This window comes from Taurulus bubalis (genome assembly GCF_910589615.1).
Source record: "Taurulus bubalis genome assembly, chromosome: 1".
NCBI classification, from domain to species: domain Eukaryota; kingdom Metazoa; phylum Chordata; class Actinopteri; order Perciformes; family Cottidae; genus Taurulus; species Taurulus bubalis.
Window position 1 is genome coordinate 38,033,551 of NC_136589.1, and position 71,444 is coordinate 38,104,994.

Consider the following 71,444-nt stretch of genomic DNA (forward strand, 5'->3'; position numbering starts at 1 on the left):
AAAATGCATCTCCCAGAAAATAAACCAAAAACGCACAGGGCCAGCTGAGCAAGCTCAAGGCCCAAACGGCAAAAGAGGAGGCCTGGTGAGCTCGAAATGATGGCCGGGGAGAAAATAAATCAATCTGTTACCCTGGTGACAACTGCCTTATGTACCAAAAAGGGATGTGAAATAATCATCTCTCCACAGCTTGATCGAGCTTGAGAAATGACATGTTGCATTTTTTGCAAAAACCTCCGCGCCTCACAGCAGGTCTTCCGCACAACGCAACAGCTGTTAATGATACTTTGGCAAAAAAATAAATAGAGAAGGGGTGCATTGACGATAACAAGATGAAAGATTGACTAAACAGCATGTTCTCAAAAGATGAATTTCTATTTTAAAGAGGGCATCTTTTGAGGGACGAGCAATAACCATCATGACCTAGTTTTCAGTTTCAGTTACATCTCATTTTGGTTGATTCAAATATGCTAGAACCTGCATGTGTTTATTTCTCATCAGTGGCATGATGGTGGAAGTTTGCTACATGTAATATTCCCAGTTTACAACAAACCTCCAGCGAGAGGGAAACTAATGAGGGTCACACCAATTTCAGCAACAAATATAGCTTTTAAAAACTATATCCAACTCTCCGAGCCGACATGTCACTCACGTTTGAGAAATAAAAAAGGTTAAAATGCCCTGACCACACAGAACAAACGCCCAGCAGCCAAACCTCCACAACTGAAGGCCTTAACAAAAGCCTCAGGGGAAGGAGATGTCTCCTTCAAGGCTAAAGAGAGAAACCTGTCCGAGCGCAGGAGTGGTGTCACGGGGGCCTTACTTATCTCCTCCCAGATTAACTCCCAATTGTTCCCCTGGAACAAAGGTAGCCAGGGAGGAAACCAGCTCCCCAAGGGCCAGATGGTCAGCGTGCAGGGGCCCCCGCTGTTCCCTGCGGCCCTTCCCCTCTCTGACAGTGCTCTCGGTGACACAGGCCACCCAGCCGAACCTCAATCTCAATCCACACTCCTCGTATAGAGCGTCCCTTCACGTCAGCGTCACGTGAGGGATGCTTAAATTGAGTTTAAGAGGTAGTTGCAGAGGACAACCAGGAGTGTCGGCTATCACAAAATCCACAGTTTAACGGTGACAATCAGGCATTTAGATATTTTAAATAATTTATTTTCCACCCGGAAAACGTTTTGTTCAATTATAAGTGCTGCTTTGACATGAAAAGCGCCCTTGCAAGTTGCTTTATGGCCGGCTGCCACATCTGGTAGAATTAACTACTCTGCTGTAATCCGCAGCATCGTGTAACGCGCATGTTATTGTCATTAGCTCGAATGACAATTTGAAAGTGAAGAAGGGGGAGAGGAGACCTTTGAGACATGAAACATGGAATGTCAGATTAGATGTAGTCAAGACAGACTGGTTTGCCTGTAATTACAATGACATACCACCAAAACCATCTCCCCAGCCCTGGTTATATGACCCTGTCCAAAACTGCTGAAGCCGGTTTCAACATCTTGCCTGAGGCAACTGTGACAGTCTTCAAGAGACAAACGTGTAAATTAGTGGGACTGGTTCCAGGCATACTTGACATGACTTTGTTAACAACGATCACTCACATAGGGACATGAGTGACATTTTCAAAGATGAAATGAGATAATATAATCTACATTCCTTTTAATACGCACAAGATCAATGATATGACTGCTGGTCTGCAATGAAGTTCCCTGGACTTCTTCTCTGCTGCGGGTTTTGTCAACAACAATAAAACACTCATATTACACTGCAAGTCACGTTAATTACCTACAGCCTAAAACCTAAACAGACTTTGCTTATGATGTAATTAATTGCCTCTTCTTACATGCTACTTTAATTACCCCATAGCAGTTGTTTTCATCCCCACAGCTTCAACACTGTTATACAAATTCCCTGAGGTATTTAAAACAAACTTTAAAGCAGCGGTTTGAGCCCCCGGGTGACGGACCCGACATCCCGCAGGCTTCAGCCCGATCCCCGTTTCTTATTACAAACGTGTTTTCTCTCTCTCTCTAAATATTTTTCTGGTTCACAACTTTACTATTTTGTTTTTTACCCTACTTTCCTCTCTCTCTCTCTCTCTCTCTCTCTCTCTCTCTCTCTCTCTCTCTCTCTCTCTCTCTCTCTCTCTCTCTCTCTCTCTCTCTCTCTCTCTCTCTCTCTCTCTCTCTCTGTTTTGGCGCAAGTGCGCGGATTCAGAAAAGCCGTGCACCGCACACGCCTACCTTGATCCACTCAGAGACGCGTTTACACGGCCATGTCCACGTAGAATCTGCGGGTTGAATGTTCGCGTCCCTTGACTCGAGCGCCACCACCCAACACACACACTGTTGCTTCTGCGCTCCCCCTGGTCGCGCTGCTCACAGCTGATCTGCGCACCGACGAGTGACGTCACGATGTTACTGTATACGTATGCCGTTCGGTCCTCCCCGGTTCAGCCGAGGATACGGTCCCGGTTCAGCTTGTTGTTAAAGCGAGAGGATGAAAAACACAAGAGTCAGACGCAAAACGAACACGTCACAGATGTTACCGGAAGTAGTCGGTCAACCGGTTCTAATTAACCAAAGGTAGTTTAAAAAAAAGAAGTCAGGCGTGACACCTCACAATGTCATATACAGACAGCATAAACAGACTAATACAATAACAAACTAATGAACAGAATAAATAAATCAAACATGCAAAAGGAGAGTATACGGCGTGGAACATGATATACAATACAATGCTTGTAAGAGCCTTGATCCGTAGAGGGCAAACGTCTAAAATTCCCCGACTTCAAATTGTCTGATAATTTGGTGTCTGTGATAAGGTAACATATCTTGGACATTTTATTACAGGACAGATGAGCGATGATGAAGACATCTGTAAACAATGTCGTAGGATGTTTGCACAAGCAAACATTCTCTCAAGCAAGTTTGGTATGTGTACAGATGGAGTGAAGATGTCCCTGTTTAGAGCATATTGTACACCACTCTACACTGCACACTTGTGGTCTAATTACACAAAAGTAAGCCTACAGAGACTTCAAGTAGACGCCATGAGAATACTACTGAAGAGACCGAGATGGTGTGGTGCCAGTGAAATGTGTGTGGCTGCAGGAGTTAATACTTTCCAAGCCGTTTTAAGAAATCTTAGGTATTTATCTGTCCAGTTAATGACTGGATTGAATTAGCCCTCCCATTAACCTATAAGACATTTTATTTTTAAACAGCAACAATAGCAGTTCTCATAAAGTTAACTCATAAAGTAACTTTTTTCAGTATTTTTCCCACTTCTGGTCTCTCAGGTTAAAATACCATCCTCTGCTGGCAGAAACACAGAACTGATACACTGAGTTCAACCTGCATAAAAAGAAAGAAACAAAAACAAAGATACATTTGATTGAGATTAAGTGATATACATAACATGTGTGATTTTTAAAACGAGCACGCGACACAGCATGTTTAGTAAACACTTACATTTTTTAACACAGAGTTTTCAACCATGAACGTTGTACAACACTGCCCTCTGTTGGTGGATATGCAGAACACAGACACACACACGCGCGCGACAAATCAATATGACACATACATGCCAAATTGAGAGAAGACAACGGCAATATACATCTCTATGAGCTGAATATTTACTTTTAGATCACTGCAGTATAATCTAGAAAAGGCTATTAGACTATGTTGAGTGATCCTGATAAAACATAGACCTTGATGGATATCTGGGGCTAAAGAAGTGAGCTTATTGGAGCTGGTATCCCCAAACCTTGTCACTAACTCACAACCACACCAAGAGTACAGGTGCTCCACATTAGAATTGAACAGAATGGGCAATTTAAATATGACTATGGGTATCTGTAACCCATATAAATGCTTTACATCACTGAATATACAATATAATGTGATACATATGTGATTATGGTCCATAACCAAGAGCATCTATTACCCATTTGGATAATTTTAGTCACTGAATATAATAATAATAATAATAATGCAACTTTATTTATTCAGACACATAAGTCCATACAACAACACAAACAAATACAACAAACAAATACATACAATACTAGGACACTATGACGCAGGCAACATCATTGCAGTCACTCCCACACAAAAAACATCAAGGCATTTGGTTCAATGTTTCCAAAAAAAAGAAGAATACCTTGTATCACCTTTTGAAGGCCTGTATGATTAAATTGTCAATCGACATATAAATATAATGTAATCGAATATCATAGAAAAGTATAATACACAATTGATCATTTGCACTTAATACACATGACCTGCATTGTGTTTTCTCTCCTCCCTCTGACAGTAGCTGTGGTAGTAGAAATGGTAGCTGGCCACATTTTTACAACGCAACATCAGTGAACAGCAACATGTTGCCATTATCCGTCTGTGAACTCTTTTGAATGCGCCTCGGCACGGCGCATGCGCAGTGCTTGACATTTTGAAGTTGCTCCTCCGGGGTGTTTGAACAGGAAGGCGGACATGTTGGTCAGGCTGTGGGAGAAAATCGGGCATCGTCTTCTGTTTTTGTCTTCTTCCGAAAACTAAACACACACTTACAACTTGGTGGATTAATAAGCATTTTTCGACCCGGGAGATAGAACATCGCGGACACGGGAAACGGCCGACAGGCAGCGACAACGCACGGGGATGCAGCGGAAGAACAGCCGCTAGACGTCGGATCTACAGCCGTGTTTCAACTGATCAAATCTTTTGGAAGAAGCAGAAGTTTTTTTTTCTTCTTTCCCACCACTTCTACTTTTGAGCTGTCAGAATATATTGTCGTTTTCTGCAAAGGGGGGCCCTGGGCACAAATATGGGAACGGGCCCGGACTAACCTCCCCCTCCTCTCTCACACAAACTTTGCTTTTCAAACAGACAAAAACAGTTCACTTTTATATTGCCCTTTTTGTTTGGATGCACCGACGTTTTTAAGCCCTTATCCTCAGCGGCAACCTGCGGAGGCTGACTACTAATCTGTCACCGCATTTATCTTTTTGCCACTGAAGTTTGTCTGCCACTCGTACTGGGGGGGGAGAAGAAGAAGAAAAGAAAAAAAGAAAAACCTCCTTTCGACTCTGAAAGAATGTGGCTTTTGTACATTCAACGCAACCTTGGACGTTTCGTCGTGTGTGAGAGCTCGAGGAGAACGATGCGTTGTCTCTGAAGTTGCGGCGCAAAAGTTCACGCGAAGAAAAAAGGGAACGTTTTGGCTAGCTAGCTGACTGCTAAGGCTAGCTAGCCAGCCTCCTGCCTCGTTTTTGTTCGTAGCTCAACGGGGTTTTAACAGCGAACATGTCGGCTGGGGAAAGTATGGCGGCTCGGTTTGAAAAGATCGATGCCATGTTGAAGAACCCGCAATCGGAAGTAAACACGGATTGTCTTCTGGTAAGTTTGTAACTCGCTTAGCTGGGCTAGGCTAAGGCCGTTCGGGGTCAGGCTACTCCTTGGAGCAGAGCGTCTTCTTCTTCTTCTTCTTGTTCTTCTTCCGAGACCAACAAGTCGTCTCAGTTGTCACTGACGGAATGTGTTGCTAGAAACTCCGACGGGCCGATTTGCCTCGCACACTTAATCATAATCAAACATTAGTGTATGTGTGTTACTTTTATAGAATATATATATATATATATATATATATATATATATATATATATATATATATATATATATATATATATTAGGTGTTTACAAAAAGAAAACAATCAACAAACTCTGGTGTCCTACAGTCATAACATTGCAGGCCAAAACAATGAGACAGCAGTAGCATTGATGTTTAACAGTAACCTTACTGAACAAACTAGCTTCAATGACTAATTTAGAAGCAATGGTAACTGAACTAGACTGACAGGTGGCAGCCGTGTTCCTATTATTTGTGGTTAGGCCAGTTAAAGCAAATTATGCTATTATATCTGATCAGTTGTATTGATTTCCTGGCCACCCACTACAATCTAATAATGCTTAGTGATGCCACTAGTGTGCTTTTTTTTTTTTTGTTGATCAGAAGGAAGTTGGTGGTTAGGTGTGCTGTTTTGTCTATATTTACTTTATCTCAGCGTCATTTGAAGTGATGTGCTGCCTGCAAGCCTGTTGTAACCTGCAGGCCCCCAGCTGCACCAGTACACCTGCCGGCTGCTCCCACTTCCATGGTCGACAACTCCTGAAGTGACTTTCCAGTCTGAGGAACGAAGGCAGCTGCTGCCACGTGCTAAACCCTAAAGCAACACCACCATAATTTAAAAGCATGCATTTTATTACATGCAGGAAATAGGAAGTGTTTGTTGATATCATGATCCTTTTTTTGTCTTGGGTGACAGTGGCACTAAGTGTTTTCACAAGGATTTGGCTCTTAGTGACTCATGAGAGTAGTCACACTCGGATGTGCGGTGTCATGAAACGTCCACGTTTTCTGTTGGCAGGTAAAGGCTGAGTTTTCGCCGAGGGTTCCCAGCTCAGATTAACAAGGAATGACTGGTAGTTGTAAGTCTGTGTACATGCAGTAGTTTCATTGTAACCCATTCGGGTGTTGTTCACCTCAGGTCAATGCATTTGATTAATGATCCCTGCATCATGATTGTGATTAGTGAATGCATTAGCAGCTTGCAGACTGACTTACCGAGCAAAGAAACATGGGGGAAGCGGTCTGTTTTGGGATGGGGGCTTGTCCTAACCCCCCCCCCCCCCCCCCCCCACACACACACACTCACACACACACAAGCAACTTGAAGTGTTTGTGTATAGGCTTCTGTAGATTGCCGTCTTTTGAAAAGAAAAGCTCGCTTACTCTCTGTGACCTCCCATCCTGTTGCAGGACGAGGCAATTAAACTCACCTAAAAGTGCACATGCTCTGCATTTTCAATAGCAAAAATCTATGGGGACTGTTCCTGCTAGCAGCCACACACACAAGGGTGTTGTTCCTCTTTTTACCCCCCTTTCTGCGATCTTGCCTGATCAATGAATGGAGGCCTTTTGCTGAGGCTCTCTCTGCCACCATGCAACTCCACCCACAGCTTAATAAAATTCCGTGCTAATCAAATAACCTCTTGTCTTTGACTGGCCTGGAGTTCCCTGTGTGTCCCAAAGCCATTCTGCACGTCTGGGGAGGGTTGTGAGACCAGGCAGCTCTGAGGTAGCTGGGTGTGGGCTCTTCTCTCTACCCATAAACCAAAATTATGTGGGCCGAAGACTCATGTTTCTGAAGGCCGTGAATCAGGACATTTAACTCATAAAGCAGCCAACATGCTTGGCTATGAGTAATAGGTTCCATCAGAATGCACAATGCAAGCCTTTTACCGGCTGTGTTTCTGTACCTGAGTCTGAGCTGGCGTTGCTCTCCCTCTAATGTATGGCACCGTTGGACTTAAACATTTTTTCCAATAGAGGCCTGGTCTGTGTTGTGTGATGGCAACACTTGGCCTGCACTGTACCACTCTGCTCAGGGGCTGGCCTATTGAGGAAAGTATTCAAACCGTGTCGCCCTTATCTTCACCCTTTTAAATAAATCCTGCTTGGAGAGAAGAGCGCCTTATCCGGTTGGGCTGCCCCCACCAATGACTGTGCTCTGGGCAGGCCAATCCGAACAGACAGAATTCTTGACATTGTGATGTGAGAGCTCACTGACATTAAGCGTTCTGAGCGTTGTCCACATGTGTTCTTCTTTCCAAAACATCTTGCATCGGATCATTTTTATCAAGTGATGTGTCTGGATTGAACATGCTCACCTCAGTTTGAGTCTCTGAAAGTTAGCATCGAGGAAACGTGTTTGCAGAGTTATTAAAATATGGAATATTAATTGCTTTTTTTTCACTTTGTCCCTCAGTGATAGACCAAATAATTACAGACTCTATTAGAATGGTTGAGTTGATCTGTCGGGACTTGTTTTGCGAGGGCTTTGCCTAATTTGAGATGGAAAGCATAAAGGCGTATGTCTTTGTTCCTACTTTTACACTTGGGGTGCATTGGCGTCTCTGTGTTTTGATCCCTCTTTCATCTGCTATTTGGACTCTAAATCTGTAATAAGAGTAATTACAGGAAACGGCAAGGCTAGTAAACCAGATTTGAAGCCAGTGATTGACTGCGTGAATGTAGCATGTACATGTTAGGCTGGATGCTCTTATTTTGAAGTGATTTAAAACATCAGTTGAATGAGATGAATCGCCTAACTCAATGAGTGAAGTGATGCAGTTCATGTGGTGGCTGGAGGTAGACCGCTACGATACAAATGAGCTTTGTGCTAATTCATTTACACTTTTAAATTTAGATCTATTTAAATGCTTTATTAAATGAATGATCTCATGAATGAGTTACAATCACATTTGTGGGTTAACGCCCACCAGCATTTGCCCCTCAGATTAGATTTCTTCCCACAACAACGTCTGCGTTGACTAATTGATGGAGACACTTATCACACTTATCACGACTGACCATCAATGCTGCTGTGTGGCAAAGAAGCTATGGCATACACATTGCTAGTGTGGAACTTATACTTGCTTTTGTTAAGTTTCTGTTGTTATTAATCATCAATTCTTGTTTTGTTGCTACAGTCGGCATGTGGTGTTTTCTTTTTTTTACATTTCAAGCTAAATGCAGCTCAATTCTCAGTACAGACACTTGAAGGAAACGTATGATACTGGAATACTATAGTCTACAGATGCTGACCATAAACCACTGTTTTACTGTTCTCAGTCACAACTGCCTAAATTTGAGTCACGGAAATGATTTGTAGAATGATTTTTACTGGCGTTCCTCCTGATTGCCGTACAGTCAATCTGCTGTGGCCCAGCTTGAGTAACAGCCAGCAAGAGTACAGTCAATCTCTGTCATGACTATGTAGAGTGCCGGGCCGTGTCCTATTGACCTTTGCCTCTTAATGGACAAATCTTACGGGCAAGGTGTTGTCAGCACTGATAGTGAAGCTACACTCTGTATTTGGTTCTTGACTTGGAGACAGATCTGCACAGCGTTGACAGAGGGAATACTTTGCCTTGACATATAAATCCAAGATTTAGTAAAATCTAATTATTATATTATTCATTTAGAGCGATGCACAAGCTCACTATCTATCATATTTTGAAGGACCATACTGGTAGTTCTTGTACTGAACAGTAAATGTGTCCCTTTGATAAAGCATGCTATTAGATTCCAGGTTGTTACATGCTCCAAGCAGCCATTGTTTTCAGGTTAGTCACCTGTTTCTGTTTTGTCATTCATACAAAACAAAGCGTGGGCAACATATGTTTTATATGTAATTTAAGCAGAAATGTAAACCTATTGTGATATTGATGTCCAGCTTTATTATTGTCAGATGGTAATGCGGCTCCATCACATTCACATTGAATTGAAAACTCACACTGGAGCCATGAATGTCACACTGATAAACAGTTAAGTGACAGACTTTTCATGGTGATGGTATGCCTACTTTGCTATTTTCAAAGCTAAATTACAGACAAATGTAATGATGAATAAATGAATCTCCTTGAGTTGACAAACATGTATTTGTGGTCACGGATATTGTCAGCGTTTGATCCGTTCCTATTGTCAGAAAGGTTCAGGGTAAACTGCTCTCCTCAGCTATTTAGCTATGGGAACAACAATTGGCGGAGCTATTTGTAGCTCTGCATTCCCTCAACTGACTGATTTTGTGCAGGAATGCATACTAAAACGATCCAGTTTTAATAATGGAACACACTTTTCTTTTGATTCACCCATTGAACTTTACAGCCTCCTGCCTTTTTTTCTTTCATCTTATTTCGCTCGGGGCTCCAGCCCCAGTTAGTTTGTCCCACTTACACCGGACTCTGCGACCCCTGTCCATTGAAGATGGTAGGAATAGACCGAGTCGACGTTTAATAAGATGGTTATTTGTTGGGGCGAGGTCAGAAAATCCTGGGCAGAGCAGGCGGGACAGCAGAGTTGTGCTTGAGAATCCGAAGCTCATTCAGTGGAACACGTGAGTGTGCTCCACTGTTGGAATAAGTCAATTATATTTTGACATGGAAGCATTTGTGACAGTGATTCTCGCTCACTGGGACCTCATAAGGAAATGGAATGCCCCTGTTTTGCCACCCCTGGGTTCCCTGTCACTGCCATTTATCCAGTAGAGATGTTAGATATGAACTCTTTCTAGGTAAATGGGATTTTCTGTCAAGAGATATTATTGTACAGCAGGAGTTTGGACCTAGAACTTAGTTAAAAAAAAGTTTATAAAAGCCAAATCAGAGGGATGTGTGTTCTGTTATATTTCCATCTCTATCTTATGGCCTGTACCTGAACGTTAGCAGCGCTGCGGCGTTTCTTGCCTTGAATGGTTTCATTGGTTTGTATGATCACAGTTGTGTTTACATGGGCACGGCCTGCGATGGAACTGCCTTTATTTGCATGGCTGTCTGAACAATAGCTCACATGTGGAACGCATATTGTCTTAAAAGAGGTGGCAGAAAAGGAAGTGAGGAGTAGGGCTCAACTTAGGCCAGTCCACATGCCTTGTGCTGGCATGCAGAAAGGGATGATGTGGCTGAGTCTCCCATGGAAATTTTAACTCAGACTTTAATGTCTGGAAAATAGCTTCTGGGTGTGTGGATTTCACTCCCCTAAAGCTTTAAGAAATAATTGCCATATGTAATGTCAACCACTGGCTTGTGCGTTTTTATATAATTACCACATTTCATTAATAGGGTGATGAGATGGTTTTAAAAAATATATTATTTAGCAATCCCAGGGATGTGTCGCCCTCTGGCTGAAGCAGCATCAGCAGAAATTGGATAACATGGAGTCCTGTAAGCTCTAGTTTCGATTCCCAGCTATATATATTTTTTTCCCCCAAGACTGCCACATAATAAAACATAGCCTGTGGACCGCTACCACCCAATGCTTTTTGCACTTGAGTGACTTTTATGCATGGGTTTTGCTCTGTTTATAATAGGGTAGATTCTAGGAGAATTTTGTACATGGAATTTTGTACATAAATAGACTTGTGATTTAATTATTGTTGTCATAAGATCTTTCCTGGTTGAATGAAGGCGGCCCCTTCAGTGGAAGAAGAGATCTCAGGCTAAAGTCTAGATCCACATTAATGTAATATTTGGAGCCCTGGTATGTATCTCTATTTATCTGCACTACTGCAACGTTTTCTTTTCCATTTTGTACAGCACATATTCATCATTGGTTCCACTTTTTTTTGTTCTGTTTGCCTGGAAATCAGACAGAAACGCCTCGGAAATTTCAGCTGCAATAAGTGCGGTAGATGTGCTTATCTAGGAACGGCTTAATCGCTGGAAATTACTCTGAATTACTAGCTAAGAAAGAGCTTTGTCTGTGGTCCTGGGCCGTCAGAATTATATTCGTTAGAGTAGCCTGGAGCAGATTTTGCCTGTGCCACTGGCTGCTCCGTCTGGCCCAGTGGAAGAGTGATCTGAAAGCTAAAGTCAGATAGTGGCAGACACTGTTTGGTGCCTGACCCTCGCACAAACCACTCAGCAGCAGCTACTTACAGTATGTTTCATATTTGTATCTTGAACCTAATGGCTCTGCTTCTGAGTGTGTGTGTATGACATTTTTTGTTTACAAAATGCAGTCACACAATGGCTGCTTGACATTGCAGATTATATATTGGTTGCACTGATGTGTGAGGCACTCAGTCACAACTCTTTGGGTTATAGCTATACCATGAAACAACATATGTTTTTATTTTACAACCTAGCTGACTTGACATGGGCTGGGTTGTAGCTAGGTTCACAAGCAGTGAACTGAAGAGCGTGGTGTTTGGCTGGTCGATTGCAGCTATCGCTTGAATGCAGAAGTTCTGATACTGCTCTGCACCGAGTTATTTCGAAGTACCAATACACCGGCTCGGTAGCTGATACGGAGACCCAAATGTTGAGGTGCGAACCTGGAACAGTTGCTGCTCACAACACCCAGTGTTGCACACTCTTCAGATTGCTTATTTGTAACTTGAATCTGCTTTGTTCTAATTGGCAATTTAAATCCTATTCATCTCTACGGCATAGTGGTTCTCTGTCTAAACTAAACCAAGCCAGGTTATTTTGTCCCGCTGGTGGTGCAGTAGCAGACTCTTAGCATGGCTGTCTTCCCATATTTCTTTGTTTTTTTCTTCATTTGTTCTACTATTGGACTATCCAGCCCCACATGCACCAGCCCTCCTCCTTTCCGTCATAGTGTTATGCACTAGTGCTGATTTTGAAAATAAGGCTCACTGTATGACTCTGTACTTGGGATGGATTTTTTTTTTTTTTTTTCCTCCCTTCACTTTTTGTTGAGAACTTGTTTGGCCACATACCTAAAATAGCTCTCTGACGTGTACAGTCCTGTTGAGGAATGCTACTGTGGCTGTCCAGAGTTCTCTGCGGCAGGAAGTTATGCAAACGTGCATTGCTGAGCACGGAGCCTTGTGATTAAGGTCCTGAAGGACTCCGTTCTTCAGCTTTTTTTTCCCAGTGCAGGCTGGTTGATACTGTATGGCGAACAAGGCCCCCTTTTCTCCCAGCCTATGGCCTGGTCTGTGTAAATGATCCTACCAGAAAGTTGACTTTTAAGTAGTTTCTTTCAGAGCAAAGGATGGCTCTCACCTCAGCCATGTGTGTTGATCACAACCCTCTTATTATTAATTTCCCACATTTTGTCTACGCTGCTTTTGTTCTTCCCACCAGCCATTCTTCGCCTCCCATTTCTCCCCTTTCCCCTCTCATCCTCCTCTTTTCCCCCCCTGCTTCCACCCATCCCGCAGGGCTCTTGCTTCTTTTATGTCTCGTTGATGGGTGGGGTGGGGGTTTGGGGGATGGGGTGGCCCTGACCTCCACCGCTGAGACAGGAGCAGCAGCGTTACTTAAGAGGATTCCTCGCCTCGTCTGAGCTGCTGATTCACCATGTGTCATCATTGTTTTGCTCAGAGAGGCAAAAAGAAATCCTCTGAATATTTAACAGAACACCATTAATACAATACAGGAATGACAAGATTCTTGATACGAGCGCGACTTCGGATAATGATGTAGCTTTATGTCAAAAAGTGAAATAAAGTGTTTACTGTTTATTTTATGGGCAGATCAGGTGATTTATGAATCTAACCTTTTTTAGAAGAAAGAAACTGGAGGCTAGGTGACCGATGGAAATGTGTTAGAAGATGCTTAATTTCAACATCTGGTTCACACCGGCGAGAGGGAACAGATACCCAGTATGTTGTGTTCAAGTGCCTGTCTCCTTCCAGCCATTCTGGATTATGGAAGATTAGATTAAATCCATCCATTCATTAGCATTTGTGCTCCTATCCAGCCAGAGACAATCCATCCGGTCCTTGGCTTGGAATTTTAATATCGTAGCTGTCACATCCTCATTTGAAAGGGGTATTTATGCATTATCTTATTTTTATCAACACCATCATTCTTCAGCTCGTTTTTACAACGAAGGGACAATGCCGCTCAAGTTGTCATGCAAGTGTTTGTGACGAGGGCCGGTGGGTGCAGCACAGCATTATGAAGTCACCCAGTTTACCTCACTGCTCAGGTATTGTTAGGCACCACCCTGTTGCCCGACTCATCAAAAGGTGCTTAGTTTCTTCTGTTGCTTTAAGTAGAAGCTTTGTTTACCTAGGTGTGAAGTTTGTCTTTTGGTCAAAAATATCGCACACTCACTTTTTTCTTTTCATTTGTATGCAATAGGTGTGTTTACGTGGAGTATCCTTTTTAATGAGGCTTCTGATCATCTTTGTTTAATCATATTAATACATGCCAACATATGGATTAAGAAAAACTATGACTATCATTTACTCCAATGATGCTTTTCCTCGCGGTATCCTCTACTGCTTCCGGCTGATTTCCTGATGCTGGTGCACGTTGAAATCATAACATGGGGAAAAAAGTAACATTTCTCAATGTGAAACATGTCCTTCAGGCTACCGTGTGTTTAGTCAAACAACGATAAAACGGTCACGGCTGCTGGTGATGGAGATCCAAAACAAATGGGCATGGGGAATGCGCACGGCACCAGTGTTTGAAGCTGCTCTTTAAACAGCTGGAGCTGTGTTTGAAACGGTCAATAAAATTAAATATATAGCATAAACATTGCTTTATAGTCATGTAAAAGATGTACAGATTACAATTGGATGGCAATCTGTATGTGAACTAAGGAAAAAGAAAAATTATGTGCTTATAATAATAATAATAATAATAATCATATGCTTATAATGATACATTTTCACTTTTTAGAGGTTTCCACTATACTAGTGTTCCTTTTACTGATTATTGCATGCTGTTTGTGCAGGCGCCAGCCAGAGACGATGGGAAATGAGAGCGACCGGAAATATTAATTAAACAAATGTCTTTTAATCGTTCCTACTTCACCTTGCTGACCGAGGTCACGATGGAGACTTGGCTTTTCCTCCAGGGCCGAAGTTAAATCGCAGCATCAAAACTCTGCTCTGCTCCATAAATGAGACTATTTTGCTGCAGCCATTGTTTGTAATTTACTTTGCTGAAGCTGCGCCTGCGCAGGAAGTGGGCGGGATAAGGTGTAGCCTACACATGCAACAGTTTCTGTCACAAGAACTCCAGCTCACATAGTCAGATTTATTTATTTAGGTTTTCCAAAATCAGGAAATGATGATTACGTACATACATACATCAGCCTCAAGCACAAAAATGTGACGCTTCAAAAACCTGCAGTGTCCATGTTTAGTTTATTGGCTTCAAGGCTTCCCATGAGTGTGTCTCATCAAAGCATATCTGGTCAGCAGCTGACTCAAGCCCCCAGACATAATAACCTTTAGCCGGATGCATATGCTCCCATGAGCAGATGTACACTTTCAAGGGCGTGACTATCATAACCTTGAAGACTTGAGAAACCGATTGGCTTCGTCATAGGAAGTGATGCTGCGGCCTCTAACTGGAACGCAAACGAGGGCTTGAGATATCAGCTCGGCCCATTCAAGCATTTGTTTGAAACGGCAGATTTTTATAGGAGCACGTCATGGTTTTCAACGATTTTCTGTCAGCGTTGCAACATTAATTTTGTGACCCTAAATCTGCCACTGTCCATGGCAGGCGACATGCTTGAAGGCGCCATTTAATAAACTGCCCCCTGAGATCCTTCAGTGGATCTGTTGTTAATCACTTTCAGAAACAATGGATGTTTACAGCAGCACAGAAATCTGGCTATTTGTACGAAGCTAAAAAAAACTGCGAGACATTATTAATATTAATGTAGCCCAGGCTTGATGCCCAGTTGCCCACTGATGGCTAAATGCTGAAGTCTGTTCAAAGCATTTCTTCAGAGACCAACAGCCTGGCGGGACACAGTTTTCTTTTTTCATGTTTCGTGTAATGTCGCTGGAGTGGTAGTAGACACTGTAGCTTTGTTTGCCTGCTTGTTAACCCTTCTCCTCTGCCTGCAGGACGGCTTGGACGCGCTGGTGTATGACCTTGACTTCCCTGCCCTGAGGAAAAACAAGAGCATTGACAACTTTTTGAGTAGATGTAAGTAGCTCTTAGTAGCCCCCCCCACCCCTATCATTGATCTCCGTGTCTTTCACTTGAACCATTTGTGTTTACAGACCCCGTTACATATGGGTACGGGCCTAGGCTCAGAAAAGAAGGCTGTTTTTTGGGTCACCATCTCTATGTAGGCTGGGACACAATAGGTGTCTGCTGCTTAGTGTCCCCCAACAAAGGGGCTTTCATAAATGGCTGGTGACCCACATGATGCCGATGGTGATGGCTTCTCTTTTTCCCAGTGCCCTCAGACTGGGGAACCTCATAACTAAAATACCGATCAAATGCCGATAGAGAGGCTGAATCTATCTTTCCGTGTCAGATCTAGAACAGCGGCCCAATTCTTTGCATTCAGAGTTCAAGTAAATGGCAACTATCACAATATAGTGTTTATCCAAGAACTTGTTCTTGTAGAGCCAGCAACGTCTGATGTGGTGGGCAGAGCATCAGTGTTATATCTCGGGGATATACGTCTTTAATTTCCTGAATTACATATAGGCAAACGTATAATTTAGCCAAAACACCTTCAACTAAACTAAACAACCAATGTCGACTCCCACTCGCATGTTATAATCCAGCCTTTTCTCCCTCCCTTTTATGGCATGTTTTGAAGCCTTCGCTTTTACATTTTCCTTGTTTACTCAAGAATTAATCCCCAGTAAGCAAAGTTTTCCATGAAATCTATTGAGATACACATTCATGTGTAGTATTGATCGGGAAGTGATTGCCGCTTTTCCAGAAGACATTTATTTTATTTATTTAGTTTATTCATGTCCATGTAGCAGCTTCTCTTTCAGTCTTCACATGGCTTCTTTTATTATTATTAAGTAAATAAGTAAGTAAAAATAAACGTCAGTGTTTATATTTGATGATCAACTCTTACCTACTGTAAACCCCTGGGCTAAAACTGCCATTAGGCCTCGATTACTCATGGTACAGTACTTTTGCAGATAGTGGCCAAGTGTTGGGAGTGCATTGACGGATGTGGACTAATGGACTAGCAGTCTTGTGAGACACTGTTCCTCATAGCATGCCTTGCCCGAAGGGTTCTTGACTCTGAATTCACTGCTTCATGCATTGTGCTTTGCATTTGATCAGCTGATTGCTCTATTGTATACATGCAGGGCCCTTCTGCAAATAATCCTCCTCCAGCCCCACACACACAATACAAATACACACAAGTGTATCTGTGTAACAGCAACAACTAATCCTATTTGTACCATTTCCAAGCATAGTTTATGTCTTCTTGGTCCTCCGGGGTCTTTCCTGATCCCAGGAACCTCTGCTCACAGTGGAAATGACTCGCGCTTCTTATTCTAATAACTTTGGCCTCGCTTTTTTATTTTTAGATCAATTGAACTTGTGTGCCCCTGCATCCCCGCCTGTTCCAGTGCCAGTTATGAACCATGTGAATTGAAAATGGCCCCCACCCCCAGTTCAACTATGACCAAATTTGGCTGAGCAGTGAATACAATCTCTCCTAAGGGAGCTTGCATTGTTACATCGGGAGAGGCCAACTCTCAGTAAGCAGCAAACTCTCCCTGAACAGCAGCTCTCAGCTGTGCAGAGGTGCTGTCAGCGTTTTCTGATCTGTTTGCCAACAAGCTGGATGTTCATTTAAAAGTCAGTCTGCTATATGTCAACAGAACATAACTTCTAAAAGATGGCAGGAAGTATTAAAAACAAACAGGATCGCTGATCTCCCGTACAGAATGCAACCCGTGGAAAATGTATTTATTAACGCACAAAAAAATCTGATTCTGCAAGCTCTCTCAGGCACCTTATTCTGTATTAACTTAATACGACTCCTAAAGGTCAGTGCAACAACTTATGCATCTCTAACTTTTATTTTCTATTAACGTCTGTCTTTCTTTTTCCAGACAAGGAAACCATTAGTAAAATCCGTGATCTACGCATGAAAGCGGTGGACTATGAGGTGGTTAAAGTTATTGGGAGGGGAGCATTTGGAGAGGTGCAATTGGTAAGAATGCTACTTTCTTAGGTTTTTCCCCCTAAATAACGCTGTCTATGAACAATTGTAGTTATATCGTAATTATAGTCGATAGTATATGTTTTATATTCCTTTGTGTTGCTCTAAAACATCGTTGTTTTGATAAATACTTGAATACGCCTACAACTTGATTGTCTTTGTTAATTTCTTCAAGGTAAGACACAAAGCCACATGCAAGGTATACGCCATGAAGCTGCTGAGCAAGTTTGAGATGATCAAGAGGTCGGACTCTGCTTTCTTTTGGGAGGAGAGAGACATCATGGCGTTTGCCAACAGCTCATGGGTGGTGCAGGTATGAAAAAAAGAAAAGAAAAACATCTCAAACCTAGTGTGGTATTATCATATGGATGCCACACCTACACAAACCTGGCCTTATGTGTGGATCTAAAAATAGATTTCTTCACTCTGACTGGTATTTTTTATTCTTTTTTAAAAGACTCATTTCTTTTCTATTCCACAGCTCTTTTTTGCATTCCAAGATGACCGCTACCTCTACATGGTGATGGAATACATGCCGGGCGGCGACTTGGTTAACTTGATGAGCAACTATGACGTCCCAGAGAAGTGGGCCCGCTTTTACACAGCGGAGGTGGTGCTGGCTTTGGATGGAATCCACTCCATGGGCTTCATTCACAGGTGAACCTCTCCCTCCTCCACGTGTCCTTTGTGTTTCTCAGGTTGAGCGCAGTCAAACACATCGAGTTGATTCATTTGTCATGGAAAATGTGATTTCTGACATCTGTCAGGCAGTTAAGTCATCGCCAGGCTTGGAATTGCCTCTGGAGCCTCTTCCAAAGGGAAGGTGTAAAACCATTTATCATTTATGGTGCTTGACAGCTGAGGTATGCTGTAGGCTCTAGAGGGTGTGGTAGCGACCTATGATCTACAGGGGCTTTGTAATGAGCAGAAAGTCCAGGCTCAGAGGGACCGTTTTAGCATAAATGCTAGTTCCTTGCTAGTGTTCGCCTGACTATAGGTGTCATGCAGCTGTCATTGCTGCTTGTTTTTTCCCCCCAATAAAATGCATGCAAAGCGACTTTGTTTTCTTATTGAATGCTTGAGGTTTATTTTTTGTTTTGGGGTGTTGTACATGTGTGTTTGATGTCGCTGTATTTCTGCCTTTCTCAGGGACGTGAAGCCTGATAACATGCTGCTGGACAAAGCGGGCCATTTAAAACTGGCAGACTTTGGGACCTGCATGAAAATGAACAAGGTGTCACATTTATTTTCTGTCGCCATAATAAAAATATTTATAATGTATGTGGTGATAACATTTAAGCATGCAATAGCTAGTGGTTATAATGGTAATTCATTTATTTCTATGAAAAACACTATAGTCCTTTAGTGGGATTCATGATAAAACCAATGATTTTGTAATTTTTTTTTTTAATGTTTCTCCTCTTCAGGATGGTATGGTACGATGTGACACAGCAGTGGGAACTCCAGACTACATTTCGCCTGAGGTACTGAAATCCCAAGGAGGAGACGGCTATTATGGCAGAGAGTGTGACTGGTGGTCAGTGGGAGTGTTCCTGTACGAAATGCTAGTCGGTGAGTTTTTGATTACATATTTCCTAAACACCTGTCATAAATCGTATTGATAGAACGGAGTTGATCAAGAACAACAAAGGCCCTGAATAATTTCTACCTTTCCCTCCATTATACAAGACATTTTGTTCATGCGTGTTTCATGCCGTTGGTTCCTACTGTGGACATAACAGTAACCCATGGCTCTTGTTTGTTGTGTACAGGCGACACTCCCTTCTACGCAGACTCCCTGGTGGGGACCTACAGCAAAATTATGAACCACAAGAATGCCCTGACCTTCCCCGACGACAGCGACATCTCCAATGACGCCAAGAATCTCATCTGTGCTTTCCTGACTGACAGGTTAGATAGCGAACTACTAAGCACTGGAAGTGACACTTGAAGTGGGGTCCTATCAGTATACCCCCTCCGTGTTTTGGGCATTGATTGTTTCCCGTCTCAGACGACCGTCAGCGGGGGGGAAAATCTTGAGTGGCATATACATAATAACGTAGAAGATGTGCATCTGTGCTTTCGATTTTAATTGAATTGAATAACTGCTTCTGCCGGTGTTATGAGAAGCACACACATAACTGTTGAAATGACCGAGAATCAAACGAAGCATGTCCTTGCTGACCCCCTACAGGGATGTTCGACTTGGCCGTAATGGTGTGGATGAGATCAAGAGGCATCCTTTCTTCAAGAATGACCAGTGGACATGGGAGAACATCAGAGAGAGTAAGAACACGCTCACTGTTAAGATTACGGATTACTTTCACACCTCCAGTTTCATTTGCCATTCGGCTCACTGTTCCTTTCATCATGCAGCCAGCGATTCCTGTTTTCCATTTGACCTACCGCAGACATTTGCAGGAAATTCTTGTAGACGAGCCATTCATTCAGTAGCCTTTCCAAGACCGAACGTGATTCCTGCTCAGAGGAATAATTGGCAGCGCAGCCTCTTTTTTTTTTTTAGGCCAACAGGGGAAGCAGTCCATCGCAAATGTTAATGCACCGGGATTGACGCTGGAGCAGAGAGAGATTAGAAATGTAGGGCTAAATCCAGGAGCTATAGTCGGTTCTTTAGTGGCTTTATATTTAATACTTTACTAGGCTGAAGTCAGCACTTTAGTGTTGGCCACGCCTGTCGTTCCACTGGCTGACCAGCTCTGCTAGCTGGCTGGTTTCCCTTGTTTTAAAAAAAGAGATCTGTGATCCAGAAAAAGTCTGCAGAGGAAAGTTGAACACATGTTTCTGTGTCTTTTTATCCAACTGGAAGGTCATCTACTTCAAAATACAGTTATGGCAGTTAAAGAAATACAAGATCTATTGAAAAGGCAGAAGAGAAAGTCAAAGAATGTTTTTCACGATTTGGATGAATTGACCATTTTAAGCATGTACATTACAGATACATTAGCATGTATAATTAATGATAAAAGAATGAACGTTTTGGTGGTTTACAGACCTTGACTTGCGTCTCTTCTGTAACCTATGTTTTACATTCTGGCTGAATCATGGACTATGCCATTAATACACAGTGACTTATTAAACGTAATGAACTCTATTTATCTGTTTATGAATCTTCCATCTTTTCGTGCCCTGTGTAGCGGCTGCCCCAGTAGTGCCCGAGCTGAGCAGTGACGTCGACACCAGTAACTTCGATGACATCGAGGAGGATCGTGGAGAGGAGGAGACCTTCCCCATACCAAAGGCCTTTGTGGGCAACCAGCTCCCCTTCGTAGGCTTCACTTACTACAGCAGTCAGCAGTGAGTCTGCCAGTCGTGTTCATAATCGATGTGCAGGGTTGTTGGTTCAACTTCTTGTGAGACTAAATTGCCCACATAATTGCAGATATATGAAAAAATTTAGGACTTTTAGCTTGACGTGCTCTGTAGTGAAGATGACATGATGATTTGTTCAGTCTGTATTGTTCCAAGTCTTTAAGGAGAACTCCGCCTTGATTTAGAATAACATTGTGTTATTTCCGTAGCCTCTGGAAGTTTAGTACATTTTTGGGGACATGAGCTGCTCGCTTTCAAAGTCAATTATAAAGTCTGCTCTGACAAGCAAAATGTACACTTTAATGTCCAAAACCTCTCTATGAAACCAATATTATGCAAATTGCATACTATTTCTAGTGAAATATTACAGTATACAAACACTGGACACTACGGCGACATGATTATCCCACAATGCAATGCGGTAGTGATGACGATGTTCACAACAGACGATAGTGACGTCAATAAAGCTTCAATTTAAGTTCACTAACCTAAGCAAAATATATTTTGGGAATGATTTTCACAAATTATAGTTTGTAGTGATGTTGGCTTGGGTTACCGTGGTTACGCTTCTCCATCCAGCAAAGCGGTTCTCAGGAAGTGACGTGACGGTTACATTGTAGTACGTCCAAAAAGATACACAAAACTGTTTATTCACACACGCGTATGTAGTGAATTGTATGTCATTTCGGACGCTGCCAGTTTTTAGTTTTCTCTTCAAGGAGAGGTTTTAATATAACTGTTGTGATTATGTTTCAATAATTAAATGTGTTCTGTTTCCAGCCTTTTGCGCAGCTCCAGCACCACCACAAAGACCAGTGACAAACGTAGCAGCTCCACAAAGGAAGACAAGAGTCATGTAAGCTGAATTTATTTGATTTCCCTTCATGCAAGTACCTGCAAAATCTGTCTGTAAATATAAAAATCTAAGATTGTTTTATGTCTGCTTTAGCTGGAGAACCTTCAGAAAAGGATTTACCAGCTGGAGGAGCAGCTCCACAGTGAGATGCAGCTGAAGGATGAGTTGGAGCAGAAATGCAGGTATTGAAAAAATAATTTTATTCATCACAAAAGGGAAGCTCCTAACAGTCAAAGCACAGACCAGATGCAAATTTGTAAGTCTCATAGACGGGTACATATTTACTTACTAAGTTTGCAAATGCAACAATTATAGATGAGTTACAGTGCCAACACGTTCTTTTCCCCTTAGACGCATGTCTTTTCTTCATTGTTTAAAAAGAGTAAACCAGACCTTTCTACGCAGCAATATACATCAGCTTTTTATTTATATAGATATTCAATGTAGTTATGTGTTTGTTGTATTCTCCTCAGGACATCAAACACCAAGATGGACAAGATCATAAAGGACCTGGATGAAGAGGTTAAAGGCCGTCTTTTTCTTCTCTCAACACTATACTATTTTTTTATATATTATTATTATATTTTCTTTGATTGCACTTATATCCATACAAGTAAACTGCATCTACAGCTTTTGTTTTGGTAATGCATCTAAAAAGTGTGATGATGGAATCAAACGACGAAGTTGACTAAATGGCTCTTCAGCGGCCAGATTACGAGTTGGTTTCTTCCTGCCACATCACAGCTGCTCTCTTGTTCCTTGCCACAGACAAACCTGAGGAAGAGTTCGGAGGCCAGCATTTCTCTGCTGGAGAAGGACAAGCTCATGCTGCAGCACAGATTCACAGAGTACCAAAGAAAAGCTGACCAGGATGCGGAGAAGAGGCGCAATTTGGAGAATGAGGGTAAAGATAATGAGGTGCTCCTGACGTATGATTCAGACACTGTGCAATTAAAGTGTAATTGCAGAGTGAGGCACGGAAGCAGTCGGTATTTGAGTTTTGTTTCAAGTTAATGCCCTACGCTCTCTGTATCACTTGATCTGGTCAAGACGTTATGCCCCCAAATGGATTAGCTGGTATCCCGGTGTGACCTTCATCCTGCTCACCGACCAACTACAGATCTAGTTAACTGTTATTCCATGCTCATGTTCGTCTGCCTTTCCCATTCATTTGCAACAGAAGACAGCACTAAGTGGATTACCAAGCAATACACTGTCAGAGTTGAAGATTAGATATGCGCTGCATGTCGTGTGGCCTGATTTATGTTTGGGGTTTAAATGGGAGCTCATGGTGCATTCATGTGCTCCTCGCATGGTCCCATTTCCTGAGCTGGGAAGTCACTCTTCTGACTTCGGTGTGTTTATGAGATTTAAATTGTAGTGTGGAAACGGCATGGACCCCATAAGGAAGATGTATTTTATCGCTGATATCCAAGTATGCTGAAACAATTTGCAGTTTGAACCAAAACAGTTTGAAGCTTTACATTAGTGATTTTGTCCCGACTTGTTTCTGCACCAGTACATTCCCTAAAGCCACAAAAATATTACTTTTACCTTGTTACCAGTTTAAATGCTAAGAAATCACTTTTCCAACTAATCTAGGTTATTTTACGCGGACAGAAACTAGTGCTTACAACCTAATACCATGATGCAAATTATATGTAAGCAAATAATTGAAACATTTTGAATAAATAAAACGTTTCTTGCCATCAACCCAACATGAAATTTCGTCCGCCATGTTTCTGCGTAACTGACGTCAACTCAGCAAGTCGTGGACCAAAGTTTTGCAGACTTTCCGTTTAGTTGTTCTACATATTTTTCAGATTATTTAAACGCCAAACAAACGCAGCATTATAAAATGTTCAATCTGTTTTTATGTTCTAGTGTCGACTTTAAAGGAGCAACTTGAAGACATGAGGAAGATCAACCAGAACGCTCAGGCATCAAATGACAAGATTGTCCAGCTGCAGAACCAGGTAGGCACATGCATGCATAAATACACAAACACATACGCACACACACAGTCTGGACTAGTGGAGGACAATACATGAAACTTAATTTTCCCTCCTGCTCGTCTGTTTTGATTGACAGATGGAAGAGGCCAACGACCTCCTGCGTGCAGAGTCGGACACAGCCGCGAGACTGAGGAAGAGCCACACGGAGATGGCCAAGTCCATGAGCCAGTTGGAGAGCTTGAACCGCGAGCTGCAGGAGAGGAGCCGCGCAGCGGACGGTGAGAAGGCCCAGCTGGAGAAGGAGCTCCTGCTTCTTCAAAGCTCCCTGGACTCGGAGAGGAGGAACTACAGCCTGGGCTCTGAGGAGATCATGGAGCTGCAAGGTGATCCACTGACACACAGATGATGATGATACTGACATCATGCAAATGCGCTAAAAACCATCAGGATCCATAATCTTGTTTGACATATATCTCAACAGAGTAAGAAAAACGTCCGTTTAAAGACAAAGACAGGGGTGTATGAAGTAGCTAATTTTAAAGAAGAGTGCAGAATTTGAATATATTAAACCAGCTCAGTGTGGTTTCAAATAACTTTTAATCTTAGTCTCATTCAGACATTTGAGACCGCTGTAGAAATTTCCATAATAGAAACCATCATTCAGTCTTCCACTGATGTGTGAGACGAGCCCAAGTGCTGACAACACCTACAGCAGTCAAATCAGTCTCTGATTTATCCGTCGGCAGGCTATCTTTTAATGGGGGCAAGCTTCTGAAAGTCATAGAATTAGTGGGGAAGGAGGGACTCCGATGGAGAGGAATCGGAGTCACTTTCAGAACAGTAAAAAAAAACAAAAAACAGTATGTCAATCAAGTATTAGATGTTTTCTGTGGTGAAAGTTCTCGACATTTTAATACAATGCCAGCTTCATGTCATAAGCACCGTGAAAGTGACGATGTGTCTTTATGGTCCGTTCTCAGCGAGGATGGCCAGCCTGCAGGAGGACAACAAGAACTTGAAGCACAGCCTCTCCAAAGTGGAGTCAGAGCGCAAACAGTCTCAGGAGAGGAGCAACAACCTGGAGAAGGTATACACAAGAAGTACAAGTAGTTGTGTTTGTCCAAATATGTATGGGCTTCCACCCTGTCGAATTTCTGGAATTGCTGTTATTTTGTGTACAGCTGTGTGCTCAGCTTGCCCTCATGTCGTCTCGTTGTCTTTGCCCCTCCCCACAGGAGAAAAACAACCTGGAGATCGACCTGAACTACAAACTGAAGACGTTGCAGCAGCGTCTGGAGCAGGAACAGACTGAGCACGGGGTTACGCGGGGACAGCTCACTGACAAATATGAATCTATCGAAGAGGCCAAATCAGCTGCTATGACTGGTATGCCAGTCCTGTGCCGCAGCATGTCCCACTCTGCTGTTTTCCATCTCAGCTTTTTCTTTCTGCTGTCCTATTTTTCTCGAATCCTACTTGAACTTCTGTATCTTCGTTCTTATTGCCTCTCCCGCCTTCACTTTAATTACTTTCTTTCAGATCTCATCTTGCTCTTACTGTTTCATCTTTCTTGTTTGCCATCTGATCAGACTCACCTGCAGGGGATGTTTGGGTGGGAGGAATTCAGGGAGTGTAAGTGGGCAGCATGTCAGGACAGCGCCTCATTGCATATTAAAGCAGGACTCTGAAGGAGCTTTTTCAATAAAAATGTCTTTGCCTTTTACCTTGAACATGCTGGAAAAAGCCGATTGGTTCCAGGATAGTTCTCCTGCAAATAGTTCAGGCTCATTATTGTTACTGATTCTCGTCTGAAATTCCGATTTTCATCTGGATTTTATTGCCCCGCATGCACAAACAGGATGTTTCCAGCTACAAATACAGAGTGGAATTTACTGAAAGAATCCCCTTAGAACAATTACTCCTCAGTGTATTCCTTTAGTAATCAGAAATAGAAGAAAAAAACGTGGGAAAATACTCATTAGCGACTGATAATCAGATTTGTATTAATCCCTGTTCCATCACATTGGTTCTTGCTGATGGAGTTTTTGTAGAACAATGACTTGACCATTTGTCTGTCACTGTCCTACTCCAGCTGTTAAGCAGAAGATGTCCGAGGAGAGCGGCTCAAGGATGCGAGCGGAGAGTCGGGTCGTGGAGGTTGAGAAGCAGTGCTCAATGTTAGAGTTTGACCTCAAGCAGTCTGTGCAGAAGATGGAGCAGCTGATGAAGCAAAAAGAAAGGCTGGAAGATGAGGTATGTACACCTCCTCCCACTCTGGCAGTATCAACGAACAATGCTTTTTTGTTCAGCATTTTGTGTGCCTTGCGTCAGATATATCTCACCTCCCTGTTGTCGTCCTTCCCCAGGTGAAGAATCTGCAGATACAGGGAGAACAAGAGTCGAGCAAGCGCGTCCAGTCTCAGCAAGACCTGAAGAGCCGCATGCAGGACGTGGACCGTCTGAGGTGTTCAGAGAAGCAGCTCAAACAGGAGATCAACACGGCACTCGAGAGTAAACGCTCGCTGGAGTTCCAGCTGGCACAGCTAACCAAGTGAGTGGCCTTTATGCACTTTTATTTTTATGTAATGCTGCATATTTTGTCTAATTACATTGTAGGTTGTCTGCATGCAATGTGAGTAAAATAAACAGAATAGCAAATATAATAAATACTATAAATAAATGCGTTATGTCTACCAGAACAATAGGAGGATTTGAGGTTGCTTACGCCATTGTGCCACTCTATACTACTCGGAAATAACTTGGCAGCTGCTCCAGCCAGGAGCTCTAATTTTCTGTTTCTGCCGTGTAATGCTCTTTGCAAGTCAAGGTGTAAATTGCCTTACAATTGCATGCTATTTTCAAAATAGTGCTATTATTCCAGCTTAGAGGGGTGACCATGCCAAAGCTGTTCTGCAACAGTGTTTACATCAAAGGATTAGAGTTTAGCGTCCAGCTCCATCCACTCCATTGCTAATCCCCCGGCTAGTGCTGCAGCCAGTGCTGCTGGTTGTGGTGCTAGTTATGTTTACGACCGTTTGGAAAGTACACCGAGTGTGTAAAATTAGCTTATAGCTCAGCTTAGATACAACGATGTATTAAAGAAATGAAAATAAATCATTGAATGTGTTTGGTTGACGTGTTTACAGACAATACAGAGGCAATGAGGGACAGATGAGGGAACTTCAGGACCAGCTCGAGGCCGAACAGTATTTTTCTGTAAGTATAAGTCCACAATGTCTCGGTCCTCTTTATTAAATGTGAAAGCCACTGGCTTTAACTATCTCTCTGCCCTCCATCAGACGCTTTACAAAACTCAGGTCAAGGAACTAAAAGAGGAGATTGAGGAAAGGAATCGGCAGGTACAAGAGGCTCATAAAAAGGTGCACGAGTTGTGCAGTGAACGGTAAGACAATCAGTTCTATTCAAGCCTCAAGGCCATCACTTTATTGACGTAACCACCCAAATATCAGCTCATGGTTTTATGTTTTATGAGTTTTATTGTGGTCCTGTGATAACAAATGGCTGAAGAGACAAAAAAACATATCACATTTGTTTGATCTTGGACGAAGGGACTCCCTGTCCGCCCAGCTGGATCTGACTGTGACCAAGGCCGAGTCGGAGCAGCTCGCCCGGGCGCTGCAGGAGGAGCAGTACTTTGAGCTCAGCCAGGAGAACAAAAAGGCAACCAGTAGACATAAGCAAGACATTGGGGAAAAGGAGTCTACTATTGCTCGGGTATGCAAATCCAACAGTGTGTTATTATAATCTTTAGTGACATGCAAATGCATTTATTCTCTACATTCTAAGTGGAAAACGTGATAATATGGACTTTTCTCTGCAGCTTGAGGAATCCAATACAACTCTGACCAAAGATGTGGAGAACCTCAGCAAAGAGAAGGCGGAGCTAAGTGAGACGCTTAGTACTAAGGATGAAGGTACTGTCCCTTTGTTGAGCTTAATGTCTTTTGCTGCGTTGTGAATATGTTGTTGCACAAGCTGAGACCCTTTTTTTTTCTTGATAGAGTATATAGCTCAAAAGGAAGAGATTGTAAATGCAATCAAGACCAACTATGAGAAGGTCCTCAACACAGAGCGCACACTCAAGATTCAGGTAAAGATGCAAAAAAAATTGCCATAAGGTATTTGCAAACACGAGTAATGCCGAGTGGAGAATGGCGACGGATGCTTTTCAACCATTTAAACTGCTTTCATTAAATCAGGCGGTGAACAAGCTGGCAGAGATCCTGAACCGTAAGGACATGAAGCTGGACCAGAAGAAGAAGGGCAGTACTGCCGACCTGCGGAAGAAGGAGAAGGAGAACCGCAAGCTCCAGCTGGAACTTAACCAGGAGAAAGAGAAGTTTAACCACATGGCCATCAAGTACCAGAAAGAGCTGGGCGAGATGCAGGCGGTGAGTCAAAGATGCTCCAGAGTCGAGTCGAGGAAACTCCAAAGTCCTTGGTGTTTTTTTTTAACCCGCATCTCCCGGCTTCGCTCCCAACAGCAACTGGCAGAGGAATCCACGTATCGCAACGAGCTGCAAATGCAGCTGGACAGCAAGGAGAGCGACATCGAGCAGCTTCGGGAGAAACTGAACGACCTGCAGCAGCGGATGGATAACTCTAGTGTCACCAGCTTGCAGACCGATGAGACGGACAGCAACATCGCAGGTAGGGTCACCCCAGGGCCGAAGTGCACACTGCTGCTGCTCTCACTGCACACAAGACACTCAAGTCCCAAATGCAGCATTCAGTTTAAAAAGATCTAAATAGTCTGGGGATTGCATAGAAAGATGTAAAGTATCATTGTATTTCCTTGTAACATGTGTTACAAATCTTGACTTCCCAGGTTTTGGTTACAGTAAACATACAGTGTACCTAAAGACATCCTTTGTGTGCAACACTTTAAAAAGTGTTTCACAGGAAACTGATATAAATAGCCAGGACCTAGTGTTAAACCTCCACTAAACATATGTATGAGTTTGAATGCTTGTGAAATGCTCAGAATTTGGTCCGTTTCCCTGTTTTTGTTCTCCATTTTCTTTGTGTGGAGTGTTTAATCTTTGCTTTCAGGCTGGTTAAAGTATTGATTCAGTGCGTGTGTGTATTTGAGACGTCATTAGCAGCTGTTGATTGATGTTGAATACCTGAGGCATTTTAAAGTCACATTACCAGACCTGCCGCTGCACGATGATTACCATCTGTTCAGAATTCATGATAGTACCTCCCTCTATCTTTTATTCACAAACATGCCTCGTTCTAGGTCTGTTCTCGTACATGTTGGTGTCTGTGGTTAAATCATTCTCTCTTTATTTCCCTCATGTCCAGTCGCTTCTCTTCTTATCTTTGTAACGTCTATTCCTTTCCCCCCTGTGAGTAACTGGGTGGACGAGCCCCCTCTTGCCTGGCCTGTGCTGCAGCTGATGTGTTTGTGTCTTTTAGCCCTTGGTTGTATTGAAAGTGTTTTTTTACCAGGGGTGACAACCCCCTCTCTTTTGGGGGAATTCAACAAAACTTTTGAAAGACGTCTGATGGAGTGGAGAGAAAAAAAATATCTGTCCAAATTGTCTGACCAAAAAATAATAATGAATAAGGCAAACTTTAACTTGATTTTAAGCAAAGATCTTGACATTAAGCAAGTGAAGTTGCCTAATGTCACACAAGATCAGCCCCAACGGTAGGGTAACCACATCAGATCAGAGGTTACCATCCTACTAGACTACGCCCTGTGTGAGGTTTACCGACTCACACTCGGCACCTTTCAAAATGTGTCTTGAAACTGAAAAGCCTGTTTTTTTTTTTTTTAATTCATGGCACCAAACACTTCACACCCTTATTGTTTCTTTTGTTGTCGGCATGTTCACCTAGAAGTACTGCTCGTTTGGACACGGCGATCTCCCTCACAGTGTCACATTTAGATGACAAGCCCCTCTTGGTTCACTCCTCCCATTTAACTTCTGTTGTTCTCAGCTGCATGCACTTGAAATTATAATTTTAGCACCAGACAATTGGATATAACCTGCAATGCACATGGTTGTTTCTAATGAAAGGAGTGATCAAGCTAATTCAGAGAAAAGCAATGCTAATTCTTGCTGGAAAAATTGCCTAAATTTAAAATGATAATCTCCCGTGGGACTTACCAGGACTTACCATGTCTAATATGTTCCTCCTGCATGGGGAGTGTGTAGAGGCAGCATGGGACATCTAAACTCCTCTCTAATCACTGCAGTTACCTTAACGCTGGCAGAACTCCTAAAGGGGTTCACTTGGTGTTTTTGAAACAATTCTGATCTTTGTCCGTTAACTTTTTTTTTTTTTTCCCCAGTTGTGTTTGGATTTAAACACTGCATGGCCTTTTTCCACAGTGTGTCTCATTCATTGCATAGATTTGTAAGTTCTGTTCCATCTGGGCTGCTTTTCAGAATCCAGATTGGAGGGCTGGCTGTCGATTCCTAACCGTGCTAATATCAAGCGATACGGCTGGAGGAAGCAGGTATGTTTTTATTTGCCGTTTCCTCTGCACACCTGCTTTTCATCCAAGTCTGTAACCGTTTGTTGAGAATGCCGCAAACCCCTTGAGGGCAATTTCTGTCTTCCTCTCATTGTCCTTTTTGATATTTACAGTATGTGGTGGTGAGCAGCAAGAAGATTCTGTTCTACAACGATGAGCAGGATAAGGAACAATCCAACCCCTCAATGGTACTAGATATCGAGTAAGTATTTAGTTATTTTGGACGGTCACATTTCTTCTGAAAAATATCGGCTGCAAGAAAAGAATATGTCCACAAAGGTCATGTTGCAGGGGTTGTGTTTACAGATTAGTAAAGGTTACAGCGTTATTTATATGTAATCACAAATTGTATTCCTTCTTGTGCAGCAAACTGTTTCATGTGAGACCAGTCACTCAAGGAGACGTTTACCGAGCGGAGACAGAAGAGATTCCAAGGATATTCCAGGTCGGAGGCTCCTTCCTGTTCTGGAGATTTCTCTGGATTTTTTTCACATTTGCATTCTGCCTGTATTTCTGATGTCAAAATGTCAAGTTTGAGTCCGTGAAACTCTGCTCGGCCACAAAAATGCTTCTTTTTTAGGTCTGATTTGTTTTGACGTTGGCCTCTTCTCCATCTGTCGTCAGATTCTTTACGCCAACGAGGGAGAGTGCAGGAAGGAGGCGGACATGGAGACGGTCCCTCAGGGCGACAAGACCAACTGTCTCCCACACAAAGGCCACGAGTTCATCCCCACGCTATATCACTTCCCTTCCAACTGCGAGGCCTGCTCCAAGCCTCTGTGGCACGTCTTCAAGCCGCCACCGGCCCTAGAGTGTCGCCGCTGCCACGTCAAGTGCCACAAGGACCATCTCGACAAAAAGGAGGACGTTATTGCTCCTTGCAAAGGTATTATCCTTGGCAGTCTAAGCTGTTGATGATGGTCAAACACTTCATATTTTTATCGAGCTATCATTTTCCAGTACTTAACGTGAATTGTGTGATATTCACAATGACTCTAAATGAGTTTAAGTTACCCGTGGCACATGAGTTACTTGCTGCTTTTTTTTTTTTAAAACCTAAAGCTCCGTTGGGAGTTTTCTTGTAAACCAACAACACATTTTCTTTTCTTTTTTCACAAACACCCTTTAATATGACATTAGATATTGCTACCAACAAGGTATTTTTAAAAATAAGTAGAAATATGAATTCATATAAAGTGTGTGCGAGTCATTTAGCTGCCACTTAATGTTCTTAACGGTGCATAACACTTTCGTGTCAGTTTATTTGATTTTAAGTAGCAGTATGTCCAGTGAGTTATGACCGTTAATGTAGCCACACCCGTAACTTTAACTTTAATGTGGGGCGAAGCTTAAACAATTAGTTGATCGGGCAAAACAAGCTATTTTTAGAAGTGACATGCAGGGTAGTTTTGAGGTCCTATTTGTCAGAACTGATTCTTGCTCTCCGACACTCTCCCCCGCAGTAAACTACGATGTGACCTCTGCCCGGGACATGCTCCTGCTGGCTCTGACCCAGGATGAGCAGAAGAAATGGATCGGCCACCTCGGGAAGAAGATTCCCAAGACCCCGCCGTCCACATTTTCAAGAGCCTCGCCTCGTTCCATGTCCACTCGCTCTGGACCCAACCAGTCCTTCCGCAAGAACCCTAAAAGCAATACAGGAAAACTGAGGTAACTTGACAATGTGTAGCTGATGTCTAGGCTGTTCAGTTGATTGCATGACATACAATAAGGCCCTGTGCTGTTGTTTTAGGCAGTGAGTGAGGGTGTGCTGCAGTCAAAAGTCTTATTATATCCCATCTGGTGGGCTGAGCTGTGGTCAAGTCAGTCGCGTGACCTGCTGTTTGTCTCCTGTGTTGTAGCAGAGCGCAGTCCATTCTCCAAGCAGCAGACACAACATCCAGCACTTGTTGACAGGAACTTTTCCAGCTTTAAATTTGTCTATTTATTAACTGTGTAACTTGGTGTTTTTAACACGAGACACTTCCTGGTTGGTTGGTTGACTCCTGGGCTCTTTCCAGTTGACACTTGGGATTTTTCTAATTGGCACTAATGTGTTGTTGGGTTCACTAACTAACATGGACTTACTATGCAACTCTTCATTAGAATGGCCCACATAAAGGATTTTTACATTACCTGTCACAGGTGTTAACGGTGTTGCAGTGTCTGTAAACCAGCTTTTCTGTTGTATGTTGACTCTGATTAGCTTACTAACCCAGGCAAAGATATGTATCTCTTTTACTGGACACCTGTCTTTTTGTTTTTGTTTTGTTTCAGCTAACCATCTGAACGGTTTGGATTTTTTTTCTGGACTCTAAACTTTCCCTCCTTCCTCATCCTCAAAAACGGAGAAACCTGTTTTACATAGAAATTTCATTAAAAAGAAAGAATATATCAATAAATATCCAGCGCTGGAAAATTGCAACACATATCAGACACAAGGCATCATGGACATGAGGCCTAAAACCCGGCTCCGCCATCTTTCCACATTCAAGAGATAACCCATCTCAACGCAACAGACTCGCAGCTCTCCATTTCTACCAGAAGATGGCACACTCGTCTTGGACTTAAGATGGACAGTGGCGTGATAGAGGGACTCATGTCATGGAGACGTTCTGTGTTTCATATTATGACAGTTATGATGGAAATGGGAAGATAAATGGGGGTTTTGCTGGGACTCCTGCAAGTATGTCTTCAGTTTAAGGTACTGTCATACAGGGATTGCGGATCTGCAGTGACTCGGGTGGAAAATGAATATCTATGTTGTAATTATTATTATTTTCCCCCACCCCACAGATACTGAAGCTAAATGCAAGCATGCTTCTGTTTCCAGTCAAATGAAAATGACTGATGCCTTTATTGAATATCTCTGGCCCTTTTGCCTTTATTCTTATCGCTCTGCAAGTCACTTATCAGGTTTGGGACAGAGTATTGGGACATAAGTATTAGATGTTTTGAGTATTGAGTGAGGAGCATGCAAGATCGTCATTTAAATCTATGCATTATTTTTATTATAATTATTTTTATTGCTCCAAGCCATACGGAATATTCCATTGTAATGGCATATAGGAGTCCTAAAACGTAATAGATTTTTTTCTGTTTATTTGGTACATTCTGTTCATTTTTTTTTTCTTGTATTGTTTTTGTTGTTGTTTGTAATGTATTGCCTTACATTGATTCATAGATACATGGTTCAAAAGGAAAACATTAAGTTAACAAATGTAAAACTGCACTGTTTGAATTGTAAATTATTTGTAGACTAAACAGGTGTAGCAATTGGCCCACCTAGTGCCTTAACGTTTGGATATTGATTTCACTGCCATATCTGTTGTTGTTTTTTTTCCTCCAAAACAAGACAAATCGTAACTCTTCCATTTATTTTTTAAGAAATTGCCATGCATTTGTGGTTTTATCGGAACTTCTTCTCTCTGGTTTGAATATATAAAATATATATATATATTAGATTACCTCTTTATGGACACATTGCAATAGAGATAGCGTGTCAAAAGAAAGTCCCTATACTCGGTTCATATCATAAGACAGATTTCAGGATGGTGTACCTACATGGAGACCACCAGTGTCGATGATTGTCCTTGTTAACAATTACAAGTTATTTCTCTAACACGGTAATGTGCCGTTAATGCAAACCCCCACAGTGTATATAATGAGAGCGACATAAGGATTATGGAATACCTCCGCAATCTTTTTATTTGTAACTTTTTGTTCAGTTAAAAAAAAGCACTGGAACTATGATCTACTCTTGTCTTGGATAATTTGCATGGTTAATTGCATTGGAGTCCGCACTGATGGATATGTCAATAAACATATCTTTATCATTCACTGTATACTAGTTTTCACTGCAGAAAGTGAGTGGGTTTCATATTTTTATTATCAAGCTTCACATGGGTGCATCTCAAAACTGGATTACCAAATAGGCATAGTGGGCATCAGCCACGTGGCCACACAAAAAAGCTCAAGGCTTATTGTGTGCAAAGTGGTTTTTGGTGTCATGTAATTGAGAATTGATGTGTGAATATGTAGTGCAGAAGCACTTAATCACCTAATTTGTTAAGAGGGGCTCTGTTTTATTTTCTAAAGAGATTCCATGTGTCAAAATCTACACAAAAATCTAAAATCTAATTTTAGTGTTTCAGTCTTGTGTTTATTCTATATTCTAGAATTAGTTTAAACTACCACACAGTTAATGTTGAGCTCGGTAGTGTCTTAGATAAATAAATAAAACAGTATACACAGGAATAGTGGGTTCTCCATCAGGTTAATCCATCCATCTTGCATCGGTAACAGGTATACACAGGCTCAGGTGAGTTTTTATAATGGAAGGGAGAAAAAAGAAGAAAAAAATCACCTGCTAGATGTGTTGTGTGTGTTGCAACCCTCTCATAAACACTGTAATTAGTGTATTCTGGGCAAACAACGACCTGTGTGTGTGTGCGCGCTCGGGTGCGTTATTGCGGCAGGACGGCTAGCAGATGTCCGCACGCATCGATAAGTCTCGGCGTGTTGTTGCAGCGTCATTCTGTTTGAATGAAGTTCAGCCTGAAAACTAGCCAACGCTTCGTTCGCGCCCCGGTGGATTGAGAACAGGAGAAAGAAAGAAAAAAACAAAGAGTTGAGGAAGTCAAAGGTTGCCAAATATGCCGGTGTTTACAGGTACGGTAGTGTTTTAACACGACGCGCTAATTGCCGTAGTGAACGACAATAAACACGTCAACTCTTACACGTGTTTTTGTGCAGTAGCGTGAATTACATGTAACCTAGCTAAGTCTGCTAGCTTTAGCGTGATATGCAATTAGCATGCTAACGGTGGTAGCCAGCCTGTCAGTCTCGTTAGACCACTGGTGAAGGCATTTAAATAAAAATAAAACTATGTTTAGAGACATGGGAACACTCTTTAAGTGTCATTGAGTCACTGTTAGTGAGTGGAGTTCACAGAAACGCGAGCTGGCATCCGACACAATGAAAGAAGCAGCTTCTGACGCTAAGTGCTAGCTAACGTTAGCTAGGCTAGCCAGGTGACAGTCGAGTTTAACTAGTTTAACTGACCTCAGTTATTTAATATAAAGCCTCTTGGTTGGCAGCCTTGTCAGTTTAAGCCAAATACGTGTACCAGGATGAAATCGCAGAATCACGCCTTTTGTATTCTTGTATACACTCTGTGGTTAGCTCATGTAGTCTTGCTAGCCAAGCTAGCGCTAGCTAAAACAGGAGTGTAGCTTCACTTTATTAGCCCTTTAACGTTACTGCAGCGGCTTCTCGGAGACCAACAACGCTGATATGACGCGTGTTTGACCGTTTTAATGTTGCATTCGTTTTACGTGGATTACTAAAATGGCTACTATCTTTTAATTTAATTGCAAACCGTTGTATGTGTATGCTTTCACTTTCAGCTTTTCAGTCGGACTGAAGCTAGCTGAGCACTTAACTGTGGCTACTAAATGCTGTGTCATACATGACTGCAAAGTTATGGCTTTTCCCCAACTCTCACACGTGCTCTGTCTTTTTTTCTTTCTTCAGTAAATGTGAAATGGGGCAAAGAGAAGTTTGATGCGATAGAGTTGAACACTGAGGAGCCACCCATGGTCTTCAAGGCTCAGCTCTTCGCCCTGTCAGGAGTTCAGCCAGACAGACAGAAGGTCATGGTGAAGGGAGGCACTCTTAAGGTACCAACATAAACAAGTCATCTGGTTCTGAAGTGCATGGGAGAAACATACTGTGCTGCAGGTTTTATTGTTGTTGTGAAATGATTTGTGAGTATACTAATCCCATGAAAAGACCAACACCAACAATTGTTCCTACTAACCAATGTTTCCCCTTTAGCCAACGCCTGTCGCCGAGTATATGACATCTGTTATATGCAAACTATTTAAAAACACACCAATGAGCCACACCTCTGCATACAGTGGCATGTTCCTGCTGTTGTAAATATTCACAAGATAACTCAATTTGTATTAATCTACAGCTGAAACGGTACCCAACACATTCACTTTTTACCCCCGTTTGTTGAAAACTGCAATGCCCAGTTGTTGTAAGAATTCAGTGAGCCTTTTGTTTTTAATAAAACTGTGAGGAATGTCTTTGGAGTAAGAAAAAAAATAGTGGCAACCTTATCCCTGAACTGTTTTTAAGTAGGTCACCAATGTCTTGTTCTTATTCTAGGATGATGAGTGGGGGAACATTAAACTGAAAAATGTGAGTATTTGACAATACAAGCATTTCCAAGTTCAGACTTATACCACTAAATGTATTTGAACAAATTCGTGAATTTCTGTGTATTTCAATTCTTTTTTGTAGGGAATGACTCTGCTGATGATGGGCTCAGCAGAAGCCCTGCCTGAGGAACCTGCTGTTCGGCCCATGTTTGTGGAGGACATGACTGAGGAGCAGCTGGCCTCGGCGGTGAGTAAGCCTGAAAATTACCAGTACGCCTAAAACAAACATGGAGGTTATGGTTTTCTGCACTGGCTTGGCCAGGTAAACATGTTTTCCTCAATGTGATGGTTACCAAGTAGAGAACATAATGAATAAATATACAGTACATGTCCCTATTGGGAGATCAGCCTCTTAAAATGAGGATATTCGTAATGTCAGCATTTGTGTTGACCTCTGAAGATGCAGTCAGCAAGGTGTTTTTTTGATTTATGGCACTTTCTACTAGTTTTTTACTGAGGAGGAATATGCCACTGAACACTAAATGCATATGAACTACAAACCGCTGTGTCACTTCATATTGTGCTGCTATTTAGTCTGCGTTCACTTGTTATGGACATTTTCCGTTCTTCACAGCATAGTCCTGTTATAAATATAAATAGAGTAGCTGATTTGATTTTCTGTGGCGATGCCAGCATTTCTTTGAAATTCACACAAATGTAATTATTATTAAAAAATCGATTATCAAAAGTGTTGGCAATGAATTTCATTATCGATTCGTTGTGTCGCCTGATTATTACGCCGGGCAATAAGTCGCGGAGAGAAAAAAAGAGCGGAGCAGAGCAGCTGGCCGGCCAGCATTTCTGAGATTGGAGTGAGACACGAGAGAAGCTGAGGTCGTGATGTTCTCAAAAATAGAAGATCTTTGACGAGTCAAGTCTTGGTCAATCAACGTCTTTGTGTTCCTCAAACTTGTTTTTAATGGAAGCTAGTCAGCTTGCTATCACGTTTGCTAACGTGTTTGGGTTGTGTATTGTCGTTAAAGTTACGTTATGTTCCGTTACAGTTCAGTCTTGCTTGTAAAAAAACGTAACGTGATGAAACATGCCGTCACCCCCCGGTCTGGTTCAGTTCACGCTGTCACTCGTTAACGTTAAACCGGCACACCGGCGGATCTGGCTGCAGGTTGTTTGTTTTTTTTACTCAAAGTAGAATGAAGCAAATCCCATAGTTGGACTTAGACAACAACGTGACGTCGTGGTCATAAGAGACCCAGAAATGAACGAGTTTAAGGAAGAGGGCGCTCTATATGGAGCAGTACAGCTTCCCTCTTTCCCAGTATTTCATACATATTGATAAAGCAGGGTATGTAAATGCAGCCTCTGGAGGGATCAATTACAGTAAAAAGGGCTCACATTTGGCAGATGTAAAGCATAGATGTGTATGTTTTTAGTGTTAGTCCATTTTATTGTTTTAATTAACAGCTCAGGGATGTTCAAGGAGCAACCTGTTTGTGCACTTTCTAAAGATGTTTTGCACTGTCACTTCTGTTTTTGAATAAAGGCTTGGAAATTAACGCTTTTTTTTTATTTAAAAAAATGTTGTATGCGATTCATTGATTAATCGAAAAAATAATCAATCGATTATTAAAATAATCGTTAGTTGCAGCCCTAATTATTATATATGTTAATGGCTCTTCATATCAGCATTGTAATTTCTTAGCACAAATGGAAACTCGGGTATCCTGTAATTTAAGATGAATAAATAAAAAAAACACTAACAGAACATACACAGCAGACTGACCATATTTGCACGAGAGGGTGTAGCTGCGGTAGAGCGAGGCTCAACACAAACACGACAGAGCTCAAGTTCAAACACTCATTAGCTGAGGTGATGCCCGGAGCAAACGGGTGAGATATATTAATATGAATTCCCGGTACAATTGTCACAAACGTGTAAATAAGCTTAAGTTACGCAAAATACGTTCCATGTATTACTAATAACATATGACATGGTATGATACAAATATATAATTTAAAGTGATAATTTAAAGTCACATTATAGTATGTTATGATAAAGTATGTAATGCAAATTAATATAATACTATGTCATAAAAAATTGTGTTACATTATGTCTTTTTATAAATTGGATATTTTATTATTATTTAAACTCTTATTTTTATTTCCTTATTGCAGTTCAGAAATGTTTTAATCCTGGTTCATAATACTATTAAGTGCTGTATAAATTGAGGTTATCAATTTTTATTATAATATTTAAAGTGGCTTTTCCTAGCTTTGTCCTATGGTTGGGGAGTAACATCTGTCTTATTGGAAGTAGATGACATGACTGGCCAATACAAAGTGTAAATTTGCCTTTTAAAAGGTGGTGGTTATTAACTACAAAGAAGACACGCACCTTATTTATTTTTTAAAACTGTGTTTTACCTTTTATACATTTTGAGGAACCGTTCCCTCTTTGTTTTCAGATGGAGCTGCCTTGTGGGCTGACAAACTTGGGTAACACCTGTTACATGAATGCCACAGTGCAGTGTCTGCGCTCCGTGCCAGAGCTCAAAACTGCACTCAGAAGGTGGGTTTTCTGCTCCTACTGGGTCTCAGAATATCTTCAGAAGCTTGACATACTGATCAAGTGTTGTTGAAATGCATCTTTGTGTCTTCTGTGTGTTTGTGTGTCTCTTGCTGAAATCATCTCTCTCCCTCCAGGTATACAGGTGCTCTGCGATCTTCAGGGGCTAATGCACCTTCACAATACATCACCGCAGGTACGTAGCACAGTGACTTGTTAACCTGTGGCATGAAGGTCTTAAATTTACCGAATGCATATTGACATGAATATGTAAATTCATCCTCAGCCCTTCGTGACTTGTATGAGACCATGGAAAAGACCTCATCTAGCCTGCCACCCATTATTTTGCTGCAGTTCCTCCACATGGCCTTTCCGCAGTTTGCTGAGAAGGGGGATCAGGGACAATACCTCCAGCAGGTGAGAAACTTCACCACAGTTAGTCACTCATATATATGCATCTTGTACCTGCGTTATTATTATAATCTTTGAATGGAAATATGAGGATTTGGTCTCATTTCTTGGCATTGTTCTCTCAGGATGCCAACGAGTGCTGGCTGCAGATGATGAGAGTGCTTCAGCAAAAGTTGGAGCCTTTAGAGCCAGAGACTTCCATGGAGGTAAAACCTGTTTTGTTTTTTTACCGTGTGGTGTTTTATGATGAAAGGATGACTATGTAATTGATAAGTAAGTTAAAGACGAATAATCCTTTTTGCCTCTATCTAGGTCGAGAGCGGCGCGGCCTCGTCCTCTACAAAGAAGAACTTAATTGATCAGTATTTCGGCGTGGAATTCGAAACTGCGTATCCTTGCAGTGTGCATTTGTTGAGCACATCTTTTTCGTGGTTCAGTATGGGTTTGTCTCTAAATGTTTTGGTGATGAAGAGGGGTGTGTAGTATCATGGTTGCGTTGAAATAAGCTCTGTCTCATTACTTCGATGGGCTTTTTCTTAACTCTTCTGTTCAGTATGAAATGCACAGAGGCTGAGGAGGAGGAGCCAATCAAGGGCAAGGAAAACCAGCTCCAGCTCAGTTGCTTCATCAACCAAGAAGTCAAGTACCTTGCAACCGGCCTAAGACTGGTATGTATCTGACTTGCCTGAATACGTTTTTTAAATGTAATAAAACGGGAGCAAAGGAGTTTCTTGTAAATGTGGTAAAAGTCACTGTGCAAGACATGCACTTTGTGTACCATATTATAATATATTTTAAATTGGACTTGGCTGCTTTAATGTTTGTCCAGAGCGACATCTATAACTGCAAAATACATATGACAAACTGGAACGTGGCTAGTTTGTCTCCAGGGTAACAAGGATGAAATCATGTCTGACTTTTTCTCTCTCCAGAGACTGCAAGAAGAAATCACAAAAATGTCTCCATCCTTGGAAAGAAATGCCCTGTATATCAAATCTGTAAGTTTTTACTTTGCCTGTAATTTCTATCGACAGAAGCGTCTTTTCCTACTGCTATATTTACAAACGTGAGTTTTAAGTTAATTTACATATTGGAACGGTTTCTACCTCTCCCTCTAGTCAAAACTCAGCCGTCTCCCTGCCTACTTGACTGTTCAAATGGTTCGATTTTTCTACAAAGAGAAGGAGTCCGTCAATGCAAAAGTCCTTAAGGTTTGTCTTGAGCCACCATCATCCCCAATTATTATTGGCCATTTAATGCAAAGTCTAACATATTGTCTGGTTTTATTTGAAGGATGTCAAGTTCCCACTCATGCTGGATGTCTATGAGCTTTGCACCGCGGAGCTCCAGGAGAAAATGTTGCCAGTCAGGTCAAAGTTCAAGGAGCTTGAGGACCAGACTCTAGAGCAACAGCAGAAAAAGGTAAGGCTTCTGTTTTGCTATCTTTTATTGTCTTGATACTTGTCATGCTTAGAAAAGCTCCCACTCGATCATACGGTGTAAATGCCAGCTCTGCAGAGTGACTCACTTTTATTTTCCGTTTGCATTAGGCGTTGAAGAAGCCAGATGCCGCGAAAGTGAAATACGAGCCGTTCTCATTCCCTGATGGTATGTAAAAGACATGTCTGACATTCACATGAAAACAAGTAGTTGTGAATTCATCTTAATGCTTTAATGCAGTGTGTACAATACACATTTTGGAACATAAAGACAATTTCAGTTTTCAAGGAAAAGTATGCCTTCATCCATGTAGTGTGGCATTGATGCTTCAAAAATAAATATCCTTTTAATCAGTGTACTTATAGGTACATTATAACAGCATTAGAATGAAGTACGTCTGGCTAAAACGCCACATATTGGTGTCGCAGGAATCCGAGAAATGCATATAGATTTTAAAAATGTTCCACATTTCTGACCGTGAGCAATACATCTATTGTTGAAAAGGCAGATAGAATTTGCTCATTATGTGCTAATACTAGTTTGTTACACTTTACCAAAGGTAGAAATGAAATGTCAAATCCCTTTTACGGTTTTCAAGTGCCTGCAAAATGTGTCATTGTCCCACAATGCCGGGCACCACTTTGGTATCTAGACCCGTAAGGTCTATTTTAGTCAATTATTAGCCATGGTTGAAGGAATTGTGACATTCTTTCGTTCGTCCCGCAGACCTCGGCTCCAACAACAGCGGCTACTACGACCTGCAGGCCGTGTTGACGCACCAAGGCCGCTCAAGCTCTTCAGGTCACTATGTGGGATGGGTCAAGAGGAAAGAAGGTAAGCAGCTGTTCCACATTCGGCCACAACAGAGGAACCTAATCCCCCAGAGTGCACACAGATGTTCAGGAACTTAATGTTTCCCGTGGTCTCTTGCATCCGTCAGATGAGTGGGTGAAGTTTGACGACGACAAGGTGAGTCTGGTGTCTCCGGAGGATATCCTGCGACTGTCCGGGGGCGGGGACTGGCATATAGCATACGTTCTACTGTACGGCCCCCGGCGGCTGGAAATACTTGAAGAGGAACAGTAGCTATGGAAGATTTCCTCTGAAGACAAAGACGACACACAAAATGCCATTTACAAGCACTGTCTGCATAGATGTGCAATACAACTGGTGTCTTTAAAGATTTAATGATCTTAATTTCTTTTTTTGTTTCATTTTTGTAACCAATACGGATGCTTGTAAAACACATTCTGTCAAATGGTGTTAAATATTCAACTATAATGGGCTTTGAAAATGGAGACATGACAAGAAGCAATCTCTGGACTGGATCCTCGAAAGAGGATTGCGTCTAGCTCTGCAGTTTCATTAAATGTTTTATACACATTGTATATTTTTTAAGGCCTTTGATAAGGTGCTCATATCATACAAGCAAAAATATCTCTTTAGTCATTCAACCAACTTTTTCAGAAATGCCTAGCCAAGCCGTTGTCTTTGACATTCCGGCTTGTATCTTCTCAGATGTATTCTGGAGAGTTTCACGTAACACTGTAAAGACTTGCCCTTGTTCACCTGTTGGCCCTCTGGGAAACTCGGGTTCAATCTCAGGTCTTTTAAGTGCTTGGCTCGCATCATCTCCTGGAATTGTTCTGAAATGTATCGACAGATGAGATTCTTTCTGCCAAATCTTCACTAATGCTTTTTCGGTGGGGCGGGGGTGGAAGTGTGGGGAACTGGTCTAGAACAGGTTGGCCTTGTGATGAACTGTGTGGTTAAATAAAGACTTGAGATTCAACCATGAGGGTTTTACTCACCAAGCACTGGACATTGTTCTTGCTGACTTTCAAAGGCTGTTAGTGCATCACTTTGTTTCTCCAGAACTCTGCCACAATGTGTAAGACAGAACCATCAACTCTGTAATAAGTTATTGACTGGTTGCTTTTTCATTAGGTGATGAAAATAAACTGTTGTACCAAAATGTGAAATTCTTTAATGTGAGCATGGATTGTAATGAATGGTGAAACAGTTTTATTTAAAAAAAGAGAACATTTATTGGGTGGTTTTTACATTGAAAAAATTTCCGTTTTAACCTACACCACATACAAAATGTTAAGTTTCCAAATGTTTTTGGTATGAAAAAAGATGCAACAATAATGGAGGTACTGAACGATCTACTTTAAGCCTCACTGAGGTTGTCTGCAATCTGGGAGAATCCCGCAGCACTAAGCGCTGTGACCAGGCTCTCCACATTAGCTTGTGATCCCTCTCTGTCCTGCCAGGCTACAAGCAGCAGTTTGGCCTGCATGTCAACGTCCTCGCTGTCCGTTTCAATCTCTCGCAACTCTGCAGCCTTCATCTCCAAATGAGATGCCAGTGTCTTCCACTGAGCGCCCAGCTTTGCTGCAATGTCATCCATCTGCTGGTTGGTCACCATATTGCTCTGCATGCTGGGACCTGGAAGAAGGGCACAAAAAGGGAGGATAAGAATGGAGGCGGAACCTAAAAAGGGCGGCAAAGAGTTTAATCATTGAAACTAGAATCTTACAGATGTCAAGAAGGGATACACTGGGGTATGTAAATTGTAGTTGGTTGAATATAGCCGACCTGTTAGGATCAATGTGTTGAATCAGCGACTCATCGAACTCACTGTCGTTGCTGTCTTTGAGAAGATTGTCTCCGTTATCGTCGTCATCCTCTTCTCCCGTCTTGATCTCTTCAGAGGGAATATCCTTCTGCATGTATGGAATGAAAATCTCAACATCAGCGGTCGTCATTCAGGCAGTCTTACCAATACCAATTTGTTCTGAAGTAAAGAAAATCCTCACCGGCAGTTCTTTGGCCAGTTTGCTGACCATGCTGTCGAGGTAGTCTGCGAGGCTCTTGAACTTCTGGTTAGTTGGTTGAAAGAAGTGTGGACTTCTCCTGGACAGCAGCCTCAGAGCACGCCAGCCGTAGTTTGGGTTTCTCACAGCCCTGATTGAGTTACAGGAAGGAACAGATGAGTCACAGACGGAGAAGGGAGCACAATTACCAACTCGCAGTTGTGTGCAAAATGTCACCACATGGTCATTTAATCTGATTAGAAATGTATAAAAAAAAGTCCTAGTAACCACTCAAGTTGCAATTTAAATGTATCTCTGCCCAAAATATCTTGACGCTAACATTCTATCCTATTAAACAATTAGTTTTCGGTGGTCTCTGTGACATTAAGACCACCAAATTCTTATCAGCGTATCCTTGAGTTCAAGTTGATGTTTGTGCCAGATATAATGAAGTATATGAAAGATATTGCTTTCACAAAAATTGGACAGACACAAGGCCAGAGTGACCTTGACCACCAAAATCAGCTTATCCTCGAGTCCAAGTGGATGTTTTTGGCCAAATTTGAAAGAATTTGCTGAAGGCATTCCTGAGTTACCAAGAGAACTGGACTAATTTGAAGTCGCGGTGACCGTGACCTTTGACAGAGGGAAGGGTACTAATTACAGGCGGACATCCCAAAATCATAATGCGTACGGCCACTGCTGTCACGGAGGCATATTACTGGGGATAAACATTTCGGATAAGACGAGTCACAGTGCTAACGTACTTGTACTCATCCTCCACCATGTTAGTAGGATCGGCCTGTTCAATGGCCTCCGCGAAGAATTCGTCCAGCGATGGCATGAACTCCCTGGGTGAGAAAAACAACAACACTGTCTGATATTTACACGGTGAATGAGATTGTAGATGAGAACTGCTTCCTGGTTTTCTGAACCACTGACCTGCTGTCTGACTTGCAGGCCTCCATGTTGTCATGGTTCAGGTTCCACAATCGAGTCAACTCGTCACTAACGAAACACAGAAGCGAGAATTATTATGGTGAACTCCACAGGTTGCCGTTCATTTCACTTGAGCTCCCACTGATTATTATTAAGGAAGGATCTCTTCATTCGTCTCCACATATTGCAACACAAAAAAAAAAATAATAATCACTGTACTTTTGTGTAAACTGCATTGCATCACATACTTTCCCATGAAAACTTTTCTGTCCGGCCCTTTTCCAAGGAAGTCTTCTGGAGCTTGTCTTTTCCTGGTGGGTCTTTTGGGTTTGTCATCTACGGTCCTGTTAAAGAGGACAAACAACTCAGTCATTTTAGTTGTCAAAATGGACAAATCAATGTATGAATCAATTAAATAACTATCCGCCACGATTATACTGCAAGATTAGGCTGCTGTACCTTTCTTTCACAAAGCTCGAGCATCCCTCATTTTTCCAGCCATTCCAGTTCTCCTCTGTGTTGAGGATATGCTGTGAAGAAGAACATTTGTTCATGAGTGTACAAAGAACTCTTAACGTGGGAACTTGACAGAACGTGTAAGAACAAGCCTAAGTTAGTATCCAATAATAAGAGTATTCTCAAATCGTGGCTTACTTCAACCATGGTAGCAAACTTGTCCCCATCAGGAGGGATCTCTTTCAGCAGCTGCAAGAGAACAGTCACAGATTAATACGGGTCGCTTTCCTCTCTCTGGACCCCAAGCCAATAACATGGATATGGCAGATATTTCAGAATCTTACCAAATCAAACTAAAGGTATTGGCATAGCTAGATATTGCTAGTGGTAAATGGACAAGTGTGGTCCTTAATTTCAGTGTGTTGCCCAGTACCTCCTGTCGGTCTACAAAAGGTGCTACTAAATCTTTACATCAATACCGGAATAAAGTCAGCGTAATTTAGGACTGACCTGAAAAACCAGTTTAGTTGTCTCTTCAATCCATGTAGTCTGGTCATCATTCAGGACACAGCTAGAGCTGCACAAGGACCAAAACAAAACATGAAGCCCCGAACAACTGATGACAGCTTTTTGTCACACACATCTTATCAGTTAATGCTCTACAAGGAGAGTGGGAAAGTGCTTCACCTTTTGAACTTGACCTGACCCTTCAGGTACTGGAAGAGGATTAGGTACTGCAGAAGAATGTGCCGCCTGAAGTTGCTGTCGCTGAGCTGCAAGTCCATCAGCTGGGAGGGAAGAATGAAGAAAAAACAAGTGAGGCAGTGTCCAAACAATGTTTGCATAAATACAAATAAACATTCAATACAGCATCAGGGATGTAACAGGAAATAATGCTATGCTCGGCATCTTAGAATTCTGACAATGGATTATCGCGCATTGGAAAATCCAAGTCGGCCGTCCACCAGGTGAGATATGAATTGAATGACAAGCACCTGCAGTGATAGTGTACTCCATGTTTAAATAATCACCGTTTTCAGTGCCAAGTACATTCGGCAGTCACAAAAAGATTGAACGTAATTGGAACACGAGCCAGCGCTGAGATACCTTGCAGACTACGTGGCCAAGGAACTTGGAACATGGTAAACACAATTATTTCTGGCGTGTTCTCACCTTTTCACTTGTTAGAAACTTGGCAAAGTAGACATGCTCTCCTCCAGATGCTCTCAGCTCCTCCAGCTTCCTCTTAGAGACCTGCATGTCATCCAATTTATAGCTCTTGAACACCGCCAAGGTCTCATCTGAGAACTGTGCAAGACAAAAAAAATAATTCACATTGTCCGTGAGTCATTTATTTTTAGGATCTACGTTGGCATTTGTTATGATTTGACAAAATGGAGAGCAAGGTAGCGAAACGCCCTCTGCTTTTGTGGTGAAGTGCATTACCTTGAGAAATGTCATCCAAGAGAATTTATCGTAACACTGCACAGGGTTTCTGAAGTAGTCCTGCAGAGTCCAGAACTTTCTGTACAAGTTGTAGTCAATTGGAATGGAACTGAAAGTAATAATTGATGCAGTTTTAATAAATTAACAAACAATTTCTGAAATTTCCTTCTTAAATTTTGCTGTATTTTAGTGCAAGACTTTCACTTACCATGGTGCAGGAGCATCCTCCTCTCCCATTTCGCCTTCCTCCACCTCCATGCCATCTTCCTTTTCTTCTGTGTGCTATAAACATGGATTCATGAAATGAGGTTAAACTATAATTTTACAGTTACATTTAAAATTCTCTCCATCATTATCAGGGGTCAACACTTTACCTTCTGGCCAAAAGTGCTTTCTTGTTCATTCTTGTTGAACACCGTTACATTTTCCAGATTAAACTGGCTCTGCAGATTGAGCCCTAGAATAAACACAAATGGCAGTTCAGCAAAAAGAGTAACCGGACGAGGTCAGATGACGGTGGCCACATATTATAAACGATCACACATAACATCCATGAGGAGTTGAAGTTGTCTTCTTTAATCAAAGGTAACACACATGTGTTTACCTGATTTTTCCGACAGAGGGAAGAGACGTGCCAGGAAGAGCTGGATCCGCCCACAGAATACCGTATTCTGGGATTTGGACAGCCTCCTTAGAAGATCTACACAGATTGACAGATGTGTTACAAACAGCTTTATCCTTCAAACATACGTGTTGTTTATCAACAAGAATGAAAAACTATCCTTACCATTACACATCCTCAACAGGTAGTTCTTCCCGGCAGAGTAAAAAGAGTTCTAGGAAAAGAAGAGTACATTAAAGGATTAAATGAGCGTTAATATACTGGAGACACTAGAATTGACTTTTAGTCTGTCGCTTATTTACCGATTTCCAGGTTGAAACATTCTCCTCGACAAAAGAGAATATTTTGTCACATTGGTCGAGGGGAAGACAGTCCAGTACATCTCCCAGCAGAAGGAAGGGAGTTGTAGGAGAACAGATACCTACAGGAAGACAGTGAAACAAGGCTTAAGCTTTGTGTGGGGTAAAAAGTGCAAAGCTCCAACGACTTTAGGCACACAGTGGATGGGCCTGTGTAGTCAGAGCACAGCACAGTCTGTACTGATGCATATGTCATGACAACAATAATACTAATAGCTAGCTAAATCAATTCAGGCATTATTGGCAACAGCAGCAGATAAAGGGGACAATTCATAAATGTGTAAAGGATACAATTCAAACAAACAATCTCATGTGAAATGTTAAAACACACAGTACTACAGTGAATACAAGTTGACAACTAGGAGCTCCTTGATGAGCTTGGAAAGATGTAAACAAGTGTAAAAGCGGCACGACAGGGTTTTCACAATTTTGACTTGTATGAGGTTTTGGATTTAGAAAAGAAATCCAATAGTAATAAACAAAACATGGAGCTAGGTTTGGTAAGTTAAGGCCTTAACAAGATTCAGCTTTTAATGTCTCAGTTCTGTATTCATCACTTAGGAAGATGGATAGTAAGCACTTTCTTTCCTGAGAGTCTAGTATATCAGGGCGATAAATATACTACATACTTATTACTGCGTGTCATGTAACCACATGTAGGTGGGCGATTTGAATGAATGGTATAACACAACAAGTATTAACTCATCAAGTGTCGTCTTTCCCATGACTCAAAAGACACAAATAACAGCATACCTTCTGTTACGGCATCAATGCTCAGGTAGATGAGAGACAAGTATTCGTCACAGCAGGCCTTCCGCTCAACCTGCAGACAACAATACAACACTTTAATATCATACACGGTACAGTCAACGAGGCTCACGGGATAAACACAAGAGCGGATTCCTTACAATCTGATCACCGAGAACACCCCTCAGCGCCTGGTCCAGGGTGGTCTTCTTCTCTGCCTCGCTGTGAACACACGACACAGTTGAGTCAAAAGACGCTCCAATGAACACATCCGTGACTTGTACAGAGAATACACTAACATCACTCACTTTCCAGGGAACTGGTTGAACACATTTACCAAAGGCTTGCTGTTTTTACTGACCAGTGCATTTCTGGCAGACGCCTGGAGGCGAGAGAGAAAGAGAGAACATGAGAGGAAAGGCATCTCTGGGAAGCGGTTTGTTAGCTTAGCTAACATTTGCTAGCCGACAGAGCGAGAACAAGCAACAACTGTCGGTAACAGACGTGCTCTCTAGTCAGCTATGGGGTTATTAATAACGATAAACAGCATGCGACAATACTTTCTTCACGAACGAAAGGAAATTATGAGATTTTCTCACCGTAAATTTGTCTCTAGCGTCGACAAAATTAAACAACGACGGCGACATCTTTACACCTTCGAAACCGGAACTGACGCATGACGACATCCGGTTTCCTTGGCGACGTGTGGGGAGTTGCACTCTGCAGCTTTTCGATCCTGAATGAAGTGTTTATCACACTTAATTTTGTAAAAAAATAAAAATAATAAATATATATATATATAAATAACCCATAGGATCTGCCGTCATGTCTATTTTTTACTTTTCATTTTCAAATGTATTTTGTTAAATATCACAGCTCAGTTTTCAAAATGCATACTCAAAACATGTCTTGCGGGTCTAAGTGATACCCCTCAAACATGGTTGTAGAAAGGTGGTGTTGGAGGTTTATAAATTCTGTCTGAAAGGCCAGAGTGTAATAGAAGAGAATATTGCTTTTTGTAAAGTTAAGATTCCTTCTCGTATTAGGATATTAGTCTTACTTCAGCACAGACCTACATCCGTTTTAGACCAGAGGGTGGCAGTGTTGCACATTAAGATATATTGTTATTGAGCGGTTGTGTGTGGTGTGTGTTTGTGTGTGTCTGCAGCATTTACCAGAGCATGGACATGCAGCTTACTTGTTAATTGTCATATGATGTTACATTGTACTTTTAGTACAATTGTACTTTTTACATTAGCCCTTTTTGGCATGTAGTGTTTATGAGCACAGCTGTCCTATTAGTGTGTTTTCATGCGTGTGTGACTGTGCCTTTGAGTGCACACTTCTGTGTGATTCGCATACAATTTAAAATCACAACTAAAGGCTATACGGCATGTTTTTTTCTCTCCATAGGTTTTACTGTTCAACCATGTCACGCAATTAGGACCAGTGGAACGTTACACTGGGATGTCAATCGTTAAAGGCCCAATCCATCATTAAAAGAAGAACATATATACATAAATTCAAGGAGTATTAACAGTTGACTTAATTATAATTTGGGGGATTCAATTAAACAGGTCTTTTATTTTTTATAACCAGAAGCAGACTTTATCTGTCAAATACACAAGTACAAGGAATTTGTATGCGTTCTTTTAAATACAAAGTTTGATGTATGCAAATCTTTAACACATTAGTGCTTTAAAATGACCCGTTAATACATTAGAGTGATAACTAGTTCTCTGACTGCCTTTAACTTTAACAGAACCAATGTTACCACTGTGGCCTGTTTTGATCTGTGTTTACAAAGCAGTTTCGCAGGTCAGGGCCTCAGATTCAGATTGTGTGGGACCACCTTCACCTTCGGCACCCTCCAACAAGTGTTTATAACCCAGCTGTTACGGAGGCTGTTCACTGAACCTGAAGGTGGTGTGGGGGAAAAAACACTGAAGCTGTGGAAATGTAGGCCAGTAGTGTCACATCTTGGGATCATTTGCTTCACGTCTTGTCTCAGTGGCCCTAAAAAAGGAAAAGTGAGAACTGTTTGTTCTATTTATTTTTTATTGGCGCCTTGTTTCTCAATACACATCGTTCTGCCACAGTTCCCCAGATATCTAACTGTCAGTAGAGAGGGGCCTCACCCCCAAACCCCTCTCTACTGACACAGCGTTTCTTGAACCTTTGCCAGAAACTGATGAGAAGCAGAGAGGGAGTGAGCGTGGCAAGGAGCTGGCAGATAAGGACCCAGCTTCAGTCAGTATGTTTAGGTGAGGGTGAGATTGTCTCTCGTTTATTTCTGACTCTCCTTCCCACAGCCTCCTCCACATTTCTTCTGAAGACTTCAAATCTTTAAGAACAGGTCAGGAATATTTACTTTGTTTTCTAAAAGGCTCAATCATTTTCTAAACCCGCGGGGTACTGTAGCGTTCAGAACATATTATTCAAACAGAAGTAAATGCTGCGTTTGTTGGGGACATTCCAGTTTATTTCTATACCCACAAAAGTAATACATTAATCGGCTACCAGCTTTTTCCTCCTCTAAACTATCGTTAGTGTATCGCCCTTTTAATTCCCACTATCGGCCACCCTCTCCTATTTTTCGCAGCAGGACAGTAATGAAGGCTCATGCTACTGAGTGTCATGGATCATTGATGTTATATCAGGCGTAGTCTGATGCATTTATTGATGGTTTTTCACAAGCTGTGTTGACAATAGAAATATATATATATATATATATATATATATATATATATATATATATATATATATATATATATATATTTGCTTCTTATTATATACTTTAATGTTACAATCTTGAAGATCTATGTTTTGTTGTCTTTGCCTATCACCTGTATGGTGATAGGCGGTAATTACAGGTGTGTTCTGTGCACTGCTTGTGATTTTTCATGGGAATGTCGCCACAGACACGCAATTTGGTATCAGTCAGATATTTATTTTAATGAAAATCTTCCAGATTATTAACTTTAATGTGTTTCTATTAATTCGTGAAGTGAAAATCAAGGACAGAAACTGTTTAATAATCCGGATGTGCGTTAAATAGGCCATATTGTTGGGTTGGATATTACACTGTTAACTTGGCACTCTGAAATCAGGTTAAGCCTTCATTCATTATTTTGTCTTCATAAATATAATGAGAGGACCACCGAACACTCTCCCATGCCAAGTCATGGAATAATCAAGCGCGACGCGAGAGCCAAATAATTTGATGAAGGACAGTCTCAGACAAAATGACTGAGAGGCAACAAAAAGAGCATTGTCCATGTTGTTGAGGACAAGCTTCAAAACAAGAGGCTAAACACAATGCTTTGACCTCTGAGGTTAAGCACACAAAGAAAAGAGATTTTAGATTGGCGGCCGTCACATGACCGGCCTCTGAACTTTCACCATAAAAATCCTGCGTAGAAGTGTCATGTCATATAAATGAGATGAACCCATCAGCACAGCTCTCCTCCGCTGATTGGTTTAAAAGCTCAGTGCACTATGAGGTTTATGAGAAGCCAAACTGACAGTTGTGGTAACATTCACCAGGGCAGAGAAATGTTCCTCCTTCAAGGGAGGAAGGTCATAAAGAATGATGCATATACTGAATGTAAAACTTGATCCGGATTGTTCCAGTCACTGCCGTTTATATAATAAAATACATTGATTTATGCAGGCTTTGCAGGTCCTATCGGCTCTGTCCCTAATGTTGCATTAAAGTTGGTGTTAAATATCAGAGGGATTTTCCATCATGGATTCCATGGCAATAAGTGGAACTTGGACCCAACAATATAACAAAATGTACGCATTTACTACCTCACATGGCATTGTAAAATTATTTGGGACAGACATTTTGTTAATGATCATCTCACACAGCCCAGGTAAAAACAAAATCCCTGAAGTACACTTAATTTAAGTATACTTGCATGTACTACAAATTTTCAGAATAAATGGTATAATCATTGGCACTAAAGATATACTTAAATACATCTATGTATACTTGACTGTGCTGTTTTGAAACACGATGAAGGTGCACTTAAATTACAATTTTTTTCTTCTTTTTTAAATTTTTTCTTTTTTACTAATGCTCTACTCCACCATTTAGATAACTATTAATACAGTTCTAATTTATACAAAATAGATGCGATGAAAATGTGTGGATAATACATTTAGATTAAAATGTATTAAAATTTGGAAAAACTTTCAAGTTCACCTAAACCATAATTTAAATGCACTTGTAATGTGTATTTAAAAAAAAAACTGATTAGTTAAAAAAGTTGTACTCAAGTATATTTAAGTGTATCCTAATGATGTCTCAAAATATTAGTCAAGTAATTGTGTTTTATTATAAATCAAGTAGCACTAATGATATATATGATGCAGTTTAAATTGCACTTTGAATAAAATAATAACACAACTTATACTGGCATTCAAAGAGTAACACACACGTTTGTTAAAACAAACAAAGACAACTTTTAACTCCCTTCCCAGTAAGATTGGACTTGGCCAGGGTGTCGCTCCCAAAATTAAACTGAACAGGTCCTGAATAGCAACATTCTTCTGCCGCTGATTCTTGAACAGAAGCATTTAGAGACCTGCAACATCTGTAAAAACACAACGAGGTGGATCAAAACAAAGTGACAAATGCACTGGCCATCAATTGAATCTGGTTGAGTTCATTTCAAATGGACTTACATTTGCATTTTTTATATCGCCTCTCAGGTCTTCAAAGACACCGGTGATGCAATATAACTATGTACTTAAGATGGGCGGGCATTGTCTGGGCTTCAAGGGAGTGAAAACACAATGCCGTTGATTTACAGTGATTACAGGGTTACACTGTCGGTCCTTGAGTCATCACCGCCGGCATTACTGTTCAGTGAAAGTCACTGTGCCTGAAACATAATGATGAACCCGGGGACTTTTAAATGCCCAAGATTGTCTCATGGTATCACGGATCTTGGTCAGTTCTAAAACCAAGATTTAAAATGGGATCCAGTAGAAAATAACAAATTGTGACAAAAAATAGCATAGATAGAAATGTCTTTATATAGCATCAAATAGGCCAAAGTAATGTGATTGACGCTAATTTTCCGCAGTTAGACCGCCTGTCTTTGCACTGGCCCCGATTTACAAAAGATCCATGATTTTCACTTCATAACCTCAATTTATGTGATTGCAGGTGGCTTAATAAATTGTGTGTGAGGGTGCAGAGCTCACCAAGGCATCACAATGAATACAAATGCATCCATCAACCTTTCAAAGCCTTCAAAATCTCCTCATCTCATTCCTCCAAAACCCTCTCTGGTTGGGTGCAAAGCATTGACCTTATTTCCCTATCAAGTAAATACAGCATACACCACTAGAACACACAATTAAAATGTTTAAGAAATAATTGTTTTTTATTTATACGTTTGCCTTAATTAAAATAATGTCTGTGTGGCATTAACTTAGTAGTATAAATAATGTTTTATAAATAGGGCTAGACATAACGATATTCAACTATTCCGACACTCGTTATTTGGATAGGACTTTGTTTCAATTTTGGTTTTCTTCCATAAATACACTAAAATACCACGATATGTATTTGCAGTTTAGTGTATCATTTTAGAGCACACCTACGTATCATTTGCAGTACACTTATTTTTATAAATACACTGAAATACCCTTTTAAGTATTGCAGAGTTAGTATATTTATTTTTTGTACACTAATGTTGCACTTTATTACATCCGTTTTGAAGTAAACACTGTTTAAGTACATGTTAAGTATGCTTTAAATTCAGCACAAAAAGTAAAAGTATACTTGTAATAACTTTAATATACTTTATTATGCAAAATTATATTTCTTGTAAAACAAAGTATTCTACATTTTGACCATATCAGACAATATTGGGGATACTCAACACGAGGATGTGCATCCAACCACAGTGGGAATGTTATGATACGTTCTCAAACAATCACTTGACCTTGGGTTGCCCTCAGACCGCAGGGCTTCTGTTGAGAAATGTTCAATTGTAGAGTTTAAAGTCCGTTGTTGGCTATTCAATGATTAGCCCACGATGTGTGGACCGTCCAATACGCATGAGCCATAAAACGGGACGTGAGAGGAGCCGTGTGCTTAGAAGGGGAAAGCTCATTCTTATGACACGGCCAAAAAGGAAAGCTCCAGATGGCTACATCTTGTCTAGTTATGCTTTTGCTAATGAAGAATGTAAAGTGCAGAATGTGCAGTTACCTGATCAACATCCTGCTGTTGTTTCACAACAGAGAGATTTCAACATCTTGAATATAATAATACCGTATTACAGTAATACATTATAGATACAAAGAGCAGATCTAAACATACATTGTTTTATTGTGCTGACTCCATAATGTAAATAAGGGTATGTTGACACTTATTTTGAACTTTCAACTTTGAAAAGAAATCTTTTAAATAAAAACTGGAGGAAAAATAATCTTTATATTCATTGGTTTAAAATACACATTCTATTAACAGCTATGAACAAGAGTATAGCGATATTTAAAGCATGTCTGTAAATCATATATTGTTCATTAATGTGCTAAGAAACAGAAAAGCAAAATGTTGTTCAGTGCTTGGCTCTCTGACTTGGCCGTGGGCTGCTGTTGTCTTCTCCACTTATTTTAACTGCCCCGGTTTTATTTTTTGGACATCAAGCAGGACGTTCTTGCGTTTACTAAAGTTTTGTATTCGTGGATTCAAATTAAAGTCAGAGATGCAAGCTGCTGCTACTATGACGCTACTCATCGGCCCCGGCCAGCACACCTGGGATGAAAGCTAAGATCAGCTAAGATTTGTCTGACAAAATAAAAATGTCTAATATAACATTTTAGAGGAAAAGTGTTTGCTGCCCAGTAGATCTCCATTTCACTACTTATCAGAGCTGGTCCAAAGGAACGTGCAGGATAAGCAGTGACACTTATCTGAGAATTATTCAACACTTTATATTAATGAAATAAAATATGTGATTAGTTCATGAATGCATGCATGAATTGTGCAGGCCACTCATACAATCACAGAGTACAATCAGAGTACAATCACATGCATTAAGTTGCTGAACATGCATAATTTGTTGAGATATTTAGATGTGTTGGCTGACCAAGATAAACCAAACTAATGGTGTTCTTTATCTCGGAGAATTGTTCATCGTGGTCCTTCTTGGGACCACGGTAACAATACACTTTTCCTGTGTTTAGCATATGTCTTAATGATTGTTTCAAACTCTTGATGGCCACATTTTACGTGTTAGTCTTGGCACCAACGGTGTAGGCAGTGACCCTGTTCTACCTCTGCAACCGTACATTAAATGTAACATTAACCTTGTGTTGCTGCCGTTGTAATTGTGATTTGGTGCACACGCTTCCTGAACTCTTGGCACACACGCTGCTAAATTATACAGCAAGGCACGGAGGACAGGTCTTAAATCAGGACAATTCCTGCCAAACACAGGAAGTCTGTCCTGGCAAAGTACCAGCGGTCTCAAGTCGACCCTCTCCAACACGGAGCAGAATATTTGCTTCACAACACTGCAAATGGCCTCTTTTTGTTTAAAGTCGACAGTTGGTCTCGTCAGATTGCTGCAAAATGCAATCACAGATTTAGCAGAACTATCATATGATCCACTTACAGCTGCAAAGTGCCAGAGCCCAACTGACAGCCCAATAGCCAGCGGCGCAGAACCTTTAACACATAACCAGCTGAAGAGCTGAAGCTTTATCCTACAGTCACTTTTATAACAATAGAACCTGCCAACAAATTCTGCATCCAAGGAATTAACGCCACCGTTAATATTAATAGCCATGTCATTTAAAAAAGGAGGTGGGTTGAGAGTTGTATTCTTTGTATTTGCACTCTTACCACTTTGAATTACAACAGCTGCACAGCAATTTCCCAATGGTTAAATAACGTTTCATTAAATCTTAATACCTCGGTATAATCAATGTGCCCCTTGGCACCCAGAAGAAGTCCTCCTGGTCTGTCACAAACTGACTAACAGTGCAACCAATCATCAACATATTTTGTGAAATGTCATCGCGTTTCCTGAAGGTAAATGTCGTGTTTTGTGAAATGTTGTGAGGTCATTATTTTGTGTGAAATGTCCCATTTTGAACCAAAGGTGTACAGAGGGGAGGAGAGCTAAGAAAAATTAAAAAAAATACGCCGCATAATATTTCAGGTGACACATTTGAGCAATAGAGAGGAAATGAAACTCCTTATGTGAAAAAAAAGTATTTTATTTGACACAAAAATCAGCAGTATACATTAACAATTTCCACTCAAGACTTTCTCTTCCGACCACTCTCAAACATCATCTAGAAGGAGCTCACGAATGTAATGTTCCTGTGTTGAACCACAGCAGAACAGGCTTCTTGTTTTTCCCTGAGTGGTTGTTCTCCAGGTGCCAGCAGATAATTGTACAGAAGCGTTGCCACAACACCGGCACTCATTGGTTCGACCCAGGACACAAGAAAAACAAAAAAAAGGACAGACGCACCCGTGTTTCAATGGTTGGCAAAACTTGTATGAACATGATTTGCAGCTTCTCAATATACCCAATGATCATAAAATAACTCCTGCATAACTGCAGGCCCAAAAGGTTCGGGCAGGGTTAATAACGCATCCTGTGAAGCTGATCTGTAAAGCACAACTTCCCTTCCTGACGACATCAGTTGTTTACACATGTACATGATTTCATTCCATGCCAAACCATTTAATCAGTCCACAGCAAGATAAACATTTACCAAATTAATGATGATATAGACGTTTTGATATGCTCACACCAGCAGGGTCGCCCAGTACTACAGACAAGCCGATCGCCAGAGGTGCAAATCCACCAACATCACGTTTCTTGTCAGAGACTGCAAGCACACACACTGAAGGGTGAGCAGGAGTTCTAAACCACTGAAAATGGTTCTAAATCACTAAAACCTCGATATGGGCCCATTCCATTCAGCTGCAATACAGGAGAAACACTTCAGTTTGCTCTCTGCCTCTTTTGGTAACTATGATTTATTTGTTTGCCTCCATTTCAGCAGCTCTTGCATCATGAAAAAGCCCACGGAAAAAAAAGGAAGCAAACATGCTGCTAAAAAACAAACAAACAATTGGACCATGCCTAAGTTGACTGATTCAGTCCTTACTTCAGTAAATTACTTCAGACGATGGAAGAAGCTTTTATCCTATAAACACTCCCCAGTGAGAGAAGGCCTGCCTTTGTTGCATGGCAGTTGTAAACAGCAGTTATTATTTAAATTTGGCATTTAAATTATACCGCTTATTGCCAGCAGTTAGAAAATGGGGAAGTCTTAGAACACAAAACTAGACAATTTCGTCTCGAGTTGGCACTTGCTTTTACAAGGAAAACTACATCAGGCTGGAGGGAATTCTCCGATATCACTCAATCTGACAAACACATGCCCTCTATTAAGGAAAGCATTACTCTGAGAAAATAGGAAAGACATGCCTTCTGCCTTACCTTGTTAACACCAAGGGAATGTGTTGTTTCTGGCCTGCGGCCACACACAATGCCACTGCCAGCCACTGCTCCCAAAATCTGAGGGATCATGTAGTAAAAGGCTCTGAGCGGACTCATCTCGCAGAGGCCAGGAGGCCCAAGGTGAGGATTCAGGTGGGCACCGCTAATGTGACTCAGACGCTGTGTTAACGTGGCCATGGCCACGACAAAAGCAAATGCCACTTTTATCTCCTGGTTGGGGTAAGAATGATTTATCCTATTGCAGCCGAGAGGCCGATGAAGATCGAGATGATCATCCCCAGAGACTCACTTAGAAATGTCCTCCAAAATGCTCACGTTTTTTATTTCTGACATGGCTTCTCAGTTAAATCACTTCATGCTCACCAACATATTATGGCTAGTGTTTCAGTGTTACATGTAACTGTGGCACAAGCAAGAGATTTGGTTCCACCAGCAACCCCAATTGAAAACATCATGAGTGATGTTCACCAGCGTTCAGGCCTGATTGGAAGCAGCTGAGAGACGTGCGTTTCCCCAAGTGAGAATGACCTCCAACGTCTCCTGCTCTGTTCAGTACTTTTCCAGTTAAACAGAAGGATTTTACTGGTATTCACAAGTCATTAAAGACTGCAGCAAAGTGTCACTGTGAGAGAAGTGTTAATAGAATAATTAAGAATATGATTTTGGAATAAAAAGGAAAATACTGAGCAAGGTTTTTGTGCAATATACCAAATGACACATGCAGCACTCAGCAGCTTGTGTGCATAATTCGATCCATACTTTTTTAAATTTTGTATTATAGCTGTAATGTAAAATAGGCTATCCTCCTTCTGATCTCGGACTCTAAAAGGCATCTTCTTGTTATCTACCTTAACTCGAGACAAATGAGGTATAAAGAGTGTGAATGACATTGATCACATGTGTGAAGGACACTACTTTTTTGCAAGTGTTTGTGAATGGTTCTCCCTATCTTTCAATCTATACTTATTCTATTCTGAGCTTGTGTCGTGCAGGGTCGGCTGCATTGAAGTTAACATCAGTCATATGCTGCTGTGAAGGGACCTTTTGAATTTCCAACAGGGAAACCAACCTCCCATTTTTTATTTCTGTGTGAACGGACTGACAGGTCAAAGGTCACAATGCGTCTTGTCTTCATGTCAGTAAAAAAAAAGAAGAGAAATAAACTGTCAAAGAATCACTTGGGCATCAAGGCTTCCTCCAAAAGAAGGAGCACATCCCCATCTTTTCTTCGTAATAGAATGTATTGCTGAATATCTCTTGATTTCCATAATTCAGTCATTTCTTTTAATTCTTAAATCAAATAATAAAACCACACCACAGATATGTTGCAGTTGTCACTCAATGGCATATTTAAAGCCTAGATACCTGAGATGAGATGATAACACATTACAGCACATAGTGAAGTAAATGTCAGAGATGAGTGTAGAACCGATAGGAAGGACACAGGTTATGCTTTCTAACCCAATGAGCAGGAGCAGCTAACTCTCCTGTCAGCCAATATTTCATTTGTTGACAAATCATTCTTATTCTGTTGGTACATGCATATCTGATATGACTCTACTGTACAGCATCTCTTACGCTCCACTTCTACCTTTGCATCCACCTGTAACCCTGAAGTAAGGGTTACGTATGGGCTGAGTTTGCCTTTTTGAAGAAAGGGTTTTCAAAGGGTTCTTTGTAAGATTATGGATTTCATTAAGAGCCATTTTCAACCAAAGTACCATTTTTAAAAGAAAGAGCTCTTCGTGGATTGTTTTAAAGATCCTCCCGGCCGACACTCAAGCCATGAATAACATCAGGATGCAGGTTTTCTGATGAACCCCTGAAAGGATTTATTATTGTGGACTGTTATGAGAGCTGGAGCTCAACCTAACTCAAGCATTATTGAATAAACACAGAGAATTCAAGCATGCAGAATGGAAAGTAAGTCAAGTATATAATGTATGCTGGTCTGTTAAGCAGTGTAAAATGATTCTGAGAACTTCAAAGGGTTTTCCCTCCTTTTATTTGCTTGAAGTAAGGATAAATTAATTCTTTGACCCTATCGTTGTCAGTCACATTTACCATGAACCACATTTTGAGTTTAAACTCCGTTAGAAAGAAAGATGTGATTATTCTTGGCTTCCTGGTGATTTTTTTTTTTGTACTCCAAATATTAAGCATCGTAGGCCACTTTACATAATGACCGTCACCGAGCCATGATTTTCAGAAAAAAACCTCCAAAGTTTGCAGTATATTTTTAGGTATTAAATCAGAATCAGAATCAGCTTTATTGGCCATGTGTGTTTACACATGCATGGAATTTGCCTCCAGTTTCACGTAACTCTCATTGTACATATATACATATTAAAATAAACAAGATAAATATTACAATTTACAATTAGAAACCATTAAACAAACTCATCTTGACATACTGCTCTCTCTGCCACTTTCTCACATAAATAGAACAAATCTACACACCTCCATGTCCATACCCACCACACCCATTTGCAATATGAATGAAAAACAGAGTTGACTTGAATTAATAACTGAATGAATGCATTGCATGTCAGCCTGGAGAAAACAGGAGAACAATATGGCACAGAAGTTAAATGAAATACGGAAGCTGTATCTGAACATACAATAAACATAATACACATATACAATATCCAAATAGTAAACCACAGATTTTTAGAGGCGTTTGTCATGAAAAGCAAAAACCTCAAGTTATTCTGTAATTATGACAAAATAGGTGTGAAAAGGTTTTGGAGAAGTCAGAGCAAGAAGAAAACGTATCACATGTAATTATGGAATAATTCAAATGTTTGAACACAAATATAAATCCTGCTGAAGAGGGTAGAGAGAGTATTCGGTTTAACTCTTGTTAAAACTTGTTTGCAAACACACACACACACACACACACACACACACACACACACAAATGGAATCAACCTTCGACACCAGATAACGCTAATGACTCAGATTTAACTCTAGTCTAATCTTTGCATGTGCATTTAAAGACCTGCCAATCAGTCTGGGTGTGATAGCAGGTTCTGATCCTAATTACTTTTTTTGTGGCTTGACTGTTTCTTTGTTTCTTCAGCTTTACACATTTTTCTGACTTTGCTGTGAAGAATTCTGCTCTCTAACTTTTAGATCACTTGATCAGAACAATGCTCTGTATCTTTGTTAAATTGTCCCGGCATTGAGAAACACATAAACTGGAACATGTTGGCCCATGGATAATTGAATTAGATAATTTAGCTCTTCGGGAATGTAGACCGGACTACCAACCAGGCAAACCTCAAGGACCACTGGAAGAGACCTAACAGCAAATGTTTGACCTGGAGCCCCCTAAAAAAATTATCTTACAATGGATGAATCTGTATATTTTCCTCTGGAAATATTCTGCAAAACACTCCAACACACTATTCCAATATAGTGTGCTTCAATTACATTTATGATGTAATGGGACACTTTCCTGGTTTTTAACAAGATAATACTCCAATAAAGTTTTTTTTCTTCTTATGTTCAATAAGGGGTTGTCATAACATAAGATGTTAAACATGTTAATTCATATTTGGTATCTATAAAACAAGAAAGCATGGAGTAACAGCTGTTAACAACATGTGTTTTATTTACTTAAAAAAGGGAGAGACATTTCAAGAGTGCACACACAAAACATTATCCATCAAACCTAAAAACGTGATATAGACACATAGAGTATACAAAAAAAGAGAAAATGGCTCATCATTAGAATACTGATATGGGAAAACATTTCAGCCCACTGCTCTGTCGAGATTCTCACATCCTCGACCTGTTTGCCTGAGCAGCTTTGTGTGAGCGGTGGTACAAAGGAGTGCTTTCTACCTCAGAGAGACACTAACTGACCCGTTGCCACAATCCTCATTGGTATTTCATAATAGCACAAAAACACTGATATCCTACACTAAATTCAAGAGCTTTTTTTTTTTTTTACAAGAGCATAAACATGTACAATAAAAGTGGTTGTGGGCTGTTTGGGACTATTTTGACGTCATCTCCACAGTTTGGGTGTCGTTGCCTCCGTTGACGTCATAGTCGCCCACCGGGCCACTGACCAAGACCTTTATGCGCTCGGGGAAGTCATCGAATTTGGGGAACAGCAGGAAATCGTAAATGAGAGCTGCTGCTAAACCGCCACACATCGGCCCCACCCAGTACACCTGCAATGGAGAACTCTGGATCAATCTCTGGATCGGCATTGGTTAATCTGTCATGTGCAAACCCCTTGTCGTTATCACAGGAAGATAATCCTCAAAGATTCAAGTTCAAAAGGTTTACTTTTTTTGTCGATATCTCTGCCGGGGCTAATTGTGAAACAATAGGACCGCTATAACTGATTAACTCGTGATGGAAGATTCTCTGGGGATCCAGTCATCTGTCTGTTGTGCAGTTCAATTGTTGAAGCTTGACATGTAATATGCATGCAGAAAAATGTGTGGCATGCGTGAAGAGCTTGTGTTCGCCTGTCTCTGACTTACCCAGTGGTTCGTGAAATCGTTCAGGATCAAAGCCGGACCAAAGGAGCGAGCGGGGTTGATGCCACAGCCTGTGTAGCTGATCTGTAATGGACAACAAAGAGGCAGCATGAGAGGATATCTTCAGCTTCATGGTCTGCTGGTATAATGGAGTCAGGGGTGAGGGGCGAGGGGTATTAGCTGAAGCTATTCAAATGCATCCAACTCTTCCACTTCAAGAGCTCTATGGCATCTGTTGCTTGTGGACATTGCTCAACAATCCCAGATCATTATTATACTGCGTTGGAGATGGTTTTAAGGTGAAACTTACAGCTGCCAAGTGTCCCAGGCAGACCGAGAGGCCAATGGCCAAGGGTGCTGAGCCGGTGACATCACGCCGCCTTTTATCAGTGACTGCAATAACACACAGCACCAGCTGGAAGGTTGCCAGGAGCTCTATGCCCACGCCTTGGCTGGGAGTGACACCGTTGAGCTGCAAGAGTTAGAGAGGAATCCAAAACAACAAGGGTTCGTCAGTCTGTGTCAGTTAGATGGATGATTTCCCATCGCGACCACTTCTCATTTAGCAGACACTGGCATCACCAATTTTGGCAGAGTGCCGCATTGCTTTTTATTTCAATAATTTGTGTGTGATAGTTTTACATTATTATGTAGCTGTGGTACACCATGTAGAGGGTTAGTACAGTTTCTGCCTTGACACACACACACACACACACGTTTTCTTTTTTTTTTAAAGAAGACAGCTGATGTTACAGATAAGCCGAAGAGAAGTGAAGTATTCAAGCATGCGAAAAAATAACTAATTTACCAAAAACAGCTGAGGAGAAATGTCAAATGGTTGACTTTGCATATTTCCACTGCAGATTCTTTCAGCTGTTTGCGGTGTGCTTTAATCACGTGTCATCACTATTCAATAATAAGCAATGACAGAATGTCCAAAGAACAACACAAACAGTAACTCAAGTGCCCACATCTTCACTAAAGTCTCAGTTCTCGCTGGTACGTCACTTTTAGATCGTAAAGGCGCTTTAAATACACACACTGTCACATCACATTGCAATGCATTACATTTTCTTGGTGTTTCAGAGCTCACACAGTATCACATGTTCTGTCAACAGCAGTAATATGAAATGTACTTACAGCGTTTAGCCCCAGTGCCGCGGTGGTACTTGGACGTGCCCCATACACAATGCCACTGGCCAGAGCTGAACCCAGCATCTGGGCCACAATGTACATGACCGCCTTGAACACGCTGATCTGGCAGCTGGCGAGCATCCCGAAGGTAACTGCAGGGTTCAGGTGGGCTCCACTGATGTGGCCTAAACTCTGGGCCAGCGTGGCGATGGCCAGTCCGAAGGTCAGCGACACCTTCACCTCCTGGTCCGGGTTGCCGTTGTTCTTGTTCCCAATAGCCGAGGAGATGCTGAGGTAAATGAAAAGGGTCATGCCGACCAGTTCGGCCAGAACGGCCCTCCAGAAGTCTTTGCTCTTGAACTCTTTCATGGTGGTGGCGGTGTGGTGGTGGTGGTGGGTTCGAGCTCCGAAACGCCTGTGTACTCACAAACAACCGCAGCAGCCTGCATATATAGGGCCTGTGCTGATAATGGTCAGTGGGCGGGCTTTAAAAAAACTGAAAGAGAGGGCCACATTGAATTAATGAGAAAACCAAAAGACTGGGCTCCCACTTCCCTCCCTCTGCTCCCTCCTTCCTCTTTTGCTTGTCCTCCAGCCCTCTCCCAGTACCTCCCTGTATACACCACACTCTGGTCTTTGGACTTTTGCGAGTAATGGAACTGGGTCCTGAAATAGCTGTGTCCATTGGTAAAGTTTCCACTCATTCAAGCATTTACAGTTTTACTCTCATTGTGAGATTTAACTCGGAAATTATTTTTTGCTTTAAGTCCCGATGAATTATGAGCACTTTAAGTTTGATTTGTCCCATTTATGTCTGTGTTTCAGCTGTAAAAAATTCAACTTTTGCATAATTGTGTCATGTATTCCCGAGGACTGAATCACACCAATCACTGACAGCACATAAGGGATAGCCATGAGTGAATGCAACTCCCAAAAAGTAACTTCAGGTCTCACCTTTTTCTGACCTGACAAGCTTTTTACAAGACCACCCAAAACTTTGCACTTGCCAAATCTGAGACATTCTTTGAGATGAAGAAAGAGAAACAACATAAAAGTTCAGAATAAAAAAAAGTAATGTATTTATGTTTGTATTTATTAAAAACAAGCCTCTTTTTCATCTTAAATTGGATTTAGGTGGTATGCAACTAAACAAAACAATTTAGAATATTTAGCCTGTCACTAGATCATAACATTTTGTGGAGTAAAGTGAGAATTTTGCTTTTGGAAAATGGGAAACGTTTCTAGTAGATGGAGCAACTATAACTAATTAACTGAACGGATATTTGCTTAATTATTATCTGAAACATATTTGGAGCAGAGTAAAACATCAACTTTGAGAAATGAGCTGCCGGTTGCACCTGGTGTGACAAACAAACAGCAGCCAGGCCACGGCGCAATCTGTCATGGAATTTAAGTTGTTGCTACTTTGTGTGTTTTGCAAGTTTAACACACTTTTTTACATTTTATTGATAAGAAATTACTGATTTAATTAAAATAAACAAATGTAACTGTGTCTGTGAAACACACCATTCCTACTGGTGTGTTTCACTACAACACGACGGATTTACAGTATATTGCATATACTTATCTAACTGCATCACCGGGTGTGTAAAACATTGTTTTATGCAGCATCAAAGGCAGATAAGGGAAAGAGTTCTGTCCTTAAACACATGTATGACCTTTTAACTATTAACTGTACAGTGTCCCAGACAGTGATAGAGCAAAAAAACTCCGACTCTAGATATCTTCCCTGGAACAGGAAACCACAACGCTACTCAGCTCCGTACTGCATCATAAATTCATGTGCGTCAGTCAGTGTAGCTTGTGATACTATTTTCTTAGATAAAATGACTCTTGATAATTGAATCAGCTTGTTTTAGTTGACGTGTTCCCTTTGTAATGTATTTGTCACTTACAACAGCTCAATAACTGCATATTGTCTTATGTTTAAGAGCATTGGGCTGTATGGATAGAAATATCTGCTTAGACTTCCATATTATATCACGTCAAATTTTCGACCGTGACACACCTAAAACTGCTTTTTTTCTTCTCCTGTATTGTACTTCACTGCCCAGGAACAGGATGCAGATAAGAACTATTTGTTACCAAAGATTGATGACATATCCTCTTTAGTCCTGTACAATACATTTTTAAGATACAAGATATAAGCATGCATACATAAGTCTCTAAGTTTCAAGTTACGTTTGGCAGCTGTTTACTTTTATCAGTACAAGACGGAGGTGTAAGAAGTATTCATATCCAATAATGTACAAAATACTCCATTGCTTGTAAAAGTCTCACGTTCAAAATTAGTAAAAGTCAGGAAAAAACACTGTAGCTAAAGCAATTTAAAGTATCTTAAGCAAAAATGATCTTCATGAAGCAAAACCAACCCGGATTTGTTTGATAATTGAGTTAAAGTCTGGACGGATGTCTGGTAGCCAACCGGAAGCATTTTATTAGTGCAACAAAAGAGTAGAAGGATAATGGAGGCAGATGAATCCACTCCTCTTTCCTCCTCTTTAGTCAAAATGTATTAAATATCAAACAAACTGAACGGTTCTGCCTCCATATTATTGTGAGACTTGCGTTAGGGTCGGCACCGACCCCGTTTTAGGTTTTAAATGCATAAAAGAACCACATACATTTGTTTATTGCATCAAGGCTTTTTGACTTGGTCAGGAACCGTTATTTCAAATTATGACCTTTGTGTTGTTAGGGTCGGTTTCGTATTTTTATTTTTTTTTACCTTGCAAATCTATATTTTGTGTAATGACTTGTTCTGCTTTTCATTTTGTGTTTGTATTCAAGTTCTTTTTTCTTGAAGTAAATATATGTGGCTCGAAATTGACCCGTAGCACCATATATGTTATAGTTAATAATATTAAAATGAAAAAATAAATAAAACACATTTATTTAAGAGATACCCCTCAGTAATAGTCAGGTAACACAACAGCCTTTTATTTATTTATATGATTCTCTTGAGCTTAATTTGACCATTTTTTTAATTGAAATTGAGGGGTATACTGACAAAGAAAAGGCCCACACCAAAAATATTAAAACATACAACAATACTTTCATGGATAAGGAAGCCGAACAAGGTAACTAAGAGATGAGAAACAAATTGGATGATAGATAATTGTTTTTAGTGTATTTTACAGCTGATTTAAGACATGGGTCAAAACCGACCCGTTAACACAAGAGATGGTAACAGAAAGCTAACACAAGAGGAAGGCCAATAGAGTGTAAAAAGATACAATAATTTAAAGATTGACACATGATCCAGGTGTTTGGTTATAGGTGCTACTGCTTCTCTTCTGGTATTCAACTCTCAAAATGAAGAAACAGTTTTTATCTTAAAGGAAATCCTGAACTGGAGCGGTCGACGTGGTTGGATAAAGGAACATTTCTGAAACAAGCTCTCAAGCTAGATTTGTTGGTGCACATTTTGTTCCAAGTCTGCTTTGATGTAATTGTAAACCACATGTTCTTGAAACTTTAACCGGATCTAGTGTACAAGAGTGTTACTGGAGCAAAACGTTCCAGAGACAGGTGTGGCCCAAGGACTATGTTGAAAGACAGTTTTTTGATGGAAACTTATGGAGTGGTGAACGTTTGGCATGTTGATGCAAAGTCAAAAAGAGATGGGATGTGGAGCCGTACAGTATCATATTGTCATATTGTCAATCAAACCAACTCATCTCAATCACTTTGAAAGCAGTGTGCTCCAGCGAGCTTTCAGCAGAGAAGGTCCATAGTTAATGACTTACTAATATTAAAAAAGCAAACTTGATGGCTGATAAAAGAGCGAATAACTGTAGGCACCTGGTGCCCTATTATTTTTTTATTTTTTTCTCTTTGACGGCCTGAGACGACGTTGGAGGGAAAGACCACATAAAAAAACAACAAAGACCCAGTGTGACTCAACAGAACCATTCAAATAAACATTAAGAAATGTATCGTAAATTGCTTTTGTGGCGCAGAAGATAAACATCAACAACCGCCAGGTGTGGTCTGTTATGAAACGAAAGGGAGGCGGCAAACTTTCTACAACTTTGCACATCAGTTACGGTCAGGGATTGCACAAATATTTCACAGTTTATCGGATAATTGTTATCTCTGCATTTCTGCATCTCATCAGACTTTCAAAGTACTCCAGCTAATATCTTCTACTTTGTCACATGTGAGCTGCTCAAACCACAAGTGGAGGAATGTGCAGAATGCATAAAAACACCCAACGTGTAAACACACTGAGCGGCCCTGTGTGAGTCATTTATGTATGAGTTGAAATAAATGTTGTGAAAGCCTTTAACATTTCCAGCTAATAGAACCGATGACTGTAACAGCAGCAGAAAGTACTGGGAGGTCAAGGTCACGGTGGGCTTGATAATCACATGACTTTGTTCGGTATTCAGGTTCAAAGGTGACACATACCATGTGCAGAAGTCACTGCTGTTAAGCTCCAATAACCCAACCACACATGCAGATTGTACATACAGCCATAAATAACCGTACAAACTACAATAAAAGTTTGTAGATTGATTAAAGAGCAGTGAAGTACTGCAAAGTGAAACGCAGTTTTCCAGAACATTGCTGTTTATTTTAATACTACAACATTTGATTATGCAGTCAGCTGAGATTTACTGTTGGGAGATCCCCTCCTTAAAAGGAAAATACAAGTTACTTAATGCAAGATGACACCAGTTAATTTATAATTCCTATCTGCATCACACACATACCAATATCCTTGCACTGAAATAAAAGCAGAAAGGAAGAAAAAAAACATATAAAATATATAAACTGAAAGCAGGATATGATGGACGACTTGTAGTTTGAGAAATGCTATTCCAAGTATTAGATCAGCTTCAAGACACTTTTCATGGTCGTAATTGTCAGGCCTCAATAAATAACACAAGTAATTTAGTAAAGGCTTGACAGGATGGCTTAGACAGCTCGGTTTGGCTCACTTTATCACTTTCAGACGTCAGTCTCCCCTTCCTGCCTCACGGTTTCTGCCAAAGCATGACAAAGTGGTACAATGAGCAATTCTTAGCAAATCACAGAGACTGCTGGTAGAGCAAGTATGAGTCAATGCGCTGCTGAAAATAAAGACGCCTGGCCCAAATTATCCTAATATCCTCTCATTATTGTTTGAACAGAAAAAAAAATACATAAACATACATTTCTGCAGATTCTCAGGCATGTCGCATTTGCGAGCTATTTTTAAGATCTTAAGTTTGTTTTCCCTTCTGACTGATCCGTTTCGCTCAGCAATACCAATGCGGCGTAATAACCCCTTCGTCCAGATATTGTTCAAAAGTGAATTATGACACCCCAGAAATTTCCTGCTGCCTCTGCGTCACGTATTTATTTGTTTATGAAATATCCGAGCATGCAATGTTTGCTGTGGTTGCTCAGGATAGGAATCATCAGCAGGTCAAATGACGCCGTAATGGTTTTTTGGCTTATCTGACTTCCACAGTGGGAGTGTAATTAGCGAGTTAGAAGGTGAAATTGTTTATTTTTCCAACAACCATCATAGGATATCCTCTTATTCTGCACGTGTCTGTGACAGAAGAACAGCAGTACATTTGCATGCCCTTCCCCACCACTGATCATCGATTTTTGGCAGGATGTCAGCGTGGGAATTCCTTTGGGCAAACTGTGCGGATCTGCTGTTTGTTCCTGAAATTGACTTTGGTGTAATAGCTGTGTGTTACTACAATACAATGATTATGTATCTCATTCTAACACCCCGTTGCAGTATTCAGGTCCTTTATCTCTGCAAAGAAAAGGTGTGTAAACCTATTCCCTGCAACAAATGATTAATAGTTGCAACAGCATCAAAATGTCTTATCTGTGGTGAGTTCATATATATTTAAACACTAACCGATTAGTCTTTAAAGGGGTTATATACTCACTAGATCAAATCCAGCTTCCTCAGGTCTTTGAATGAGGCACTTGTGTGGAATTTTTAAGATTTATTTCAGTTGTAACTACCAGCCTGTGCAATTTGGTGCTGGGCTGATGCTTACATGCGTCTGTCTCCGAAGAGATTTATATTTCCACTTTTTCTTGAGACCGGCAGACTCACGAACGCAAAGGGGGCCTTTTATTAGGGGATCAGTTCAGCTCAATTGTTGCGTGTCTCTCCTGGCGCTTTGCCTATTTATTGCCATTGTAAAGGCCCTTGCCTGTGTCCCCCACCTCAACACAACCTATACAAAAACATTTTTGAAAGGCTTAGTCAGGGGTCTGCGATGCCATGACAACAGCTCCAACATTATAGACTTCTTCTCGCTTCGGAGACCATATCATGTTTTACGCATCTCTATGGCGAGGTCCCCAAGGAGACCTTCACGACTAACCACATTAGGATTTTGGCACAGCTGAACATTGATCAATGTGAACGTGAAAACTGTGATGCGAGAGTGATCCCTGGATCTTTTTGATGGCTTCACACATTGTAGAATAAAAATGTCCTGCGAGGTGTCGTTGTCTCCCAATAAAACCTTTTATTTTCTCCCAGAGAATAGGCTTTATTAGGCTTTCATGGCAAGCGGACATCCTGGATGCACCGAGGCAACATTAACTTCCCCGGCATGAAAGCAAGTTCATAAAATAATAAAATGTAGGTGTGCCTACTGAAAACAATGGACTTTGAAGCGTCATCTCTGGTTTCAATTCAATAGGAGTCACGGCATAGACACTAAACTCCCTCATTAAGCCAATTTGATTTTATGTATTATTTATTTTCCTTGTTCGGGTAAGAGCTGGAGCAGGGCCCAGGTTAGCGTGAATACTTCTTTTAGCTTTGCTTTGGTCTCTCCACCAACTCCGTGTTAGCATGAGGTCTATCCCAGTGGCCCACCCTAAAGCATACGCTGCTCTATAATCTATTTTACTCTAAATGGGACCATAATTTAATAAATAAACATCCCACTGTATTGAAGAAGACTTGAAACTTGCAATTGAGAGATACACGTTTACGATGTTCATTGAGTTTATGAGTCGCCCCCTGATGGTCATTAGTTTATGTTTAAGGCACTTCAAAATGACTGGGTTGGCTAATTACCAGAGGTGTCAAAAGTATTCACATTCATTACTCAAGTAGAAGTATAGATACTAGGGTTTAAAAATAGTTATGTAAAAGTTGAAGTATCAACTCAAGCTTTTTACTTAAGTAAAAGTGTAAAAGTACTGGTTTAAAAACTACTTAAAAGTACAAAAGTAATGTAAGGGGATTTTTTTTTCCATTAAGGACAAACTCTTAAGCCACGTCTCAGGGGCCTATAGTGCACTACCCCACCGCCCCCCAAAACAATAATTTTTATAAAGGCCATAATGACTATAATGTTTTAAAATGTTATGTTGAAAAATGTGGGATGCACTAGGCTACCCGTTTCAGCTGCATATATGCCCATTTAAAATGATCACATTTTATTAAAATGTAAATACATTAAAGTACCATATGTGTACTACTGAGCATTAACATGCGTTTCATGGAGCGGAAGACATGATAACTAGTTGCCTATAAGTATTGTAAATGTGCAAAATAGGCGGCGACTCCGACACAAACACTTAAAGCTGTGGTTCTCAAACTTTTTCTGTAAATAACATAATTGTGTGACTCATCTGTGCTTTTTTTTTTAACAGAATAAAGACAATTGCAATCACTTTCAAGTAAATCAGATTGCCCCATCAGACAATGTTTTGTGTAAGTTCTATCTGTGCAAAAGATTAAATAGCTCATTGTGGAAAACAATAAGCTTTTAATTTTTGTTGCCAAACAAAACAGAATGCAGATATGTGAGCCATCACCTTGTATCAGTATGAGTGGCTGCAGTGAGCTGCTTTCCTCGACACATATGTTATAAACGGGGTTGTAGATTTGATACGGCCTCTCTCAATTCATGCTCAATATTGAGCTTAAATCTGTTTTTTTATTTTGAGAAACGCAACAGCAGGAAAAGACGAGCTCACGGAGCTCACGGCGTCGCGTCAAATCGCACATGCGCAAGCGTAACCATTTACCCGAAAGTACAGGCATTTGTCCATGTATGTATTAATGACTTAGTCTTATATCCGTGTACTTTGTACTTTTGTAATATGTGAAGCCAGCAGCTCATTGTCGTTTCACCTGGAGCAG

The 71,444-nt window shown here is 41.0% G+C and overlaps 4 protein-coding genes across 5 annotated transcripts; 2 read left to right on the plus strand and 2 right to left on the minus strand.

The window, feature by feature from the left end:
* Positions 1-4,837: 4,837 nt before the first annotated feature.
* rock1 (Rho-associated, coiled-coil containing protein kinase 1) lies at positions 4,838-33,989 on the plus strand. 2 transcript variants are annotated; one of them, XM_079214820.1, is made up of 33 exons: positions 4,838-5,408; positions 15,419-15,500; positions 17,396-17,496; positions 17,681-17,818; positions 17,987-18,162; positions 18,655-18,739; positions 18,933-19,077; positions 19,278-19,416; positions 19,700-19,791; positions 20,661-20,820; positions 21,616-21,691; positions 21,785-21,873; positions 22,165-22,213; positions 22,460-22,595; positions 23,576-23,667; positions 23,783-24,029; positions 24,627-24,733; positions 24,882-25,032; positions 25,739-25,899; positions 26,013-26,197; positions 26,793-26,862; positions 26,946-27,049; positions 27,216-27,381; positions 27,488-27,581; positions 27,669-27,757; positions 27,867-28,058; positions 28,152-28,317; positions 30,069-30,139; positions 30,271-30,359; positions 30,524-30,602; positions 30,782-31,043; positions 31,621-31,828; positions 32,020-33,989. In XM_079214820.1, the coding sequence occupies exons 1-33, from the start codon at positions 5,316-5,318 to the stop codon at positions 32,069-32,071; spliced, it is 4,146 nt and encodes a 1,381-aa protein (XP_079070946.1). In that variant the 5' UTR covers positions 4,838-5,315; the 3' UTR covers positions 32,072-33,989. The 2 variants fall into 2 exon arrangements, with proteins under 2 accessions (XP_079070946.1, XP_079070947.1); XM_079214821.1 differs by having other exon boundaries at positions 21,634-21,691.
* Positions 33,990-34,702: 713 nt separating this feature from the next.
* Positions 34,703-42,731, plus strand: usp14 (ubiquitin specific peptidase 14 (tRNA-guanine transglycosylase)). Its single transcript, XM_079224511.1, has 16 exons — positions 34,703-34,828; positions 35,693-35,838; positions 36,335-36,367; positions 36,470-36,574; positions 38,811-38,914; positions 39,049-39,107; positions 39,198-39,328; positions 39,448-39,528; positions 39,635-39,711; positions 39,876-39,990; positions 40,255-40,320; positions 40,441-40,533; positions 40,616-40,744; positions 40,873-40,930; positions 41,489-41,596; positions 41,703-42,731. Exons 1-16 carry the CDS (start codon positions 34,813-34,815, stop codon positions 41,846-41,848), a joined length of 1,467 nt encoding a protein of 488 aa, XP_079080637.1. The 5' UTR covers positions 34,703-34,812; the 3' UTR covers positions 41,849-42,731.
* Positions 42,732-42,823: 92 nt separating this feature from the next.
* Positions 42,824-48,804, minus strand: thoc1 (THO complex 1). The gene is made up of 21 exons (XM_079213897.1): positions 48,750-48,804; positions 48,459-48,532; positions 48,312-48,372; positions 48,157-48,226; positions 47,347-47,465; positions 47,210-47,258; positions 47,027-47,122; positions 46,797-46,879; positions 46,631-46,704; positions 46,423-46,531; positions 46,150-46,284; positions 45,664-45,764; positions 45,487-45,553; positions 45,175-45,225; positions 44,980-45,050; positions 44,769-44,864; positions 44,524-44,589; positions 44,349-44,432; positions 43,585-43,732; positions 43,407-43,491; positions 42,824-43,213 (listed from the first exon to the last, which is right to left on the minus strand). The coding sequence occupies exons 1-21, from the start codon at positions 48,795-48,797 to the stop codon at positions 42,936-42,938; spliced, it is 1,965 nt and encodes a 654-aa protein (XP_079070023.1). The 5' UTR covers positions 48,798-48,804; the 3' UTR covers positions 42,824-42,935.
* Positions 48,805-61,537: 12,733 nt separating this feature from the next.
* LOC306732912 (aquaporin-1-like) lies at positions 61,538-63,744 on the minus strand (the record flags this gene model as incomplete). The annotated part of the gene is given in 5 exon segments (XM_079214087.1): positions 61,538-61,846; positions 62,165-62,245; positions 62,472-62,633; positions 63,302-63,670; positions 63,673-63,744. Coding segments are annotated over 5 exon segments (864 nt in total). The 3' UTR covers positions 61,538-61,666.
* Between the last annotated feature and the right edge of the window lie 7,700 nt (positions 63,745-71,444).

What these genes read in the sequence shown, in the direction of transcription:
- rock1 (XM_079214820.1), top strand. Translation starts at nt 5,316, where the DNA reads ATGTCGGCTGGGGAAAGTATGGCGGCTCGGTTTGAAAAGATCGATGCC. An exon ending in ACAGCTCATGGGTGGTGCAG is followed by an intron (nt 17,819 to 17,986) that starts GTATGAAAAAAA and finishes TCTATTCCACAG; the next exon opens with CTCTTTTTTGCATTCCAAGA. An exon ending in CCTGTACGAAATGCTAGTCG is followed by an intron (nt 19,078 to 19,277) that starts GTGAGTTTTTGA and finishes TGTTGTGTACAG; the next exon opens with GCGACACTCCCTTCTACGCA.
- usp14 (XM_079224511.1), top strand. An exon ending in TTCACAATACATCACCGCAG is followed by an intron (nt 39,108 to 39,197) that starts GTACGTAGCACA and finishes ATTCATCCTCAG; the next exon opens with CCCTTCGTGACTTGTATGAG. An exon ending in GGCGTGGAATTCGAAACTGC is followed by an intron (nt 39,712 to 39,875) that starts GTATCCTTGCAG and finishes TCTTCTGTTCAG; the next exon opens with TATGAAATGCACAGAGGCTG.
- thoc1 (XM_079213897.1), bottom strand. Translation starts at nt 48,797, where the DNA reads ATGTCGCCGTCGTTGTTTAATTTTGTCGACGCTAGAGACAAATTTACG. An exon ending in AAAGCACTTTTGGCCAGAAG is followed by an intron (nt 46,705 to 46,796) that starts GTAAAGTGTTGA and finishes CCATGTTTATAG; the next exon opens with CACACAGAAGAAAAGGAAGA. An exon ending in AGTTTGCTACCATGGTTGAA is followed by an intron (nt 45,051 to 45,174) that starts GTAAGCCACGAT and finishes TCTTCTTCACAG; the next exon opens with CATATCCTCAACACAGAGGA.